This window comes from Toxorhynchites rutilus, chromosome 2 (genome assembly GCF_029784135.1).
Source record: "Toxorhynchites rutilus septentrionalis strain SRP chromosome 2, ASM2978413v1, whole genome shotgun sequence".
NCBI lineage: Eukaryota > Metazoa > Arthropoda > Insecta > Diptera > Culicidae > Toxorhynchites > Toxorhynchites rutilus.
The window spans coordinates 280,057,612-280,129,700 of NC_073745.1; positions in this window are offsets into that span (position 1 = coordinate 280,057,612).

The following is a 72,089-nucleotide window of genomic DNA, read 5'->3' on the forward strand; positions in this document are numbered from 1 at the left end:
TTTTTCAGGCGATAGGTGTTTCGAATTGTGTGTTTTTTTAATTTTCTTCGGTATACTCTTTATCATTCAAATCAAAATTATTGATCTACCGATGGAGCATATTTTTTGTAAGCTCTGAAAGAACGCACAAAACAGTTCCACGTAAAAAGTCTCTGCGCGAGACATACACTTAGAAAAAACCTCGGTAGAAAACTACCAAATATACCTTTGGTAATGTAAACATTAGTTGAATGTACAAATTATTTGTACATATTGCCAACTTTCCCACATTCATACCAGAGGTTAGCATATTATACTCGATAACATTAGTAAACTTGAATATTGTCATATCTAAAAACTGTGCGAATAGCGTGTAGCAACCATTTTTATTGTTGCCAGTAGGTTTAATCACCATAGAATCATTTACTGCACTCTTAAATCTCCATATGCTTAATTGGGTTTCATTTGCTCGATTAATTCGCGAGAAATTTGTGTTTCATTTTTTGGCAGCTCTGCTCTTATCAACACATCCGGCGATCCTTTTTTTGTATAGATAAAAGAAGATATAGGAGTGTGTTTCATCACATTAAAATTCATTTCAGTTTAGAACAAAGATCAATTTCGCTAGTGCAAATATCAAATGGACTAACAGCACATGTCACTATGTAATTGTAGAACATAAGGGAATTTAATTTTCTGAATTTTCCCTTTTTCCTCCAGAGTTTTCCGAAAATTTTCAATTGTCATGTTAGGTTGGAATATTTTTGGTTGAAATATGTGTAATATTTTTATGGGCCCCCTCTCCATTCCAGAGAAGAGAGGGGTGTCATACCATCATAGAAACATTTCTCGTACCCAAAAACCCTCACATCCCAAATTTAGCTCCATTTGCTTGATTAGTTCTCGAGTTATGCAGAAACTAGTGTTTCATTTGTATGACAGCTCCCTTCCCCTTATAGAGGGGCGAGGAGTGTCAAACCACTATAGAAACATTTATTTCCCCTTATATTATTAATTAATTCTCGTGTTCTGCAACATCTTCCTTGAGGGAGAGGGGAGGAGTGTCAAACCACCATAGAAACATCTATCGATCCCTAAAAACTTTTTATGCCAAGTTTGATTTCATTTGCTTGATTACTTCTCGAGTTATTCAGCCCCTCTCCCCTTCAGAGAGAGGGGTGGATTGTCAAACCACCATAGAAACAATTACTACCCCTAAATCCCCCTACATGCCAAATTTGGTTCCGTTTGCTCGACTAGTTCTTGAATTATGTTTCACCCCTTAAAGAGGGAGGATGAGTGTCTATACACCATAGAAACGTTTCGTGCCTCTAAAACCTTCACATGCCAAATTTGGCTCCATTTGCTTGATTAGTTTTCGAGTTATGAAGAAATTTGGGTTTCATTTGTATGGCAGCCCTTCCTCCTTTGAGAGATGGGAGGAGTCCACCATAGAAGCATTTATTGCCCCCTTAAACCTCCACATGCCAAATTTCGGTTCGTTTGTTTGATTAATTCTCTAAAGGGTGTGTCACATCAAATTGCATCACGGAAAAAACGCTGTAGAAATTTAATTTTTAGGAATTATATCTTCAGCTTTCGCTTATAATTAGATAAGAGTGTATAGATCACGTTGGCCATGCTTCACTGTCAATTTTTCGTAAATTTGTGAGAATGTCGTCGAACGAAAAAGAGCGTCGTGAATTAATCCTGTGCACTCATTTTGAGAATCCGGAGTTGTCACATCGGGACATCGGTAAGATGCTGGGAATCGTCCAATCCACGGTCAGCAGAGTACTAAAACGATACTTCGAGAACCTAACCATCGACCGGAAGGTGAAGAACGGCAAAAATCGATGCTCCGTCAGTGAAAAAGATCACAAGCGCGTAGTTAAGCAGTTTAGACGTGATCCGAGAAGTTCGGTCCGGGATGTCGCCAATAAGCTGAATTTGTCAAGTTCATTCGTCCAGCGGACCAAGCAGCGAGAGGGCCTGCGTACATACAAGGTTCAGAAGGCTCCTAACTGCGACGAAAGGCAAAACATGGTGGGGAAGACGCGAGCCCGGAAGCTGTACACCGAAATGCTGACGAAGCCGCATTGCCTGGTAATGGACGACGAAACCTACGTCAAAGCGGACTTTCGTCAGCTGCCGGGCCTGTTGTTCTTCTCCGCAGAGGACAAATTCAGCGTTCCGGAGGAGATTCGCAAGCAGAAACTATCCAAGTTTGCCAAAAAGTACATGGTGTGGCAAGCGATCTGCTCTTGCGGAAAGCGGAGCGCCCCCTTCGTGATGACCGGCAAGGTAAACGGGCAGGTTTACCTTAAGGAGTGCCTACAGAAGCGCTTACTACCATTATTGAAGCAGCACGAGGGCCCGACCATCTTCTGGCCGGATCTCGCTTCGTGCCACTATTCAAAGGACGTGTTGGAGTGGTACGAAGCCAACGGGGACACCTTCGTGCCAAAGGAAATGAACCCGCCCAACGCGCCGGAGCTTCGCCCAATAGAGAAATATTGGGCGATTATGAAGCAGGCCCTCCGGAAGAACCCAAAAGTTGTCAAATCGGAGGCGGACTTCAAGAGAAAATGGATTCCTATTAAAAAAAAAACTACAACCTGACGTTGTACAGAACCTTAAGGACGGGGTAAAGAGGGAGGTGCGAGCATACGGGCTTGGACTCGAAGTATGAATAAAAAGAAAATGCCAAAAGTTGTTTAATAGTTTTTATTTTACTGTTTAAAATTTTCAAAAGATCGGTCTACTGGGCGAATTTCTACAGCGTTTTTTCCGTGATGCAATTTGATGTGACACACCCTTTAGTTATGCTGAAATTTGTGTTCCATTTGCATGTCAGATCAATCAATATCTAGATCTAACTAAAAGTTGTTGATGAATTTTCCTTTAAAATACTCCCATTTTATTTGCATTATATCTTTTTATCTAAGTGCATTGAGGTGACCATTAAAAAAGGTGATGGGATTGAGCCTAGGGGCACGGACGGGTTCGTGACATAGGACTGTAATTTGTGTTAAAATTGAGTTTTTTCATTGCTTTTGATTTTGCATTCGAGGAAGTGAAGTGCGCTTCTAAGGAAGACATGTAATTTATAATTTGTAATTTAAGTGGTTATTATATGTATGGTGGGGTAAAAATCGTGAGATAATTAGATTTTGCTTGAATTTTCACCAGGAATTGTTTATATCGATATTGCAGCCGAATTAAGAGAGATAGAAGCTGGGTGTCAAAGAACAAATCATAGTGCGGTTAGAAAGCATCAATTTAATTGATAGAAACAATCTAGTTTAATATAATTTTTTAGGATGAAATTAATAATAACACATTAAAAATTATAAACTATTAAGTTTTTCACTTCCAAAATGTTATTAAAATCCACTAATTTAAATGTTTCACTACTATATCCTCTACTAAATTTTCTAATCTTTCGAATGAAAGCAACAGAATCGTCTCATGTAGCGTACTTTGTAATGTAGAGTCAGTTTGAGGCAACAGAGTTCGAAACAAAAAAAGTTCTATAACTCTGTCATTGTTGGAATTCGAACATATGCGTAGAAGGATTTTTTTCATCAAATATGATCGTCTATCATCTCCTGAGCGAATCTGGGTAAATTTATTATATCATATTATATCATGTGAGAAAGGTGTTTTCTGACTTTAAAGGGATGAATCAAAAATCAAATTCCTCTTTTATATTCAAAAAAAGAAAAATACATGCAAAAAAAAAGAAATTTTTTAAAATTTTTTTGACTCGATTATATAGGGGAGGTGGGGGTAAAACGGACATGTTAAGAAGAACTTCAATTATATCTTTGGTAATTCATGTTTCCCAAAACTCTGAACTTTTCTTGCAATTCAATATATTGTTTTTCTACCTAATTGGCTAAATATTTTACAAAAAAGTGTTTTTCAATGTTTTTTACTAAAATTTGAAATTTGTATTAAGTAAGTATTCATTGCCATAGGGTGGCTTAAATATTATAGAATAACATGTAGAAGGTTTTCCAATTAACATAAGTTCGAAATTCAAAATGTAACTATACAAATCAACCGCCTGTCCATTTTACTCCCACTGCCCATATTACCCACGGTTCCCCAACAGGATTTGATTATATACAGTGAAAAGAAATCCGAAATTGTATATAATCGAGTCCGCGCTGTACAGAGATTCCATGTCAAACCGATCAAGATTTTAGTGAAAAGTGGTAGATTTGTTCTTTATTGTAAAATATTAGACTCGTATTTTTCGTTTTTCCATTAAGATTCTCATTTCCATTTTAGGGTGGTCCGAAAAATACATTTTTTCGTCTTTTTTCCAAAAATGACTTTGTTAGAAAATTCATAACTTTTGAACTACTGGATCGATTCAGATGATCGACATATCAAATCAAAGACAAGGTTAGTTTTTTGTAAAAATATTATACATGCAAAAAAGTTGGATTTTGTTTTCGTAATTCTTGATTGTATTTGATTTTTGATGTTTTCATGGCTTTGGCGCTATAACGTTTTAATATTTTTTCTTGAAAGCTGAGAATTTTTTACTTAACATATACAAAAATTAAAAATATATGTTTTTTGTTTGTTTTTAATTTATGATAATCTGATATGCGTGAATATACCCTTTCGAACCTCCAAATCAGCAGCCAGACAAATTCTCGATTCTCGATATATTCTCAAGCTGGAGAGAATACAATATCGTTGCTTGCGTATAGCCATGGGGTGTTTGCATTCGACACATACGATGAGTCTCGAAGTCTTGGCAGGGGTACCTCCGCTTACTCTTCGATTCACAGAATTATCCTACAGATTTCTTATCCGTTGCAAGATCATGAATCCATTAGTGATTGATAACTTCGAAAATCTACTCCAACTGACTCCTCAGTCAAGTTTAATGTCTTTATACCATGAGTACCTGACCCACGACGTGCACCCTTCACCAGGCATCTCCAACCAAGTTTGCTTCCCATATTTTTGCAATTCCTCTGTCGTTTTTGATCTGTCCATGAGACAAAAAATCCATGGAATCCAAGATCATCTACGATCCAATGTTATTCCGTCGATATTTTCTGAAAAATATGGGAAAGTTAGATCTGATAAAATGTTCTTTACCGACGGTTCATTCATAAACGGGTCCGATATACTATGCTCTAGGGATCGTTGAAACACTGCCTATCGACCATTATTTTATTTTTTCAGACAGTCTCAGCTCAATAGAGGCTCAATGAAAGTTGATAAACGCTTATCTTATTTCCTAACAAGAATAAGACATCTATTGAGTGTTTTAGTCGAAAAATTATTCAAGATTACCTTAGCATGGGTTCCCTCTCATTGCTCGATTCCGGGGAATGAGAAAGCGGACTCGCTAGCTATAGCTTCAGAAAGCACACTTTTTTAAAGGCAAATTGCTTATAATGAATTATTCCACATTGGGGGTCTTCGTAGCCTAATTGGTTGCGTGTCCGCTACTAAGCGAACTATCATGAGCTAATAACTCAGGGCCCCTCAACTGACCATCTTTGTGTGTTATTCTAGCTACTACGTCCACGCAACAATCATCATGTGTCGGTAATCCCAGTCCCTTACCGCTCACATTACGATCTGCTGCATCGGTAATTGGTGCTAATTCTAACACAGCAATGGAAGCCTCATATCAGCAGTCCCGTTGTGAACAGTCCAACTGTGAACATTCGAACAATAGGAATATTCTAACGCCGAAAAAGGCGGCATGTGTTGTGTATCGATAGAATTGGAATATTCTTAGGCCTAAACAGCTACTGTGTTATACATAAAAAAAAAACAAATGTTTATCGATGGATAGGAATCTTAAGCCTAAATAATATACAACAATAGTTATCTTAACATAAAAATGTATACGAATAAATTTGGCTCTGTGACAGCTGAATTGCTAAATGAGCCTAATAAACGGATGGGATAAAAAAAATAAATTATTCCACATTCCTCGTCAGAAAACGCTCGTAAGTTGGCAGCGCATGTGGAGTGAAGATGAGTTCGGTCGTTGGTTACACACGATTATCCCTAAGATCTCTACGAGTGCATGGTTCAAGGGATTGAATGTAGGTCGTGATTTCATTCGCGTGATATCTCGGCTTATGTCCAATCACTACAACCTAAACGCGCATCTCTATCGCATTGGGCTCGCAGCAAACAATCTTTGTGATTGTGGCAATGGCTACCACGACATCGAGCATGTTGTCTGGTCGTGTATCCGCTGTCTATGCTACCCGCTCTCAGCTTTCCATAGCATTGAGGGCACTAGGCAGACAATCGGATATCCCCGTCCGGGATATCTTAGGTAGCTGTGATCCTGGTCTTCTGCTTCATCTATACCTGTTCCTCAGAAACGCCGATGTCAACGTTTAATGATGTTTCATCCGTTGTATCCCTGTATCATATCCCTCCTATCCGATCGATAAACCTCTACTTAGTCGCGGCAATACATACACATACTCTTTACAGATACACAGGTCGAAGGTTGTGCAGGCCACTGAACATTCAACGAGAGCCAAAGGTTGTACCACTCATGACAACTCTACACGAGCTGAAGATTGTACCGCCCAGTGACTATTCTACCCTGGATTCCTCGAGTCAAGAGAGATGCACCACGATTGATATGAGGTACAGACTAGGGGGGCGTCGCTGATTAATGATCAGTTGACCCCAATAGGAAGTATCCCGTGTCGGCCACACATACAGAGTACTGGAGACTGCAATATCCCAATTATGATAATCTTTGTAATACTAACCTCGAGCCAACCGCGAGTAATCGGTTACATATTACTAACATAGTCGTGAGACAAAAATTGTCAAAATATTGAACTCCCGGCCCCGTCAGGCTAACGCCATATGTGCCTTAATAAAGTATATATTTTGGAAAAAAAAATTCTTTATTTGCATTTTCACATTACCAAACAACATGTTCGATATCATGATATCCTGGACCAACATTGCATAAATTGTTAGTAGGAAGACCTACACGATAAAAACGTGAATTGAGCATGAATTGATTGGACAACGTACAATGCAACAACTAATAAACGCCTATTATCGGCAAATGGAGAATAATTCATAATACGCATCGATTAACATTGTTAACTAACGCCCGAATGTAGGCAAAAAGATTGCTGGTTGCATTAGGGAGGAAAGCTTGTGGTTACCGAAATCAAAAAAACATACCAATTTTTACTGTCGAATTGTTTATTTTTTTACTATATTTTCTGTTGATGTTTGAAGCAAAAACTTGCTGGAAAAATTTCCTGTCTAATGGTATACAACACAACATATCTCGCAATAATGATTTTGCGTAATATGCGCTTGAAAACACTTAATGAATCGTTACATTTTACGTAGAGTGACCCCCCTATATAGAAATCAAAGACAAAGTCCTCTGTCAAAAGTTGTTTTTGCTCAGCAGTCCCTTATTATAAGCAAGCAAGTTTGATTTCTATCAAGGACATGTTCTCGGATTGATAGAGTTATCATAACAAAGTTTCAGCAAAACCAAAGATAATCAGCTTCTTAACATGCAGATTTGATAAAGAGATTTTTTCTATTCATGTAATATAATTACAATGCGAAATCAACTTCACGGAGGACCGAGTGGAACGACATTCATAAAACCATGGTTATTCGTGAAAAACAATTTAAATCCCCGTTTTAAGTTCTGAAATATTTTTTGTTTTAATGAGAGTTTATTTTTAGGTCTGAAGTTAGCACATAAAACTGACAAAGCACGCGAGAATGTCTGAAAATGACTGTTTCAAGGCTGCAGATAAGTATGATGTTGATTAACTATTGCAACATCATTAATTGTCAAGCAACTTAACTAATTCTTATCATTTACTGGTCGTGGATTCTTGGATTCTTCATGGCACCTCCTGACATTGAAGGATTCCAGTTCATCGGCGATATAATGACAAAGGAAATTTTTATGTTGTAAAGAATTCCACTGAGTGTAGGAATAAAGATCGTAGATACAAGCTACCATACAAGTGTAGACCCAAAACAATCACTACTGGAAGATGGAAAGAAAAATTATTTTTGGATGGGCCAGTTTAGTCTTCTCTGCATATTACAAAATAACATCTGTGGTTTATTTTTAAAAATAAGGTTCATGAACCTGTTCCAACAAACATTAAGCAAATATGAGACAAGGCAAGTAATTACAACTGAATAGAGCAAAATTTCACCGGAAACGACTGCTAAGCTTCATATCAAATTTTCATTATATCGTCGATGAAGGAACAATCCTATAGCTTACAAAATCTTTTTTTTTTATTTTCATTAATTATTTGGAGTATATTGAATGTGTTTAAATTTTCTTTCAAGAATATGTAATGCTAAACCCCACATTCCGACTGAATTAATCATCAGTAACAACTATTTCGTAATGTCACCAAAGCTGAACGCCTCACACCTGAGCAGCAATTGATCTGTCAAAACAATCTCGCCCGAAATAACGCAAGCACCCAACAACTGCCATAAAAGGTGAAACAATCTCCCTCTGTCACACCGCAGAGGCAACATAATTTGGAGAAAAAAAACAACAACAACAATACCTCGCGAGAGGTGATTTCCAGAAGGACAATACGCAAATCTTAAGTCTTGGCTTAATTTCACGTCTGCTGCTGCTGCTGCAATTCAAACGGTGCTTATTTCTCTCTTCATCGTCGCAATTTCCAGTGCTCACAAACGCGAGGTCCAGGGCAATTCGTCAGTGCGCAGATGAAGAAAACACAACCCGTCGCGATCGTAATGATGGTGATCATCATCATCAACAACAACTCATCGTGCCATCAACGGTGAATGACTTCCTTTCGCGTCGTTCGCGTTCACCACAGGTAAATGACGTGTGAGTGCGTGTACACTCGCGAAGAATGCCGATGGCGATATTTTGCAACGGTATTAATGCAACCCGTATACGAAAATAGAAATTATAAATGCAGAAAAAAAGGAAAAAAGGTAAATGACAGCAGTGACAGAAGTGTGCAGGAGACAGAGAGAAGGCGAGAGGAGAAACGCAGAAAGCGAAATTAAAAAGGCTGTAATGAAGAACAACACACAGAAGAAATAAAAAAACAGAAGCGGAAAAGTAAAACGAACGAGAAGAACGCGAAAGAGATTGCTCACCAACACTAGCGTGGAGGTCGTTGGGATAAGCGATTAGTAACACTGATTGCGAGGAGTCTAACCTGTCGATGCAAAAAAAAAAAGAAACATTGGTCGAAGAGAGCAACGACGCACGCGAGAGAGCAACAGCAACAAAAACAAAATAAAAGAAGGGAACCTTGGCGCGAACTCAAACCGAAAGCAAAACTCGCGAAGAAAATACCAAAGAGCAAATGTTAAGTAATAATCAATTTAATGACACAGACCAGGATGGGGAATCTGGCCGGTGGTGGAGGTATTGCATCTTATTTGCAACCTGAAGTTCGCCCGCTTAGAATGCTGGTGACGAGCGGTAGCGATGAAACAAGATGGTATCGACAAGGGGAGGAGGATGCAAACAAAGGAATCGTAAATCGATCTCCGTCTGGTCGACCCATCGTTAGCCAAGAGGAAGTTTAGGCAAGAAGTTTACCGCGGTTCTCGCGGTCTGATTCGAGCCAAATCGTGATGCAGTTTCTCGCGATTGAGTTGCGCTAATGATAAAAAGCAAGGAAAGATAGCCAGCAATTAATAACTTTTCCGCTTTATATGTCATCACCCCGTGAACCGTCGTGGCTTCGGTCGGTTTCGAAATCGAGACCATAAAATTCAATAGAAGCAAAACAAATCTAACCTAGATGTTGGTAATCCGACTTTCAAGTTGGTCGTCGAGTGGAGCCCAGTCACTGCCAGATCAGAGATGCCAGATCTGCGGAAATATCCGTAGATCTGTGAATTTGTTTGATTTTTACGGAAATATGAACCCGTAAGCAAAACTAAGTAACTAGAACAATGATTTATTAATATTTTTGAATTAGTGTATGTCCATGTTGATTCTATTGATCATCCTAGAACGATTTGGAGATCTAAAACAACTCAAATGCATACACAGGATTGTGCATTATGTTGCTAAACTAGAAATGTTTTGGATCATATATTATTGTCGAGGACAATGGTCGATCAATTCATCTAAACTTCAGAATGCTCAATGAATTTGGGAACTTCAAGAACATCTAACATACTTGACAAAGGATGGTATACTGTGTATATTTGGGTCACGTTCTGTTGCTCAGATTTCGTCTTTCTCTATGTTCTATGTTCTTCTATGTTCATGAGATTTCGAATATCCAGCAAAGACCTCAAATTCTTGGTGTCGTTAATATTAACAGTTTTATACACTCAATTGAATATGGTCCATTAGTCCCGTAGAATTTAAAAGAAAACATTTTTTTACTCTATTCGCATTGAAAAGGTGAAAAGGTGTTTTTCGATCAAAATAATCTTCAGAAATTTGACAGCTAGCTAGGAAATTGAAAGTAAACAATGTGTTTATCAAACATAAAGACATTCCAGCCAAATAAGAACAGATAAGTAAAATAAAAGATCAGACAAAAAAATGGCTAGAGCAAGTATGGCAATGATTTACAAAGATTTGAGCAAAAAACAAAAGAGCGACAAACATAATTCAAATCAGTAAAATTAGCAAGCCTCAGCCTTCCAGCCAGCCGGTTTAACATTTCAGACAGTCATGACAAATTTAGCTAAATTTAAGTCAAATTCAAATGGACATCTAATTAGATATCCAATATGGGATTGTTCGAACAACAAAATAAAATAAAGCATATTGAAAGTCAAATTTCAATCGAATTCGAAAAAAAATTAGGTGTGAAACTTATTTCGTTCCGTTTACACAAAATTTGCTCAAAGTGCTATAAGTAGTCGACGGCGACAGTTGATTTTTGCCGAATCGTGAAGTGTCAACATTTGTCGACCAAATATTGTTTACAAGTCTTTGAGGTTTGCACAACAAGCTCCATTTTCACTGCGTTGAAAATGTCGAGTTTCGTTGCAAATAAGCAAAATATGCAGGAAATTCTGATTTCTGATTTGTATCAGAGTTGCCAGTTGTTGTTTAGTTTATCCTAGATATTGCCAGTATTTTTTAAGCATGCCATTGAAACAGCCGAAGGCAAGAAATTTTTTTTATTTTTACCAGCATTATCCAGCATTTTTTATTTTTTCTCAAGTATTTTACTCCTCTAATTTTAACTTCTGGAAGAAATATACATTTCATGATAATGACTGCTTCTACGACTTGTCTGAGGTTATCGAAACTGACTCCAAAACTCTTTACATGAATACCATACAAGCAGAATTTTGTAGGCAGAATACGATGGAGCCAGAGAGGCCAATCTTCCAGATTTTTCAGAATTTCCCACATGTTTTGTTATGTTCCCTGATAACCTTTTGTCTGATTTGTCTTAAATGATCCTGTTTTCTCCTGATTTTTGTACTTTATCAGAATAAAAATCATCTGTATCAAATATACTGGGATACCTGAGAGTTTTCCTGTTAGAATTGATAACTGTCATAAAAGCCTACATGAAAAGTTCTCCGGTCCGCACCAGTATAATGTCTACTCTTTCTCGTGTTTATTATCTTTCTATTTCGAAGCGATTCGCATTTTAGCTGATATTGTGTCGACATTTATTAAAGTTGGAGGTTGGCGCGAAGGGAGATACTCAATCAGATTATACGAAGTAAGTTTCAAATCGTTATATTAAGAATTAAGAAAATTACTTTTTGGAGTTTTTTGGAATACCTAAAACTCGTAGTCGTTGCTCCTACTTAACCATTTGTGAAAAATATTTCAAATACTTTATTTTATGTGAATAAAATTTCAACAAAAAATAATCATTATAACAAAATATCACGTTTTTGTTTTGTTTTTGTTTAATACTAAGTCTTGCTGAGAGGATGCACGTTTTACAAGAACGAATAGATCTATTTCACCAGCTAAACTAACCGAATATTGCTTTTTAAGATTGCAGATCAGTCCCTACCAAATTCTCTTCAGGGCCTCGATTCTGTGGACAGCATACAACATACCTCTAACAGTTGTCGACGAGAAGGCAAACATATTCAGGGAGGATGATTTTTTAAGCTGCGTGAAAGTGGCGAAAAATTGTGAAACAAAAATGTGCCTATAAAATTGATAAAATGTATGTTAAAAAATAAAAATGGCACGAAGTTTCCGGACAACCCAATATGAGCTATCCTGATTTCTTCCTGATTTGTATTTCCATTCTTCCTGATTTTTGAAAATCATACTTGGCAACCCTGGATGTAGATAAAAAGACGAGTGGTTCCGAGAAGTCATAAGGATTTTTTGATCCTTGAAAATCTTCCAAGGGGGAAATTAAAACTAGGAAATTTGGAAAATCGATTTTATTTTCGAAGCCAAATGACTTAAAAATGCATAAAACGTCGAGATCTGGTGTTATCTCGAATTTTTTTTGTAGAAAATCGACTTTTTGGGACCAAAAGAGTGGCCAAAAAATCAAAAGCGCTTGAAGGCACCCCTAAATCATGTCCGGTTGAGCTGAAATTTTGCATAGGGCATTTTTTGGGCCAATAAACAAATTGTACATGGTCGGTTCTTTAAATTCGATAACTATTTTGTTTTCCACACCTTCATTGCCTCTCAGCCTAAGTCCTAAAAGGTACATCCTTAAAGGATTTTCGGCCAAAAATGTTTTTTTTTCGGGATGACCCCAGATCTCGGCATTTCATGCATTTTGAAGTCATTTGGCATCGAAAAAAAATATTTCGATTTTCCAAATTTCCTTTACTCCAGTGAAACAATGAAACAGTGAAACCTTGGAAGATTTTCGAAGATCAAAAAAATAAAGCTTGGGAAGCTTTGAGGCACCCCTAAATCATGTCCGATTGAGTTGAAACTTTGCACAGGTCATTTTTTTGGGCCGATAAACAAATTGTACATGGTCGGTTTTTGAAATTCGACGATGAAATTTTTTCCATACATCCATTGTCATCCTAATATACATATATGATAGTTGCTTGCGATTTAGTTTGGATAAATATACGACTTACGAATGAATGTGGTACAACTATTGTCATACGTATATATGATTTACTACAGACAAACAATAAAAAAAAGAACGGCGGAAAATGTTTGTGAGGTTATAATTATTTTTATATCTTCACGAAACGTCATTTGTATATATGAGAACATTTATGATTCTAGAAATAAGAATTATTCAATTGACTTTTAGTGCGAGGGGAGGGGGAGTTGCGGGTGTGGGTCGTGCGTGGCTATAAATATTTAAAATGAGTGATGGGGTTCGAATTCCGGTTGTTTGGATGATAAGCAACAGCTATCTCAAACGGCTATTTGGAATATAATTCAAGAGCAGTTAAAACTCGTACATATAATACGAAAAATATGCAATCGGATACGTCATTCCTAGTCATTCCTGGTTGTAAATGATCAAGTAAGGTTAAGTGCTACATACAGAGATGCCAACCTTTTTGATTTTTCAGGATTTCCCAGACATTTTGACACGTTCCCTGACATCCTGACAAACACCCTACTTTGTCTGATTTTTCAGGAATGATCATGATTTCTCCTGATTTTCGTACTTTCCAGAATGAAATTTATTCGTAAAAAATATACTAGGATTCAAGTCAAAGTTTTCCTGGTTGGAAATGAGAACTGCCATAATAGCTCTGCGGTCCGCAAATGTATAATGCTTATATTAAAATGTAATACATTCAGGTTTTTTTACGCGGGGGATTCGTACCTCGCAAAAAACCCGCGTTAATTGGACAATCTGCGTAAAAAAACATCGTAAAAAACCGCGTAAACAAACGCGTTAATTGGAAAAACCGGCTTAATTGAAAAATCTGCGTAAAAAAAACCGCGTTAATTGAAAATCCGCGTGAAAAAACCGAGTTGATTGGAAAATTCGCGTAAAAAAACGCGTTAATTGAAAAATCTGCGTAAAAAAACGCGTTAATAGGAAAATCCGCGTAAAAACCGCGTTAATTGGAAAATCCGCGTAAAAAAATTCGCGTTAATTGGGAAATCCGTGTAAAAAACCGCGTTAATTGGAAAATCAGCGTAAAAAACGCGTTGATCGAAAAAACCGCGTAAAAAACCTGGGTGTTTAATAATTGTACCAAACTTATTTATCAATATGTATAATCGTTACAAATCGACTGATGGCCTTCCCAGAGTGAAAGTCCCGAATTATTTTCACCCTGCACAAACCAGAATATTTGATAAATTTAAGAAATAATAACGATATTATGTTTGAGGAAAACATTACTTTGTATGATGTGTATATTCGAGCGGCCGCCAAATTATTAATGAAGGCAGTACTACATTGCTTCAATTTATATGTTCATGTGACCTACAAACTGCATCAGCCTGACTACATGTGGATCGATTTTACGATAGTGTATATCAAAAAACCGATACTTGTTGCACCGAATCGAGACTTAATCTGTAGTGATAAATAAAATCGAGGTTTTCTCATTTTATACGATTTAAGATAATTTTGGATATTTTTTAAAATAACCAATATGAACAACATACAGTTCGACCAGAAAAATTATGTCATTTTGGCTAATATTTATGTAGGTGCTACAACAGAAATGTTGATCAATTAATATCTGACAGTGGCTGAATTCAAGAGCGAATCGACAAAATGATCCTTTGACCATGCGTAAAAACTAGTCAGGATAAGTTGAAATGACTCAAAATGTAAAACCAAAGTATAATGTTAAAATGATCATGTTTGATTCTAAACCAGATAAGGAAAGTTAAAAATGCTACTAACTGACACTGTCATTACGATATTCAGTGATTTTTATTGTTATAAATAAAATTTAAAAAAGAAAAAAATGAATCCTCCAGTTTTTTTTCGAATGTTTCCAGCTATATCACAAACTTTGTGAGCTGTCAACCATGATTTGTATTGGAAGAAAAGTGCATCTGAAACGCATCGAATGCTTGTGGAAGTTTATGGTGACTCTGCACCATCGGATAGATTTGGTAGGGAATGATTTGAACGATTTAAAAGAGGTGATTTCAGTGTATAGTGTAAAGACAAAAATCGTTCGGGTCAACTGAAAAAGTATGAAGGTGAAGAATTAGAGATATTACTCGATAAAGATTCCTGTCAAACTAAAACAAAACTTGCAGAATTATTGGGAGTAACTTGACAAGCTATTTCTAAACGACTCAAAGTTACAGGATTAATCCAAAAGCAAGGAAAATATGTTCCATACGAATTGAAAGCGTGAGATGTCGAACGGTGATTTTGCATGTCCGAAATATTACTTGAATGGCACAAAAAGAAGGCTTATTTGTATCGAATCGTTACCGAGGAAGAAAACAGTATTCACTACGACAATCCAGATCGCGTGTAAAGCCCGGCCAGACAAGAACATCAAGGCCAAAGTTGGATATCAACGGTGTCAAACTATTGCTCTTAATTTTTTGGGATCAAATGGGTGTAATCCAGTATGAGCTGCTAAAACCTAGTCAAATGATCAAGACTTCTTCTTGAATGGCGTTAACGTTCCCTGTGGAACTTTTGCCGTCTCAACGCATGCATTAACTAGCGCCATTTATTAATACTCATTTAAGATTTCTTAAGCCAATTAACACGCCTTGGCTGTATTCCGAGGGGTAAGCTCTAGAATACGCGTGACCACAGTGCAAGTCGAAGGAAATTTCTCTGACGAAAAATCCTCCGGCCAGAACGGGAATCGAACCCGAACACCCGGCATGAAATGATCAAGACACGAGTTGATAATATCCCATCATGGCAACGCTCGGTCTAATGTTGCTATTCGAGTTAAAAATCATACGGAAAATAGCGAATGGAAAGTTTTGGTTCAATCGTCTTATAGCCCAGTTCTTGCCCCGTCCGGCTACCATTTATTTCTATCGATGCAAAACGCTTTGAGTGGAATACACATAATTTTGAAACAGTTTATCAAAAAAAAAAATAGCTGGCATTCCTGCTGCCGATCGATATCGCAAGGAAATGTGTGACGAGAGCAAAACATGTCTCAAGGCAGCTCGTACCGATCAGACCACCGATTACAGCCAGGGTTCTTCGAGAAGTTGTCGCCTGTCGCAAAGGGGGGAGCCCCCCTTTGGGAAGCCGGGGAGGTTGTTCCACTCCGAAAGCAACCAAGACCGATAGGTTCCGGACTTTCACAATAGTTTTTTGAGAAATGCTTATCGTCGCGTGATAAGCCGATGTCGGGCTTGATTTGGGAAAACAACTCGAACTAGTTTTGATGGAAACAACCACATCATCTACAAGTAGCATTGAAACGGGGGTAGGATTTGCGCGGGGAAATAGTGTGAGCCGTTTTGATAAGCAACTGATAGGCGCGTATAGTTTGTGTCTTCCCTCTAAGCCTGCTCCTCGATAAGGTGTGCGATGGCGATGTAAAGGGGTTCGGCGCCAGGGTTCGCGTGCGGGGAAAGTGCAACGATGTGTTTACGGTGGGTTCCAGAAGTAGATCAAACCTTGGCTTAGATTGAATGCTTATCTCCGGCGGCGATATTCTCCGCGGAACAACCGACGACCGAGCGTTGATATAGAAATATACACACTTGACTCACATTGGGTGCGCGCGCGCCCAAACGCTCGCCGAACATCTCAAGTGGGCGCAAGCTGACGTGAAAAAACAATGCACGAAATGGAGGGGGGAGCACGGTGCTACCGCGGGAAGGGCTGCCCGCGCCATTTCATCATCATACACTGTTTCATAAATTTCTGCCTCATTGAGTTTGCGACTGGTCCGTCCGTATGATGATTTGATTATATTTTCTTGCCAACGAGCCGAGACCAGGGAAGCTGACGAAGGTGATGAATGCACACACAAACGTGCAATGATTGATGAGTGTGCGCATTGGTGATTATCTCGGAAAAAGATGTTGCTGGCTGTTTTCGAACGGAAATGAAACAAAGTATGTGGGGCTTGCACGCGAAGGCCCTTTGGCGCTTGTCAGCATCGACAGGATGGCTGAGTAGTTTACGGCACTATGTTCAGGTCGTAGTCTTCTCTCTAGGTTTCTATTGAATTTGTGAAACTTTTCTAATTTATATGGTTTCAGTATGGCGCGGAACGTTAAAAAAATAAAACCATTTTTTATACTTTTTGTGCAATCTGTCCCAATAGGTTCTCGATTGGGACTTCTTCTATTAACTGATTAACTGATCTTGTTGGAATACTCATTCATCACGATGATTTTGATGCAAAACGGCAGCAAATGCTTCTGATGTATTTCAATGTACTGTGATTTTGTAAACGTTCGGAAATGGTTGCTTCAGCAACTTTTAGCTAACTTCTATTTTTTATCTAACGTCCAAGCTGAGGTTTGTGCAATAATACTAGCAATTCGCCGTCTTCGAATTTTTTTGACGATTTTTGGTCGATGAGTTAGAGCCATTATCGTTAAATTATCTTTATCATTTTGTTGTATCACAATCGCATACACGTGATCGCTGTTCATTCGTTATGATGGAAATGCAATCAGCACTGATTTTGAGGATATTTTCCTCACGTGATTTTTTTTTTCAATCGCATGAAAAGCCTATGCAGAATATTTCTTTATTTCGTCAAACTATAGTAGACAATAATTACATACATTATATTACAATTACAATATATTTAATGAATAATTTATAGCTATATTTATGAAAATCAATTATTAGAGGTATCATGTATTTTGTATTAATATTGAATTACGAAATGCAACGGCACATTGTCACATCAATTACATTACTGTTCTTATTGTACCTTATCATCATTCTATTAAGTGGACCATTCATAGCATATAAAGTTCGAAATGAAGTTGGTTTGAACAAATTGCGTGCTCGCAAGGCTCGTGTTGGTGCATAAAAATTTAGATTTTCAAGTAAGTTTTCAGAACTAATCCTGTGTGAAACTAAGTCAATTAAACATGAAGTTGTGGCATTTTCTCTGCGTTTCTCAAGTGTTTCAATATTTATTAACATACAACGAGCTTCATATGGGGGAAGGGGATATGTTGTCCAGCCTATTTGATGATTGATTGTTACGTTTTGATCAACACTTTTGAGTCGAAATATTCTTCAACTTTCGCTAACGAAAACTTGTGTTAGTTGTTGACCCTAAACTGGTTAACAGATTTCTCGTTCACGGCAGACGGTGGGTTTGTAACCCTGTAATCTTCAAAATTTCATATGACGAATTTCATGCCAACTTTTCTTAGGAGTTGGCAGCTTCATCTCAGATAGTAGTGAAACGTTGTGGGTGTAGAAAAACATGAAAAAGTTGTTGTTCGAAAAACTTTTTCCATGTAAATGTACCCATCGTCCGATATAGGGAAACCTTGTTGAAAATTCTGAGTGCTATTAACATCTATTTCTTTCAGAATTTTGAAAGCATATTTTTTTGAGAAGAAGGAATTTTAATGTCAAACGTTAGAATTTACATACAAGAATGTTACGAGCAACATATTATTTTTTTCAGGAGTCTTTATACAAAAATGACTTATATTCCAAAAGCTATAACAGATAGATAGTTGACGTCTTCGACAAAGTTCACATTTTTATGAGATCTAACACTTTGTCGAATACACTACATCGTTATCTTGACTTCAAACAAAATTAGGATTAGTTGTATTTTTTTCAAAGAAAATATAAAAAAGTTGTTGTTAGAAAAACTTTTTCCCTGTAAAAGTGCCCATCTTCCGATGTATGGACGACTTGTTGGAAATCGTAAGGGCTATTCATATATATATTTTTGGGAATTTTAAAAAAATACGTTTTTGAGAAAAATGAATTTTAATTTTTTAAATAACTTGTTTGTAAGCGAAATTTTTTTCCAAATTTTTTTTTGGTAATTTTTTGTGAAAATTTAAACAATTTCCTACATTTCATCCTTTCACATGAATTTTGTAGGTATCATAGTTTTGAGGTTATAAATTTTTGTAAAAATTTAAGGAAAAAAAATTGGCTTTTTCGAAAAAGTTGTCTAATTATTTTTCGAATATTTCAAGTATGCAAAGTTGCTTAAATGACCCATGTCTTTATGCTAACAATCGTTTGCATGCAGGTGATATTAGGGGCTGTTCACATACCACGTGCACAACTTTAGAAGAGGGTGTATAGACCGAGTCCACGTGGACAGGAAGAGTATTTCTTTAGATACAATCACCTACACATTCAAAATTGAATTAAGGAACACATATTATAGTACTTCAAAATTATCCGTATTTATCAATAAACTGCCTGAGAGTACTGCCCAGTCGAATGTTCATATACTTTTTTTCATATCATTGATCTTCTTCAGTGAAATCTGTTATATAAAAATATCTCACGCAACTGTGAATGAACAAGCCATTTCCTATGATCGAACTTCTATAGTTACCGGATATGACCTTCATAGCACAAAACTGTAGAAATTAAACGATTCCATAATGGTTGAGATTTCATGATATGCGTAAATGGTTTTTTTCATCAAATACAATTTTCTAAAGATTTTGTTATATGCCGAGAACAGTTAGTCTGAGGATAATAATGTCTGTATAGTTTTTCATACAGAATTGCTTATGAAATCAAATTAATTTCGACAATTTCTGGTAATGAATATCTACATTTGCATGAGTTTGTCCATGCACCACTAGCCGTCAAACTTAGAGCAATTGAGCCAGTATTCTAATAAAAATATACGTGGAATTAGGTAGCTGATTCGGAATATTTCAGGAAGTGATAGAGGATCATATTTGATGAAAAAATCCTTCTACGCGGATGGTAAATTCTCAGCTAGGACAGAGTTACTGAACTTTTCTTATGATGCTCATTTGAAAGATAATTTTTTTTGCGTAGAATGCAGTTGTAAAACATTCAAATGAATGAAACCAAGTAACATTTAGTGGTAATGGAAAAAACCATAGGAATCGAATTTTTATGGGTTTTTATTAATTTTCCCAATATACATGATGAACTGGATTGTTTTTATTAACCTGCTTGAAGCTTTCCAACCACTCTATAATTCCTTCCTTGACACCACACTGTTATCATTATTGTTATCTTCCACTAATCTAGATGTTTCACAACATAATGTTATGCAAAATTTCCTCAAATGAAAGTAATTGAATCGTACTAAGTAGCGTACTTTTTAATTGAAGCCAGTTTACGGCAAAAAACCGGTCTCAAGAAAAATTCAATAATTCTTTCGTAGTTGAGATTTGACCATAAGCGTGGAAGATTTTTTCATCAAATATGATTCTCTATCGCTTGAAATATTCCGGATCAGCTACCTAACAACCTGTATATAACAATATTTTAAACCGATATAATAGTTTCCAATATTTTATTCAGTTTATGCGGAAGTTTTATCAACAGTTTAAACATTTCTTTGAATTTTAATAGAATGTTAATTGACTTGTTTCAATCTAGCAGCAGGTTTCTCTGATCTTTTGGGAAAAACGAACAAATTTAAAAACTAACACCCCTATTTTGTATTTCGGTCGATTCGAAATATTTCGAACTACTTGATAAAAATACATTTTGTATTCCGTTCGAGTTGTTTTTGCATTTCTTTCGATCTGTTACTCTTCGAACATGAAATGGACAAAACGTTCGAAATAGGGAATCCGAAATTATAACCCTAACGAAATTATGGTTTCGATCGGAATGCAAATCCGGCAGAATGTAGAATAGGGGTGTAAAGAGCAATACAAATAACTTTTCGGGCAAGGTAAACAAAAAAAATCATTGAGTAGTGAGTTTTCTGATGTAATTTTCCCCGTGAGCATTTTGGAAACCATGTAGACACTCAATAGAGAATTATCAATAAGCAGTTGAAAAATTATAAACAAATATATTGAAAATATTTTGAATTAGTACCCTCTGAAAATTTCCCGAACTATGGCGGAAAAGGATTAAAAATGAAACGAGTATGTGAATGAACCGACATTTACTGTGACCAATCGTGCTCCGGATTGGGAAAAGAACTATAATCGAAAAAAAAATATGGGAGCAAAATGCAACATAGAAAATTATGGATGATTTTTGAAATGCTGTAATTCTGTTATAAAATAATGCATTCGTCTAAACAGCAACTGAACTTTGTATAGAATATTTTCAAGCTTCCAGTGGGCAGTTTTGACCATCGATTTGCTATGCGTTCATTATTTCATGAAATATTCTTAATTCAAAATTAAAGGATATTTTTTCATTCGATAGAGAATACCACTGTAGAAATAGTTATACTGAAACTTTCTACACCCAAAATTGATTTTTGGCTCATGTTTTGTAATCCCCATTTATGACATTAAATGAGACATAACAGAAAATGTCATGACTCACAAATGCTGGTAAGCACTTGTATAATGTTCATGGCACAGTAAAATAAGATTAATACGAGCGAGCAAAACAAAAAACAAATAAGCTTTCTGCATACTTGGCCCAGACCGAGATAGATATTGTTCTTCTTCATGCGCTCCTTTTTTACTCTTAGAAAACACTTCCCAACTTCATTTTATAATCAGGTGCAATATTATCACGTATTTGCTGAACAACTGCTGAAGCATCATAAGCCATGTGGATAGCGTGGTCGTGTAAAATAGCTTCGCGTTCCACGCCGTCCTTGGTTCGATCCCATTGACGTCGTATGGACTTTTTTTTTGCACAATCCCAAATGAAACGAGGAAAGAAAACAGAAAGAGATGTCTGCACGCATACATACAAACCATTTTTAAGCTTTTAAAACAGCTCATTATTTGCGCATTTGACTCTCCAGCACAATAAATGGCATCATTTCGGCCAAAGATGAAATGTTTTCTACGTTAGTTTGGGCGTGTGAATCAAATGGAAGCAAAATAACCAGGTTAATTAGATTGTTATTGGGAATATATTTTAAAAATCTATAGAAACTTTGAAAGCAAACCAGAAACGTTTCATCTCTTCTAGCAATGTATTTTGTAAACAACGCATATACACATCAAATTGAAAATATGTATATTTGTAGCTTGAATATGCTGTATTTTTTATCTTCATGTCATCTATTTATATCGAAGCTACAAAAATTTCGACCCTTTACTCGTCAATCTTATAGATATCAGTGTATGCTTCCTACTTTATTTTTTATTTTCTTGAATTTTTTCAATTGATAAAAAATAATTTATGCGTATAAAATTGTTCTGTTCGTTTTTGTGGGCTTCAAAAACTCGAAAGTTGGACACTGATAAAACACATATTATAACACAATATACAATCCACTCCAAGGATAGTTGTTGCTGCTGCCAACATCTCAGGGAGCTTTAAGCTTTAAGAGATACCATATGACTCATCGAGTAATACAACAATGCTGCAAAACATTGCATCTACAGCACCTAAAAATTTTATTTTGCCAACTTTGTCCCCTAAAAATGTTTATCCTTTTTGGTTCTTCACATCATTGAGGGATATGGCGAATCCTTCGGCCGAAGGAGGCCTGGATGATTAATTTTGGTGGAATTGGACACAAAAACGCATGGAAAATAAATACTTTGGAAACAAGTTCCGCATCGAAAAATGTTTTTCTTAGTAAGCTCTAAAAGTCTTCTTAACACAGTATTAGAGCGAAAATTAGAGCGAAAAAATATATTTTTTCATGGAAACCCTAACGTAACATAGAAAAAAGGCGCTATATCGATTATTTTAAGAGATAGGGAAAAACTTTGTTCTACAAAGATGTGTTAAAATAACTGGGACTACAACACTATCGAACTATATTTGCCTCTCTCTCTCTCTCTCTCTCTCTCTCTCTCTCTCTCTCTAAAGACAAGAAAGTTATATTTTTTATTTCATCGACAATTTTAGTCACCCTATTTTTGATAACATAAAAATGAGCGCTATATCATATGTAATAAATTTGTCTAAGACAGTTTTTGTCTAGAGAATAACTGTCGAGCTCTAAATGCTAATTTCCACTTAAACGCACCTCCTGGACCATTTTGCAGTGGTACCTGGAAATGACCAGTCTAATCTATATATATATATATATATAAATGGATTTCTGTCTGTCTGTCTGATTCTTATGGACTCGGAAACTACTGAACCGATTGACATGAAAATTGGTATGTAGGGGTTTTTGGGGTCGGGGAAGGTTCTTATGATATTTCCAGACCCCTCTCCCCTCTCCAAGGGGGAGTTGTCATACAAATGAAACACAAATTTCTTCATTACGCGAGAGTTAAACAAGCAAACGAAACCAAATTGGGCATGTGGAAGGTTTAGGGTGCAATAAATGTTTTACGGTGGTTAGACACTCCATCCCCCTCTTTAAGGGGGGGCTGCCATACAAATGAAACACAAATTTCTGCATAACTCGAGAATTAATCAAGGAAACTAAATCAAATGTGGCATGTGGAGGTTTTAGGATGCAATAAATGTTTTTACGGTAGTTAGACACTCCACCCCCCTCTTTAAGGGGGGGCTGCCATACAAATGAAACACAAATTTCTGCATTACTCGAGAATTAATCAAGCAAGTAGAACCAAATTAGGCATCTGTAGGCTTTAGGGTGCAATAAATGTTTCTATGGTAGTCAGACTCTCCACCCCCCTCTCTAAGGGGGGAGGGGGGGGCGGTAGGTTGGCGGTCTGCCATACAAATGAAACACAAATTTCTGCATTACTCGAGAATTAACCAAGCAAATGAAACCAAATTTGGCATGTGGAAGTTTTAGGATGCAATAAATGTTTTTACGGTGGTTAGACTTCTGCATAACTCGAGAACTAATCAATTACAATTTGGGATGTGAGGGTTTTTGGGTATGAGAAATTTTTCTATGATAGTATGACACTCCTCCCTCCTCAGGAATGGAGAGGGGGTCCCATAAAAATATTACACATATTTCAACCAAAAATATTCCAACCAAACACGACAATTGAAAATTTTCGGAAAACTTTGGAGGAAAAAGGGAACATTCGGAAAATTAAATTTCTATATGTTCTACAATTACATGGTGACAGGTGATGTTAGTCCATTTGATGTTTGCGGTAGCGAAATCGATGAAGCTGGAAATGGATTTTAATGTGATGAAACGCACTCCTATATCTTCTTCTATCTATTCCAATAAAAGAGTATCGCCGAATGTGTTGATAAGAACAGAACTCGAGGAAGGAATTGTCCGATTTAGGGCTGTCTTTATTCTATCATATTTTCGGTATAAAACATTTATTCTATGTAACGGAGAAACATGTTATTTGCAAGTGGTTGAAAAATCTTGAACGAGAATTGTGTCTGAAAATAATCTGATATTGTAATGTTGAGTTTTAGCAGAAATATTAGGAATTTTATAGTAAAAGGTAAATTCAACGGGGTCGAATAGAAGATCAATCAATGAACAGTTCTGCGATTGGACCCATGAACATGCTCAGAGTAAGAAAACGTGAATGTTTGAAGGTATTTATAACAAAACGCAAATGTTGGGCGGGACGAAGTTTGCCGGGTTAGCTAGTGACAAAATAAAAAATAAAAGTTGTTCGATATCGAACGATCCTACAAAATAGCATTCACAAAGTTCATATAACTTTTTTCTGTGGAATTGCTGTATGTCAAGGTACACTCATACACTGCTTGACCAGAGCCAAATATTTGACGGTTTTTTTTAAATAAAATTTAAGCAAGATTGATCAAATATATTTGACACAAAACCCGACAGCAGATATTTAGTTCACTATTAAACTTTTTATTATTAATTATCAACGTTTCTTGAGGTGGCTGACTAATATCGGAAGTAACCGCTCTTGCTCTTGCTTGATTTTGGTTTTTTTCTGTATTATAGTGATTTTCAGCCTTTTGGCTGGTTCATCACTTGGACCAACGGATTTATTCCGTTGGAAGTATGTTGGGTGTGAGAATTGCACTCATGGCCTTTAGCGTGAGAGGTAGGAACGTAAACTACTTTTGTTGATCGCCTCCTCGATTTTAATTGCTGATCGCCCTCCTGAACAACAGACTAGTCCCTCTGGTATGGTTGTACCGTTTATCGAAGCGAAGATGTACTAAAAATACTGTTCTAATGATTCTTCGTCCGTGAAATATTCTAAACTGTCAAAATGGACTACTCCGGAGCCGTGGCTCTCACAGGCTATCCAGTTCGATGTTTAGGTCTTTATACACAAGATATCGCAATTTGCATGTCTTGAACTTTGGGTGCGAATCTTCCCGGAAAGTCCCTTCAATAGTTGACCGTCTCGGTTGAAGCTTCTCCATCCTCTTGTGACAGGGCCAATTTAAGGTCTCCGAGCAGAATAAAAAATTAGAAGGTTCGAAGATGTCCGTTGATTGGTTCTTTCTTCAGAATGATTTTATCAGTATAATTCAAGTAGAACTCTATTGCTTGATGATTTATTACTTCACGTTATGGGTTTGATTTATTAAAGTTTGATTAATTTTTATATTTCCCAATAAAGTCAATACCAAATCTAATTAAAACATTCAAGGAAGAAAACGGCGCAAAGTATCAATACGAAATATATCAGGGATTCTGCAGTAAAATTTTCTAAAATACCCCATCAAAAACCTGTTTTTGGTTCTTTTTAAAAATCAATTGAGAATTGTTATATTTGTTTTCGTCAAAATAATAATTGGAGTTTGTACAAAAATGGTAATAATGGATTCAATCCAAAATATTCCTGTAAAAAAATAATCTACTGGAACGCTCTATGAATCAAATGAAAGCTATTTAATTAGATTAATTGGATTTGCTAATGACTTGATCGAGAATACATATATACAAATTTTGAGAACACGGGGAAATTTTGATTTGTTCATCTTTTGTGATCGTGCTGTACATCAATATAAACGTATGTACGTACAATATTACGAAATATAACAGTTATATAGGGAGTTGTAGTTTTAAAATGATTTATATCTTATCTTCATGCGTAGGTTTATAAAAAAAGATGAAACGTCTTAAAAAATCTTAAAAATTTCAAGTGTAGTATCGAGTGAGGATCATGGATTATTATTCTTCTCCTCGTATTCCTATTTAGAGATACTCTATAGAACAGTTGAAATAGGACTGCCATTGTGTTCTGTTTAACAGGATAATTTCCGATATATTTCTGCAATATTATGTTTGATAGAATAATTTGGAACAAGAAGACCTCAGTAACAGTAACTGTAAGGTAATTGTAATGTACAACCAGAATTCCAGAAATCGATACTCGAAGAGTAATGCTCGTCAAATGAAAGAAATCAATTTATTCAACATGTATCATCATACCCGGATCTTGAATAATTGTTAGTGGTCCTATCCAATGTTACCTGAAAAAGAAAAAAAAAGACTATTAGTATTGTTTTTTTACACAGTATATGTTTATGTACAGAAAATTCATATTGAATGATCCGATCTTATGTGTAAGAAATATTGAAAAAAATCAATTCGCTCCGGTGGACTCGATCCACCAACTCATCGATTAGCTGTCGAGGGCGTTTGTGTGTTTCAATTCCACTCGCACGAATCCGCCTCAGCCGCAACCACGGTCACTTTCTATCCCGTTTTGTGATGCGTCCGCGCATCCTGGACGGCTAGACAAACGACAGTTGCACAATATCTACCTAATGAGGCGCTCTGCGAAGGGCTTGCCACATTCAGCGAAACAAGGTTTGGAAAGTTTGCTACCTTTGTGGGCGGCAAGTCAACTCTCCTTGTACGGGAATACAACGCATGGATGGGATGGTTTATGATGCATTACATTATCATCTGATTAAGTGAACACGTGGAGACAAACGAATTATCGCGTAACGGGGAGTGGGGGGAAATTTTCCTGATAACGCCATCATCCGCCACAATAGGGCAACACTTTTCCTTTCAATGGCATGCTTCCCCGACGGTGACAGAGAAAGAAACGAGGCGTGAGGTGGAAATCGAAAGTTGCAGGCGGGAATAGCAGGTAACCATTGCGCTTGTATGCACAAAAGAAAACGAGAAACCATCTAGCGACCGAGAGTAAAAGAGCCACCATGTACGACCACCACAGGGAAAAATCCGCGTTAGAAGAGTGACGATACTGTGATGAGATGATATGAGCCTCAAGGTGCGGGTGAGGATGGAAGGTTTCCATTTTCTATCACCACAATTGGCCGCACAACCGGTGTTTGTCGGTGGACCTGGTTAACTTCGATGGGTGGTGGATTGCACTCGATGATATGATGTAGTGTTTAAGTGTCTAAGATGGCTCGGTTTAATGCTCTCACTCATTCAGTTTGGCTTGGCGTAAAATCCTGGTGACTGAGTGCGCCAATTGTGGTTTGAGGGGGTGTGTAGTGGTCACGGTCGTGGATAATTCTGGGAAGTTTGTTGGCTGTGATGGTGTTGTTTTGCTTTCAGATGATTGGGTGTGAAGTGAAACTAAACGTTCGCTACATACAATGAATTCTTACATAGAAATATTGTTCCTTATATTTAAAATTTTTACTTTGCTTTGACTTTTATTTCAGTTCATTGAAATAAAAGTATATCAAGAGAGTATGTATCTTTAAAATTGACCTAAATAATGATTTTCGCTGCGAAACATACGTATGCGTACCATTTATTTTCGAATTTTCCCTTTTTATTTGAAATATCCTTGTTTTACATATAAAGATATGCAGAGTCAATTTTTTCGATTCTTTTTAATCATCTTAAATGTTTTTCAAATTATTCTATCATTCTAATTTGGGTGAAGACAAACTCAACGATACATAAACGATGCAGATCTGATCAGCCGTTCCCCTGTGATGATATTTTACACGGACGTGGGAAAATCCTTCTTTTATATATGTATTAAGATTGGTAAAACATTTACATAAAAGAATCGACGAAAAATTATATTGGTATAAGGCGTCGTGCACAAATTTCGCAACACTAAAAATACGATTTTTAGACCTCCTCCTCCCCTGTGTAACAAAAAGTAACGCAAGCAAACCCCTCTCCCTCTTATGTCATGTAACGTTAATCTTTACACAAAGTCGTTCGTTCATCATAAAAACATAGATATCTGTCCAGATCGGAATGAAATGTTCTTACGGAAGTTCCTTATATGCAAGTAATGACATCGGAAGAACTTTCGACAAGTTCATAGAATTTTGAACAAATATAAACGGAAAATTAATGCTGACATCAGTTGGGATTTTGGTTTGATGTGGTTTTACCGAGGTGCGATTATTGCTAGTTGAATCAGTTGGGATTGGTGCTTTCACGTTAAGCTGAGAGGAACATGGACTGATATAAAAAGATGTTGATTTACACTACTCCTTGGTTCAATGCAGCAGTTCCTGTCATTACATTTCACTACTTCCCTGGGTTGTCCTAACGTGACGAGCAAAGCACTCGACCTAAAATCGTACTCATTCCGCTTCATCGATTTTGGAGCTGGCGAACTCAATATATTCGCTTTGGGGAAATATCCGTCGATCGCTAGATTATTCCACGCATCACCTAACGGTTCTCCTGCATACTTAGAATGTTTCGTTTCAAGTTGAGATCTCTCATGGGTATGAGGAAGTGTTGAACCTACTAACTCCCGGGGAGGAGGAGCCATCCGACGTTCAACGATTGAAAGCACTGCGTCATGGAGTATTTGTAGTAACGCGTATTGGATCAAGATTCAATTGATTAAAACGATAAATCGAAAATATATATATGACCTTTCTAAAACGGGTTTTCGTCTGGTCCTCCATCCACATTATTTATGATTACTAGCTTGATCATTCCTTGAAGCTGAATAATCCCGAGTTCAGGCAGCTCGCTCACCCTTTTAAAATCGAGCCCACGAGAAAAAGCGTTCAAAGAACAGTGCCTTCCTGAACGAATTGCAACATACATTGGACCACTGTATTAAACTGCTTTAGCATGACCAAGGTGCCTTAGCATCCTGTGATAACAGACGGAATAACCTTTTGTTTAGCATCCATGACAAAATTAAGATCTGTGTTTTTGGTCCGAAAAAATATTTTATCTTAGCTTTTTCTAAAAAAATGTATTGAAATCTGTATTAGGTCCAACTTTTAAGCACAATTTTAGCTTTAGTATCATTGATTGGCATAGAAATTATTAATTAGACCATGTTGAAGGTATTCACGTAATGCCAAACAACATATACACTCTGTCCAACATCTATAAGACCACCCTGATGCTATTTCGTTGCAACACAAACAGTTAAAAATTCAACAAGATACATCCATACATTGTTGAATGCTTAGAATAAAGTATATTTAACGTCAATTCCGTTCAAAAGTGTTGTTTGTTTATTTATTGTGATTAAATATAATAATTTAAGCTGCCCAGCAGACCATTTCGAATTTCATAAAGTATTTTCAATGAAAACTTCAAAATGATCGGCTGATTTACATGTTAACAATTGGCAACTTTGCTATTTCGACAAATAACCTGGAAAATTCGTGCTGGACTTCTATTTATTCAATTCTACCGAGCTCTTCAATCGTATCGCTTTTCTTCAGTGTAGATTCTGCGTACAAGGATCCCCCTAAGATTTTGAACAGGATTCAAGCCTGGAGAGCGAGCCAGCCAGACCAAAAAATATAGTTTTTGGTTCTTAATCCATTGCTTAGTTTCCTTGCTGGTATGAATAGTAGCTTTGTTTTGCCCAAATGTGATTTTTTTTGTGACGATATCCACGCAAAAACGGTAGGAGAAAGGATTCCAGAACATGTATGTAATTCTTGAATGATGTGGAAGCTATCATGAGCTTTCCGGTTGCACAGAATCCCGCCCAAACCATGTACGAGCCTCCACCAAAATTCAGGGTTGAAAAATACTGTTCCTTCTTCCGTAAATCACGCCAACACCCATTGAAACCACCAGGACCATCCAAATTGAATTTTTTTCGTCAGTGAAGATAACCTATGCATTGAAGAACTTTTCGTTATGGTATATAGTAGAATGTATTCTTCTGGAAACTTTCTTTGTCACAACATACCATGTCCTACTGTCTGTTCATGTGAGCTTTGCAAAACTCAGACGTCTTCCGATGTGAGATGGTGTAAGATGAGGAGCTTTAACCTTTTAAGCCCTCTTCATGCAAGGATTTTTTACCAAAACTTGCTGAATTGTCACCCGTGAAACATTTGAATTGAAATATTGCTTTATTTGCATAAGCAAATTTGAAGAATTCGAAGCTGTTCTAGCTATTTGCCGTTTATCCCGGTCAGGGAGCTTCGATTTACGTGGAGCTCTCTTCTTCCCGTATCCTTCAGGATTCGCCAAAAGATTTGACCCCTACCTGATGTGATCATCCAATCCGACGAGCAATTTCTCTGACTCTAACATTTTCTTGGTGAAATGCATCGATTTGCCTTTCTTCTTCCTCCATGAGCACTTTTCCCTTCGGCATTCTCCAGATTTATTGATCAAAACAACTAAAACAACGGAAAATGTAACTGGTCTTACAGAAACTTTACACTTAAAAATACAAAAACATTCGTTTTACGCTTGCACACACACATATGAAAATCATGCAATGTATGGTAGTCACCAATACCTACACACTAGAATATAAATTGAAGCATTGTTTGTTTACAATGACACAAAGCAGCAAGATCATCACCTGGTCTTATAGAAGTTGGACGGAGTGTACACTGTAGTAAAAATATATTGCTTTATTGAGGTGCAATGGAAATTTATTCAGTTACCAGGGAATGCTTGTTCGCATTGGGCAACTTAAATACCTCCATTATAATATATTTCAGGTACACATGAATTAAAAGGTCGCATAATAAAGCTAAACTGGAGAACTGTCACCTTCTAAGCAAATTAATCGGGAAGGTTTTATTCAAATTTCAATTTTTTATTCAAACATTTTTATCCAACCATTTGATGGTTCAGCAGAAGGTCCTAAAAGCTATTGTTTTGTTCTCGCCCAGCTTAGTTGCTGCTTCTTCAGATGCTTAATCTCCAAAGTCTGGTCCTGGAACATCAGATTTAATGTATTATTGTTGCATATATTACTCAAGAAAGTAAGATAAAGAGTTCTGGTGCTCAGATTAATCTGAGTGAATTCAGGTGTTTTAGTTTATTTTGTTCAATTCAAAAATCAATAGCAAAACATAGTTCAAAAAACAGTAAAATAGGATTTCGGTCGTAGTTGAATATCTCTAGGTTGTGTTTAACGATGGATTCCAGTGAGAGCGGGCGAGTTCAGCATTTTCAATGGTTCGAGCTTCAATATTTCCTGAACTGATTTAATCTCTTCTTTTTGCTGTGAGCTGTGCATTTTCAATTCATTTGAAAAATAAACTCTCAAAGGAAATGAATTGCCATTATTGCAATGATATTTAAAAAAAACTGTAAATTCTGTGTGAAACACAAAAAATTGTAATCTGTATCTACGGATTCTTGGTTTAAAAGTTTAAAAAATCTGTAGAAGTATACATTATTATGTAGATATGGTAACCCTGTTCGAGATGCATCTATCGGTGCTTGCTTACTGGCTGCTATTGAACGCATTAAAACGCGTGCTTTGTCATCTTGGCTCAGGAAACATACCTCATTCGGTCCCAGAATCGAAGCTAGCTGCTCAATCGTATAGGGGCCCATGAATTTATTTAGGAATAAAAATTGTATTTTGTGCAACATTTTTTTCAATTCATCAATATGGGTATCAAACGAAAAGGCTTGACTAGTAGAACATAGTTATTTGTGAAAATTCAAATCCAAAATGGCGATATATGTTTTTTTCAAAACCTCAACAATATGGGTGTCAAATGAAAAAGGCTTGACTAGTAGAATACATTAGATCATGTAAAATCCAAATTCAAAATGATCAATTACTTTTATTTATACAACTCTCGTACAGAGCAATTCCACCCCAAATCTGCTAACCCGACCCTCTACGATTTTTTTGAAACTTGGTACAAAACTACATAAATAACAATTTTCATTATTATTTGACCAATTTAAATTACGACTGATTTTAATAATTAAAATGATTGATCTTTCTTTCAAAAAATTGATCTTTCAACTCAAAAACCAGATGTCTGAATAAAATATGATGTTTGACAAAGTTATTGGGATGGGGGTCTCCGTAGCCACATTGGTTGCGCGTTCGCTTAGTAAGCGATCGATCGTGAGTTCAAAACTCAGGGCCCTCATTGACCATCTTTGTGTTGTTACAGAATAGCTACGTCCACGCAACAATCATCAGCGATGGAGATCGATCCACGGTCGAAATTAAGATCGATTCATCCATACAACTGCTCTGCTCTGCAAGACACATCGGGCTGCTGCTGTTCTATAAATAACTCAACAATGATCAATCAACTGTCTCCGCTGTCCGGTGGTCCAACTGGATAATGGAAGAACAGAAAGAATATTCTTACGCCTAAATGGCTACTGTGTGAATGTACCATATGTAATGGTATAGAAGGAATACTGGCGAATGACAACTGTGTAATGTGCTAATTATAGATATGATAACCATGTGACATGTACACGATTAGAATTCGGCTCTGTTACATCTAAAATGCTAATGAGCCTTGAATAAATAAATGGGATAAAAAAAAGTTATTGGGAAATCAAAAAACCGTTTGAGAAAAACCATATTTTGAATGTACTGTTAAAAAAATCATTCTCTTTATGTCGTCTATAGTAAGTTCTTCTAATATATCGTGCAGGTCTTCATTTGCGTATAGTTCCTGAATATCGGAATAGGAACTCGATGAGATAATAGTCGAAACTTTTCTTCTAACTTTTCGCACTATTTCATCGTCACTACTTCACATTCATTGTCATTGACATAGTTTTTTTAGAGCAGGTACGTTCGGTTGAATCTAAATTTTTATTATCGTTGGCAACACAGTACAATTGACTGAAACATTATTTTTATATGCTTTCTAATCAGCAGTCAGTTGATTTTATTCGGATTCAACAGAAAAGTAGTCCTGAATCGAACCCTCATTCATTTCTATCGTTGCCCGCTTATTTCTCTAGCGCACTGACAGTTCAATTTGAGCCCCACAAGAAACTCGACCCAAATCGCTCTGGAAGACCCCTACTCGCGTTACGTAATCTGTGCACGAAGCCTAATGGAAAATAAATGTTTGAAAATCTCACTGGAAATGATAAATTGAAAGAGGTCTTATCAATGAAACATATGACAAATTTCATGGCAACTCGTCTTGATCTAAGGATTTAATTCAGAGGAAGGAGGAGAAATCCAGAGGAAGAGAGAATCATCTATCTGTACATTTTTAAACCTAAGTCTAAATAGATCATAAAGGATCATCCATTGGCGATTCCACAGTTATGTGTCATCGTGCGCACGAACCCTTAAAACATTTTTATGATCTGTCAATGTTAAAACGTTAGTCAAAATCAACATTTTCATCATGGGGAATTACATGAATGAGGAATGCTTAACCATTTGAGTGCGGAGCAAATTTTGTGAGCATATGCCAAAAATGCGAATGGGTTTGTGTATATTTAAAAAACATCTAATAAACGTAGATAGTTGATAAGCTTACCTAATTTGTGTTAAATAAAAAAGCCTTATATAAAATATAGGGTTTTTTTGTTTTTAAATTTTTCAATATTAACTTCTTTATATATATATATATATATATATATATATATATATATATATATATATATATATATATATATATATATATATATATATATATATATATATATATATATATATATATATATATATATATATATATATATATATATATATATATATATATATATATATATATATATATATATATATATATATATCATTTTTTTATGTAGCGAGAAAGTTATATTTACAAAATTTCATTCACAATTATGGTTCACTGCACAAAACGCGTGAAGTTCTCTTTTACAAATGTTCCCAAAAAACGAAACCCTTCGCTAGAAGGTGTGAAGTTGAAAATGTTAACACAAAACAAGAAGACGCTACATTGCTCCCCGCACTTTTGGCATTTCACAAGAGGAGCCCTATTGCGCTCCCCCGGATTCAAACGGTTAATAATTATTGAAAATTATTACCGGAATTTGGTGGTTGCAAATTGAAGAGCGCTTAATCTAATTTTCAGCCGTTATAATCGTCCCAGCCGGCAGGCTGTGCATAGTTCAACAGTTCGGTTGAAAAGTTTATAAGGTAACACAGTAAAACTATTTTTTTTTTGCAAAATTCAATTTTATTATTCAACGTAATTGCCTTCGAGGGCGATACAGCGATCAAAGCGATCTTGCAACTTTTAATACCATTTTTATAGTACTCTTTCGGTTTTTCCTCAAAATAGGCCTCAGTTTCGGTAATTCGGTATTTTCGGTAATATTCCACAGTTGCAATAGCTGGAGCAGAGTCCGGATAACGTTTGTCAAGCCATGCTTTGGTTTGCACTGTATTTTTTCATCAAAAAGCAATGCTTTATCAATACTCGAAATTCGGATTTTTCCATTTTTTTCACAATAACAAAAGTTGCTTCACTCTCAATGCTGTAACTCACGAACCAATCGACCGATTGCTTTCAAATTTTGACACGTATCCATTGAAAGATGGTGCTTTGTGATAGTCAAGTATATTTTCGCAAGAGGCGCCATCTAGACGTCAACCTTATGAACCTTTCAGCCGAACTGTTAGTGACCAAATTTGAGTCTATATTTTCACTGGCCTTTGCCAACGCGAAGCTTCCTCGCGCGAAGCAAACAAAATATCGTAGCCGCACGTGAATCCATCCGAAATTACCCAATTCAATGAATTGCACGGCTTTCTCAAGAATTGGGCATCTCCCAAACCACATTGTGATTATCATTTTGTAAATATAATGAACTGCAATTTCCGCACGAAACAATTTTGAATGAACCAATCTCGCCCTCGGCCACCGCTCGCTGCACTTTGAAATTTTATAACCGACTGCATACGCACTTCCTGTGCGCTTTTCGCCCGTTCTGAATTCCATCAAAACCTGGCTAAAATTAGTCCATATATACAGAACGTGCCGCCATGAGTTGAATCAAATTACTTCAATCACACCACAGAACACCGGTACGAATGCATCTCACCTCTTCCCGTTTGTCTGCGCGGTTTTCTCTTCCCGGTGCAACACGTGATTGATGTGCTCACTTGCATCCACCATCAACGCATCTCGGAGAGCATGGCTTCAAAACGGTTTCCTTTCGCTGCACCACCAGAGGAGAATCTAACGGCTGGAGTTGGTGGACCAATTTAGAGAAACGCATATTTATTAGATCACAGTCAAGGTTCTGTCGGCCTCATTTCTTCAAGGAACTATCGGCAAAAACCCACATCCGGGGGTAGCGAGCAAGTGCGGACGAAGGAACGGATGAAGTTGAAATTAGCGTCATTGCGCTGCCGCAACGCGGTACGATCGCCAAGCAATGGGGGACGACGCCTGGAAGGAAGAGAACTGAATGCAGTTTTGCATCTCTAATGTTTATTCGTGGTCTCGACTGTGTTTTATTCGCTCACTTGAACTATTTTCCACGCTCAGCTCGAACTGGAAGGGAGCGACAAGCGGATAGCGGGGTGTGTGTGTGTGTATGTGTGTGTGTGTGAATGTCAGGAGATTTTCTCACATCCAGTCGTCACTGCATACCTAATGGCCCCCGAGTCGTTTCCGTTGATTGGCAGTGACAGCCAAGGCTCGGTAGTTTTGTCAATGGGCTTGGGTTCCTCGAAGTGGCGCTGCAACTATCGAAGTTGGTGGAATAATTTCTTACGAATTGTTTCCACATTTCCATGTCGGTATGATTGGGTTCTATCCGTCGTTGAATTATTAGAAAAACCAGTATCGCGCAATCGCCGCGTTAATACGTGCAAAATTGTACAAATCACGCATCACGCGTTCCGCTGAGTGGCAAGAGTGACTTACGACCGGATGTGGCCAGCGCATGGCAACGGTCAAAACACGACGCATGGAACGTTGCGCGCGCGGGTTGTTGGAAAATTGCGTTCTTTCACAATCACCGGTGGAAGCTGCTCGTGCTCTGGTAGAAAGCGAAAAAGAAGCTGAAACTTGCAAAAATAACCGCCGCCGATGGCACAGCCGAAGCGCTATACGGAAAGTAGCCATGATGCAATTACCAGATCGCGATGATTTTCTGCATTTTTATCTCGTAGCCTGCACTGCCGTTCTACGCATAGATGTCCCATGTTCCAAAATCAGCAACTGAGATAAACGTATTCAAAGTTTTCTAGCACATTTGTCTACCAGAAGCTTTAAGCATTTCGGTTTAGAAATACCCCGGATTTTTCGTAAGCAGTGAATTTTGTGAATTTTGATTGTGAAATTTGAATTACTCAATCTTGGTTACAGGCTTAAAAATTCATGGTTAGACAGTTATGTCTAGAATACTAACATGAAACAATTGAACTTGATGTTATTTTTTGAAATACTGGGAACAAACAATATTTGTTTGTGTTTTTTTCGAAAGATCATGCATGAAAACATCGTTTTATGAAGAAGGGAGTGATCTGCACTACTTTGCACAATATAAATCTCGTTGTTATCAGGCATTCGCTAACAAGGTGTACACGTGATCTGTTGAACTTTTTTTTCTATTTGTTTAATAATTAGTTCGTTCTTCCAAGACAGAAATGAGTACATTAGCCCTGCTGAAAGCGTGACATAACATGTTTGTACTTGAACCCATTTAATTGACATGGCTCTACAAAAAGTATACACTCTGTCCAACTTCTATAAGACCAGGTGACGATCTTGTTGCTTTGTGTCATTGTACAATAGTCCAGGAGATGCATTTAAGTGGAAATTAGCATTTAGAGCTCGACAGTTATTCTCTGGACAAAAACTGTCTGAGACAAAATTTTTACATATGATAGAGCGCACATTTTTATGTTATCAAAAATAGGGTGACCAAAATTGCCGATAAAATAAAAAATATAATTTTTTATTTTTATAGATAGAGGTAAACATAGATCGACAATGTTGTAGTCCCAGTTATTTGAGACATCCTCGTAAAACACAGTTTTTTTCTATCTCTTGAAGTAATCGATATAGAGTCTTTTTTCTAAGTTAAGTTAGGGTCACCATGAAAAAAACTGTTTTCTTGCTCTAATTTTCATATTTCAAATTCTATATCAAAACTGTCTTTGAAAGACTTTTAGAACATACTAATAAAACATTTTGCGATGCAGAACTTGTCAATATCTCAACTTTACTCAAAGTTAATTGTATTTCTTCCTAAAAAACACGCTCTTTTCATTTGTTTGTCATTCTTTTTGGGGCAAATATAAAAAATATTTGTTGACGAAATTTGAAAGAACAAATTTCGTTAGACAAAAACTGTCTTCGACAAAGTTACATATGACAGAGCGCTCATTTTTATGTTATCAAAAATAGAGTGACCAAAATTGTCGATGAAATAAAGTATCTAACTTTCTTATCTTTATAAATAGAAATAAACATAGTTTGACAATGTTGTAGCACCAGTTATTTTAAACAACTTTGTAGAACAAAACTTTTTTCTGTCTTTTGATATAATCGAATTAGCGCTTTTTTCTAGGTTGCATCAGGGTGACCATGAAAAAACGGGGTTAATTGCTTTAACTTTTATATTTCAAATTCTGCATCAAAACTGTCTGCGTACGACTTTTAGAGCTTATCATCACCAACATTTTACGATGCAGAACTTGTCAGTATCTTAATCCTACTCAAAGTTATTGATGTTTTTTTACCCGAAAATTCATGATTTCAATTTTAATTTACTCAAACACGCAAAATAACATAATTTTGGAAATAACACATCATGTACAGTGAAACATGCTCTTACAAATGCCGCCAATATAATTTGTTTATGTTTGCCCCACAAAGAATGACAAACAATTGAAAAGAGCGTATTTTTTGGTTGAGATATTGACAAGTTCTGCATCGCAAAATGTTTGTATTAGTAAGCTCTAGAAGTCTTTTCAAGACAGTTTGCATGTAGAATTTTAATTATAAAAGTTAGAGCAACAAAACAGTTTTTTTCATGGTGACCCTAACCTAAATTAGAAAAAAGACTCTTTATCGATTATTTCACTGTGTTCTACAATGATGTTCCAAATAACTGGGACTACAACATTGTCCAACTAAAAGATAAAAAAAGACCTCTATCTATAAAGAAAAGACAGTCATATTTTGTATTTTATCGACAAGTTGGGTCACCCTATTTCTGATAACATCAAAATGTGCGCTCTATCATATGTAACAACTTTGTCTAGAACAGTTTTTGTCTAGAGAATAACTGTCGAGCTCTAAATGCTAATTCCCACTTAAATGCATCTCCTGGACCATTGTGCATTGTGAACAAACAATGCTTCAATTTATATTCTAGTGTGTAGGTATTGGTCACACTGCACGATTTTCATATGTGTGTGCAAGCGCTGAGCGTAAACGAATGTTTTCGTATTTTCAACTGTCAAGTTTCTATAAGACCAGTTACATTTTCCGTTGTTTTAGTTGTTTTGATCAATTGAGGGGCTCAGAATGCAAGGGGTGTAAGTGACTTGATCGATTTCTCTTCATCAACTTTTTATTTAGTTAATAACTCAACTGCAAAAACATTCCAATTTAAGTTTGCTATAGAATCCGATAGATGAGGTTCCGACCTATTTTCCACATTGGTAAATACAGCTGAGATTGTATTTGCAGCTAAGTTATGACTTAAAGAGAGAGTCGATGTAGAGAAATCGATCAAATCACTTACACCCCTTTCATTCTAAGCCCCTCAATTAAATCTGGAAAATGTCGAAGGGAAAAGTCCTCACGGAGAGAGAAGGAATACAAATTGATGTATTTCACCAAGAAAATGTTGGTATCAGAGAAATTTCTCGTCGGATTGGACGATCCAATCAAGTAGTGCTCAGTTATTTGGCGAATCCTCAAGGATACGGTATGAAGGAGAAAGCTCCACATAAATCGAGGTACTCTGATCAGGATAAGCGGGAAATAGCTAGAACAGATTCGAATACCTCAAAAGAGGGCTTAAAAGGTTAAAACTCCTCATCTTACACCATCTCACATCGGAGGACGTCTGAGTTTTGCCAAAGCTCACATTAACCGACAGTGTCACATGGTATGTTGTGACGAAGAATGTTTCCAAAAGAATACATTTTGCTATATACCATAACGAAAAGTTCTTCAATGTATAGGTTATCTTCACTGACGAAAAAAAGTTCAATTTGGATTGTGCTCATGGTTTCAACGGGTACTGGCGTGATTTACGGAAGAAGGAACAGTATTTTTCAACCAGGAATTTTGGTGGAGGCTCTTGCATGGTTTGGGCGGGATTCTGTGCAACCGGAAAGCTCAAGATAGCTTTCACATCATTCCAGGATTACATACATGTTCTGGAATTCTCCTACCGTTTTAGCGTGAATATCGTCACAAAAAATTCACATTCCAGCAAAACAATGCTACTATTCATACCAGCAAGTAAACTAAGCAATGGATTAAGAACCAAAAACTTAACTTTTTGGATTGGACGGCTGGCTCTCCAGACTTGAATCTTGTTAAAAATCTTAGGGGGATCCTTGTACGAAGAATCTACAAAAGAAAAAACGGTACACCACGATTAAAGAGCTCAAGGTTGTTATTTCAGAAACCTGGAAAAATATCGAGAAATTCGTTCAGCAGAATTTGGTAAATAGTATTCCAACACGAATTTTCAAGGTTATTAGTCGAAATGGCAAGGTTACCAATTAGTTTTGAATTTTTCATTGATAATACTTATTAATTTTGAAGTAGTCTTATAGAAACAGCTGAAATTATCATATTTAAGCACTCTTTTGAAAGAAAATGACGTAAAATATACTTTATTCTAAGCATTCAACAATGTATGAATGTATCCTGTTGAAATTCTGACTGTTTGTGTTGCAACGAAATAGAATCAGGGTGGTCTTATAGAAGTTGGACAGAGTTATGGATAGAATATCAACATGGGAAAATTGACTATAATAAACTATAACTTTTTTTGTGTTTTTCCGGAAGACTAGGCATACAAACATCGTTTTATGAAGAAAAGTGGGACATGGGACATGGGACAACTATGCGTAGAACGGCAGTGCAGTTGTCGTCGGCAGCTGGTGTCAGGTTGATTTTTTTTCACGTTAGTGGCATTCCATCTCGTTTTCTTCACAAAAATGGATAAACTTCCGCTCCTTCAAGTTTGAACTCATCCAAAATTGCTTCTTAATCTTTTGACTGATATAAGATGATCCTGAATGACATGTTCTGTCCAACGAACAGAAGGCCTTCAACATTTTAATTTTACGTTTGACATTTGTTTGAAGCCTGCTCCAGTTGTCATTTGGTCGCATAAAGTAGGACATTTCTTTGCAGAGAAATAACGTACAAAAAAGGGAGGGATGTCATTTTGTAGGTTTTTTACCTTACCTTACTGCCGTTATACGTATAGTTGTCCCATGTTACTTCCTGACGATCTTCACTTTTCTTCATAAAACGATGTTTCTTTGCATAATCTTTCGGAAAAACACCCAGTATATCAAAAAACAACATCAAGTTCAATTGTCCCATGTTGATATTCTAGGCATAACAGTCCCACCATGAATTTTCAAACCCGTAATCAAGCTTGATTGGTTCAGTGAGGGGATCTCATCACATTTCATTAAACAATAATATAGTGCTTATAAAAAACCCGGTGTATTGCTAAATTGAAATGCTTAAAGCTTTTGGTAGACAAATATGCGAGAAAACTTTGATTCTCAGTTGCTGATTTTGGAACATGGGACAACTATGCGTAGAACGGCAGCTTTAGGCAAGAAAAAAATTCATGAAAATTATTTATTCGTCAGTTGTTCAAATGATTTTTTTTTGTGATACCACCCATTTGATGGTTTTGTCACATTTCTTCAGTATACCTTTGATAAATTGAACGAAGGGACGAAAATTCGGACACTATGGTAGATTGATAGTTTTGTCAATGAAATTGTACTTGTTCTCCTTATACCACTTAACTTTTCCATTTAACAATGAAATCCCAAGTGATGAAATCTTTTGTTTTCTCTTTACAACTTCAGATCCCTTGTCAAATCATTTCCCTGCCTACTCGCAAAACCCTCCCTCCCTATGCTTGGCTTTTTACCAGCTGGAAAGGTGGTGGAACAAGATAACAAATACGGTTACCAGCAGTACTGTGCAGAGAATGATGAGTGGTATCATGCTGTGGAGTCGAAAAAAAAAATCATTGTATTAAGAGTCGCCGGCGGAAAAAATTTACGGACTCCGACTCCTAGTTAATAGACCCAATAAAATGAAAATATTTAGCTTAACAAAATTCTATTTCATGATAAGGAAATTTTGATTTAAATTTTGTATATTATGTTCATATTAAGAGATGCCTGATATCCTGACAAACATATCTATTTTGCCTAATTTTTGTACTTTTTACTTTATCAGAATAAAACCTATCCGTGAAAAACTACTAGGACCTCTGTCAAAGTTTTCTTAGTTGAAAATAAGAACGGTCCACACGTGTTTAATGCATACATAAAAACATATTTTGTCCTAAAAGGATTTTTCGATATTTTATTTCATTGTAAAGTTACAGCCCAAAGTATGAGGTCACGTCAATGGATATAGTATTGCTGTACGAATTTACAAACGCGTTTTTCTCGAAACCTGTTTTTAAGCTGTGATATCGATATCTCAGGATCTACTGGACCGATTAAGTTGAAATTTTTATCAGCACGTAAAAATGAATTATCTGAATGACTGTTCGATACATACCATGTGGACAGAAAAAGCACGATTTCAGACACCCCTTTCCCCTCCGTGAACAAGCGTGGACATTTCTTATACCCCACCCCTTTTGTCCACGTGGACATTTCTAATTTTTTTTGGAAAAAAAATCATGAAAATATTTGAATTGCGTTTGAATTTTGTTTCATTTCTATTTTTTGTTTAAAACAAAGCAAGAAAATTTAATGGTTAAAACAAAGCGAGAAAATTACTTCAAGATATTTGTTGTATGTTGAATTTGAATACCTTCGAAATATCTTCGAATATCTATGATGTTCAATGAATAAAGATATGATCAAAAAATGTCAGAGGTAGTCAGAAGCCTCGATGTTACTTGATATGTTTTATGGGTCTATCCGCATATTTTAGCGTTATGTCATTGGTGCACAACGCCATAGTATCGATTTGTTCTTTATTCTTTGACCTACAACATTACCCGGGAAGTTTTTTGTATCGCTCTTCAGTTTCTTCCGAATTCAATTTATGTTGTCTTCGGCTAGCTTTTATGTGTAAAAAATGCTATTACTGTTTCTGGCAATCCTGCATCTCAAAGTTGTTCAGCCTTATCGTTATGAATTTACGAATTGGTCTGCAGTGAATTGCTTCACACTCGTTTGCGTGAAGCTCCTGTTTTACCAGCATTCCAAGATAGCAAAGCACACTTTCTTTTAACTCACGCTAGTCGATAATCTAAAAATGCTACAGTAAGTGCATTCGATAGCTTCGCCCAAATGTTTGTCGAGCCGTTCTACATTGTAACTCTCAAAAAGCTACATCACGCACATTCTCTGCAAGGAATTCAATTTCCCAACAGCATTGCTGGCTCAAAAAGTCACGATGATATACTTGTAATAGTAATATTGCCATCAAGCTATTCAAGTTAGAAGAAGTTTCGAAGTGTGATATAATTTAAGATCGTTCAACACCCAAGTTGTCGCTCCAACTCAAAGTCGTCTAACATTGGCCCATTTCAGAGCCCATTCACCTAGCTGACCCGCAGATTCATCATTTCATTGAAATAAGTTTGGACTTGGTATATGCTATTTGGTATCGTCTTAGCAACAATGATACACCCTGCCTCTACAGAACACAAAACTAGGCTGGGTAGTGTACCTATGATCTTCCTGTGTAATTTCTTGGGAAATATTTGGCTGGTCGGAAGCCCGCGCCGATTTGAAGGAAAACATTTTCTGCCGGTTTGTTCCACAATATTCCGTCAAAAAACTACCATTGTGTTTTTTATATAATCCAGAAAGTCGCAGTTATGGGGGGACCCTGTCTGGAAGGTCGGAAAATAATAAACTTTCGTGATTTTTTTCAGATGTTGGGAATAAAGTGAAGTGTTCGGGTGTTTTGGTTATCGTTTAAGCTATATTTGAAGATGTATTTTCCATTTATTTGAGTGATAATGATTATTACGCTGTAGACAGCTGGATGCGTAGATGTTGTCTGAAAAACGATTCCTTGTTGGTGGTATGGGTTCTGAAGCAACGGGGTGTCGCAGAACGAATCCCAATGAATATTTTGAAACATTAGGACAATACCTAAAATGTTACATAGGGTTTTTTAAAAATTCGAAAAATTTCCAAAATGGCGGCCATTTTTGTTAAAAGTGAGGTTTTTTTTAAAAACTCTCTGTTTAGAAGCCCAGAAAAAATCGAAAAAAAGAGCTATCAAAAAAACAGCAATATAAAGCTTAAGATAATTCATATTTATATGCTGATAAAAATTTCAGCCAAATCGGTCGAGTAGATCCTAAGATATCGATACCACCAGTTGAAAAAAACATGCTCTCGAGAAAATCGCGTTTGAAAATTCGTACAGCAACACTATATCCCTTGAGGTGACTTCATACTTGTGGATGTTACTTTCCAACGAAATCAAATATCGCGAAATCCTTTTAGGACTAAGGGCATATGCTTCCCAAAAATTCAAAACACAAAAATTTGATTTTTTTGATTTTCCAGTGGAACAGCGCATTCCAGCCAAACTCCAAAATAGTTTGCCGGAATGTCAAAGAGACATGAGGCCTTACATCATATTGATTAATACTGAACGGATCCCTGGCCTCGATTCGTCCAGTAGGGAGCTTTATTATTGTTATTAAACAGAATTCCTTTCCAATTCCACCAGACACAGAGCATAACTTTCTTCGAGAAAAGGCCGTGAGAGTAGCCGTGAGAGTAGTTTTTTCCATTCAAAACTGTTGTCACAACTTGCAACAAGAACGGTAAACGAAAGCTGGACAGAAACCCGCAACTAAGAAAACAATGTCAACCATTTCTAATACCATAATACTAACAGTAGGTAGCGATATCGTCATCCTGGTGGAATGACGATATCGCTAACAATGGCAAAAAAAACCGATCGCTCACAATTCATGTGTGGTACTCACAGAATATAGATTTCAACGAAGAAGATCAACAGTTGGTGTTCTGCTCTCGTAGGATACGGACGTATCTCTCTCGTGCGCTACCATTGTTGGGAAGTATCTGTTTTTTTTTAATAGATTGTTACTTGGGACACTTCACTAATCTTTTTTAATTTTCCTTTGCAGATACTACTAGGGTACCGAACGGTGTCGGAACCAATTACCTGCTGGTGCGAGCTCTTCTTCGGGGGAATTCCCGACAGGCAGCATTTCATCTAGAGGTCGGTCAAGTGCAGCAGGAATTGCACTTTTGTGGAAACTCGAAACAGCAACTTCAATTATCTGGGACTCGATAAAGGACACAATAAGGTCAAGTAGGTTTAAATAGTTATAATTTTCTAACAATGGACGGGGACGAGTATATTCCTCTTGACCCGTCTATTGAAATGATAAATCCCCATCCCCCGCCCTCCTTCATGCTGAATCCCCTTCCCCTGCTATTCTTCAAGAAAATGGTCCATATTTAGCTTCCGATATAAATGCCCCACCAATCCCTGCTATTTAAAAAGTTACCCGATCTAAGGCTCACCCCGAGGGCAAGACAGGACCATACATCGTTTCTTTAGGTGTAAGTCTAAGCCGATTGACGCCATTGAAATAGCGAAAATTTTAAAGAATTTTTCTGCAGTTGTCGAAATTATTAAGGTTAGTGAAGATTTTGGAATGTAAGAAATTGCATTCCGTAGCTATCAATGACTCGAAGAAAGTGTATACTCCATCAGACTCGTTTCGGGTCACTTTTGTCAGCTCAGCTCTTCCCGATATTTTAGCCATTGATAAAACTCGTCTACCAGTGCGCCTTTTCATCCCGCGTCCCATGAACTGTCTTGAATGTAAGCTATTTGGACACACAATGTCCTTTTGCTGTAATAAATTATGTTGTGGTAAATGCGAACAGGATCATGCCGATGATAAATGCCCGAAACTGAAAATTAAGTGTATTCATTGCGATGAAGCTCCACATGACCTATCCATATGCCCAGCATAAAAACAGCGTGCGGAACATATCAAGCGTTCTTTGAAAGAACGCTCTGAGCAGTCCTACGCTGATATTTTGAAAAAGTCTCCTAACCTAAGACACAGGGAATTATTTTGCTATTTCGCGCAATGATGAACCTGTTGTAAACGCTCCTAATGCAGGAAGCTGTTGGGCTTCACGAGGAAATCCTGGGAAAAGACAAAGACAGTCCATCCTATCTGAGTACTTAAATACATCAGTGGCCCCCCAAACTAGAACGCCAATTTTGAAGAAAACCGTGGCAATTGAACAGATGCCAGTACCTCCTGGTCTACGCGCTTGCTCTTTTATCCAGAGGCCCTCAGTACCCCCTACTATCCAAAGTCCTGAATTGCAACAACCTCCCAAACTAATTCCAGCAGTAATACCCAATTTTCGCAATCTAAACAACAGCCATAAACCGGGATGTTAGCGTTATCAGTCCTTGTAGAAGGCATTTTGAATGCTCTAAACGTTAGCGAACCTCTCGATATTATCGGTCCTCGGTAGTTTTTGCTTCCGAACGGCAGACTCACATTCTAAAGACGGAGCGGATACAATATCGTTGCTTGCGTATTGCTTTGGGTTGCATGCAATCGACTCATACGATGAGTCTTGAGGTACTGGGTGGAGTACATCCTCTGCCTCACCGATTTATAGAATTATCATACAGATATCTCATTCGATGTAAGATTATGAATCCGTTGGTAATTGATAATTTCGAAGAACTTCTTCAATTGAATCCAGAGTGATGGTTCACCACTTTATATGTTGAGTTCCGTTCACAAGGATTGCAACCTTCGTCAAGCATCAACAACCAAGACTGTCTATCGTCTAAGAAGGCACCATTTTTGAGCGACAAATAACCAATCATGAACTTTTTTGTACTCCTCGTAGTTATGTACTCTCCAATTGGCAACACAATTGGAGAGAAGATCATTTGGGTCGCTGGTTACTCACAATTATTCTCAAGGTTTCGACGAACGGTTCAAGGTATTGCATGTAGGTCGGGACTTCATTCGCGTGATGTCCCGCCTCATGTCTAATCATTACTTGTTAGATGCACATCTGTATCGCATTGGGATCGTTGATAGTAATAATTGCGTTTATGGTGATGGTTATCATGACATCGATCACGTGGTCTGGTCTTGTATAAACTTTAATTTTGCCAGGCCTCATCTATCGGATTCACTCAGGTCACTAGGAAGGCAATCTGACTTACCGGTTAGAGACATCTTAGCTAGTCGCGACCTTAACCTTATGCTTCCTCTTTACCAATTTCTCAAAGAAATTATATCTCAGTTTGATTCCTTCCCTCCTCATCAAACCAAACTACCCCACTCGCCACTCCATCCTAATCCTGTCCAATTAATCTAGTGTTAGATTTAGTTATTATTAAATTGTTAGTTGTAAGTATATAGAAAATAAGTTATATTTTAAGGTGAAATATGACTCTGTAAACGTTAGATAATAAGTAATAGAGTCTGATTAATAAACGTTTTTGGAAAAAAAGAAGAAGATCAACGATCGGAGAGAACTATGGATGACCGGTAATCTCAGAACCTTTTTTCACAGTACCAGCAACTGCTGAATTGGTCGAATCAATTAGAAACGAGAAACGAAAAACATTTTACGTGTCCACGTGGAAATTATCTCTACCCCCTTCCCCCTCACCGTGGACAAGCGTGGACAGTTTCGTAACCCCTAGTAGCTGATTAAAAACTCGTCACGTGACAGTTTTGGATTTCACCCTGAAACCATGTCTGTAGTTCAGCAGCAGCAACAGCAGCATCCGAGTTGCGTGCGCAACTCTATCCAAATGGCATCATCAGCCCAGATCTACTGGTAGCCGCTGCAGGGCATCAGCAATCAACGCTGTAACGCACTGCTCACTCTCGGGCAACAGGTGAACGGAACGGAAACAACCACCACCCGGAGAGGACCGGTTGCAACGACAGAGAGTTGTTTGGTCCGCTGAGATAATCACCTCCTTTCGACGCGTATCACAAGCACACGTCGTGCGTCTCCGACAGGACATTGAACCACTTTCGATCGGCGCGGAAATGTTGAATGTCACAGCCTAGATTGCAACGGCTGCCACCAATAGACTGGATTTTATCGGCCGTGGCTCGGTGCTGGAAGTGAGTGAGAGAAGTGGGCATTTGACACATCCGCTTGTCTAGAATATTGGGCTAACTAATCAACTGCAAAATGAATAGCAAAAGGCGCGATCAGCGGCGGATCATTTCATTCGGCGTGAGCGCATTTTCTCTAAAATTAATGCATCATCTACACTCGAATGATTCGCTCACTTTTTGGAAAGGAAATTTCCATCAAATTGTAAAATTTCCCCTCGAAAAAAGCCGAATGCGCATACCCAAGTGATCGATCGCCGCCCAAACAACATCGGAGCATTTTCCGCTTCAATCACCGGCGATCGCAACGGTGTCCTCTTCCATCAAAGCGACGCGAAATGAAAATCCGCTTTTCTACACGTGTGGGGGAAAACTCTCCCTTTGTGTGGGCGCACGGAATGTAGGGTGCGAAAATCGAAAGAAATCGAAATTGAATGCACACGAGACGAGCTTTGTGTTACTTTGTGCAAGTGCACATTGTCTGTAATTATGAGGGAAGGAAGAAGGAAAAAGTGCAAACCATGCAACTGGGGGGGCTATCATCTTCGTCACCACCACACTCACACACATAGGTGCGGGGTTTTCCGCCACATCTGCCAAAACATTATCACTACAAGCGGATCGTATCCACGCCGGCGAATAATTAATCATTATGAATGATTAATTGGATTTGTGAATAGATTAATCGCGCGCTGCAGCAGCACAGAGTCGAAGCATTGAAAGTTAGAAACGGCGGATGACGGCACTGTTGCTGCTGCTAAAAGGGTGCCCGTTTCAAGTGTATAAGATGAACACATTTGCATGTCACGGGGAGATTTTTCATCACACCTGGAGCTCGTCTCGAAACATAAGCCCACTAATCCGATGCTCGAGTTAATTAGGCTAGAATCGAGCGAAAGGAAACGGGTGTTTAGTAGATAACGTTCGTTAGAACGATTATGTTGAGAGCTTTTTCGCGATTCGGGGATGTGCGTGTGGAAAATATATGAGATGTGTTATCGTTTTCCATTGAAACAAGTAGTTAAGTATTAATAATCTCTCGTCTTATAAAGAATTGCATACATCGTGCTCTGTATAGACTTTTTAAGATAATTTATAACTGCAAATATTTTTCAGGGACGGTCAAGGTTGATTTGGTTCAAATCGCACTGTGAATTTTATTGAAAATTTCTTGATGATTCGAAGGACTTGTAGTCGTAGACAAAAACCATAGTTCTCAAGAAATCTAGAAATCTAGAAGCAGTAGGTGGATCACATAGACACTTCTCCCCTCTCTCTAAGGGGTGGCTGTCATACAAATAAAACACAAACTTCTGCATAACTCGAGAAATAATTGGGCCAAATTTGGGATGTGAAGGTTTTTGGGTACGAGAAATGTTTCTATGATGGTATGACACCCCTCCCTCCTGTGGAATGAAAAAATAGTAATTAAGGTTAACCTTATTTCATAACATCTTGTAACATCATAGTCCTACCTCAATTTTTTTTTCCAAAATTGTCAAAAAAAAAAGTGCTGTGGAAATCTTCTGCAATGTTGTATATATAGCAGTAAGTTCCAATGTTAGTAGATTTTTTTTTTGCCTAGTGTATCCCAAAAACTCTTGTGAATGATTCATATGTATAGTTTGGTCACTTTTTTGCCGACCGCTCAAAATCTGTTTTTGGAACAAAATCGTTGCAAGAAATTCAAATATTTTTCATCGTCGTTGATTTTGTACTAAACATATTAGGGTGTGCAGAACTGCCTTAAAAATTTGCGGTGCGATAATTGTTTTTTGAATCATTCATCATCGAAGACGAAGGGGTAATTTTTCATTCACATAAAAATATTTCTGCACTGAAAGGTCCTACAGGAAAATTCTAGAAATCAAATTAAACTGGATGATAAGGTTAATTGGATTTGCTATTGACTTTGATGAAATATAAAATATAAAATGATGTGCATCCCATCTTCATGCGCTGATTTTTCACGTAGTTACGGCAGTTTACAATTTTGACTTCGTACTCTGTTCCTCATTTTCTATCCATTCGTGCAAGCCGTAAGGTGTTCCTCTAACACGAACTAGAAAATCAGGCCTAGAGACAACACGAGTAGGCTACAGGGATGGAGGTTTTCACAGCCAAATGAGTTACGTTTCCGCTTACTAAGCGAGCTTTCGTAGGTTCAATCCCAGTTCAATTGTCAGTGGAAAGTCCATTGGCTGTATGAACATGAAAGTAGAAAGCCTCTTTAAAAAATGGGTGGGTTATATCTATGATATAACCGCAAGATTGACGTGGGACTATCTTAGCTTAGCAATCATTGATTTGTATTCATTAAATTTTTGATTGAAACAATTTTCGAATTCAATTGAATTCAATATATTTGCTTTGTGAGTAAAGAAATTGAATGAATGCCATGTAAAGTCAATTTATGCATTATGATAGATTATGTTCTTCGTTACAAGTAAATTTAAAGACAGTCCTTTTACGTTTGGTTTAGGAATTATCAAACGATTATTTTATTTTACATTTCCCTCTGAAGTCTGCATCTCTTAATTGTACGTACTTCTCGAAACGCGAATATGCTTGATTTGATGAACTTCAGGCACTAAGTTTCGATTTTGACATGTACCTTGAACGCATATTGTTTAGTCTATAGGAGTTATCGCAGCAAATGGTTATCAACATTTTGCCTGATCATCAAATGGTATGCGTAGAAATTCAATGAGCAGAAGATATGAAGGCATATCCTTCAATGCAATCTTGAATAAGCGAACCAAAGCGTTGTGTTCGTACCCGTTTTTTGTAATCCGTGTTAGGAAAACACTTTTCGGAGTGCAAAAGAAACATGCGGGTGCAGAAGTACCCCCGGCATGCATGAATCAACTACTTCAACTTCTACTTTTTATACTATAGAGGTTTTGAACTTGAAAGTTTATTCGCCCATAATGTCTGCACGATTTTCCCACATTCATAAGTCTAGAAGACCGTGTTAATGAAACATATTTTAGTCTGCAGAAAGGCAAGTGAGTACAAAAGTACTCGCAGTTTGCATTTATTTGCAAAGCCGATTTCCCCAGACACCTTAGTTTAGAAGTCTGTATTAGGTAAACACATTTCAGTCGAAACAAAAATACCCCCGACTTGCATGAAGTTGTAATGCCAATTTCCCCATGCTCCATGGATTAGAAGTCTGTGTTAGGGAAACACATTTCAGTCGGAATAAAAATACCGCTGACTTTCATGTATTTGCAATGCCGATTCCTCCAAAACTGCTTGGTTTTGAAGTCTGTGTTAGGGAACACATTTCGGTGAGAACAAAAGTCCCCATACTTTCATGTATTTGCAATGCCGAATTCCCCACGGCTGCTTGATTATGATGGCTGTGTTGGGGAAACCGTAAATCGGGCCAATAAAAACGAGGGAGTTAGGGCGTTTAGATAACGCTTCACATGTTACAGTTATTCAATTGTTTATCTAATAAAAAATAACATTTTATTAAATGCGATAGATGCGTAGAAATATTCCTTATCAATTGATGCAAACATCTTTCCAATCCAGTAAGAAATGTTCGAGTTATAAGCATTCGGAATCTTTCATTTTTTCCAGCATGTTCTGTGTTTAGGTTTTCATTTTACCCCCCATATACTCCGGTTAGACGTAGTCCCACGTCAAAAAAGAAGAAAAAGGAGCAGCGGACACACTCGTATCCAAACTAGAGAACATTCAAGAGCTCGCCACGGGTAGGATGAAGTCATTTGTTATTTGTCTGTTGAAAAGCGCATTTTGAGTTTACCTCAAAGCAGAATACAAGCTAAGTGGGTTCATCGGAAAAATGAATTAACAAAAATAAGATGTCGGGATTGTCGTTTTGATAATAAAACGCAATATTTCAGTGATTCTTAGATTGAATTATTCGATTATTTATCATTATTATTTTTAAGTTGAGGGGAAATATTTCAGTAAGACGTGCGAATCTACCTCACCAAAAAATATAGTTTAAAAACAGTCAATTTCAGTTATTTTCAATTTCAGTCACAGTCATTTTCAACAGCAAATTAAAATTTGCGTCGCTGATATGAAATGTTTTTATATTATCTCATATTGTGCTCAATAATTTCGAGAAAGTCGTTCGCGTTTTGGTACAGTTTTGCTATAGCAGTTATTGAAAAACATCGTAAGAAAAGTAGCGCAGCGCTAGTTTGTGCTGAAAAGAATGAATCACGGCTCAAACTAAATCAAAATTTCAAAATCATAGTTTGATTTTCTATTCTGCTCAGATATTTTTAACGAAATTCGGACATATAATTATTTGCCAACAAACAGCATTTTATGAATAAACAGAACAGTCCTACATAACATCCCACACTTTTTTATACTTGCTTTGTACGAATGTACGAAAGAGTGAGTGAACTGCTCAAAAGAACTGGTTCACTTAAGTGAACGGTTGATCACTGAACGGTTCATTGAAGTGAATCGTTTTGCCCATCTTTACGTATATGGTTAAGTGCTCCTTCCACCTGGGACTTTTTTTTCTGTGCGGCTGTACAAATTTCCTTCATATTAGTTAAGTGCAGATAAGGCGCATGGTGGATAGCAATACGGAGAAAATCTGAATCTCGGCAATGTAGGACATCAACCGAGTGTTGTAGAAACTCAACCGATCCATATCCGTGGCTGTCGAGGCATGCGTTCGACGTGTTTCTGTGAGGAATAGGTTTTTTGAATTGGTATCTGCACTCAACTGCTGATTCGATTATAAATGTGTGTAGCGGCCAGTTGCAGAGAAGCAGATTGTTCCGTAAATGGTATGTATTCGATGAAAATTTCGAGAATCATATTCAAAATAAGGTGTTCAAATCCCACCCAAAATCAGTTCCTCCTCTCGAGGCCGCAGATTTTAGGAAGCAACTGCGATGAGTGTTGCCTTATCGCATCTGTTTTGTTTAGGAGGAATGTACTGCACAGTTCAACGCCTCTTTAATACAAACAAGGAAGGCAAGCATCTGTTTGGTTCGAACATGGTTAGTCCGTTCTGCCCAAATATACATGGTTGACGTAACTACAAACATTACTCAGTGATGAAAAATGTTTTTTTCTTGTTAAATAATTATGACTAATTTATATAAAATAATCTGCCTAGAATATTAACGGGACATGTAAACCAAAAAAAAATTATCGTTTCATATTTTTGAATATTTTTATTGAGCGAATAAAATTTACAATAGATACAATCTCTATAAGGAATTAATATTTAGATGCTGAAGAGACTTTGTGAAAAAGATTATGATTTTTGCAAGTTTCATCATGAAATTTGTCAAATTTCAGATCAATTATATATTACCATATTATCATAGCATTTATAACATGATTTTTCTGTTGTCCAAATCTTGATCATCGTTGAAAACCCCTATCGACTGATGCCGATACTCCCCCAATACCGATACTTTTACACCATTTCATCTCCCTAATTATAATATCTGTAATCTTTATAAACTGGTTTTTTTTACTAATGCCCCTTTGAATCTCTGGAACGAACTATAATATAAGACTGTTGTGTTTCTCCTAGACTAGCTTTTCATTTTTCAATGTACTCCAACGCAGTATCATGCACAATCATCAGAAATTCAGCCTCCAGTATTTCATCTGAATCAATTAGTCCTACTTCAAGATAACGTCCCTCAGTAAGGGCGCCAGATCAAAAAACATATAATTTTTTTATGGAATAGCTTTCACGTTAAAAACTATTTCTGCTGCCAACAGATGTTGACGGACGAACGGACACAATTTGCATACCAATTAAATTGGAAAGTTTCTGCGAATTGTTCGATATGTTTTTCGTTACGATTCTCTAATTTATAAATGGTTTAAATTAACAAAAATATGAAGCATGCCCATTTTCTCACACATTTGTTCTGAGAATTTTTGTGCTTACCAGCCTGTGCTTACTATACCAAGGATCGAGTTGAGTCGTGAGGTATAATTGTTATATAACAGTGCATACGTGCGTAAAGTGCTCGCTCAAATTACAAATGCAGTGTTCGTTATGAAGACAATGTGAAGTGAGAATATTTGCTAGTTAATCCCGCCCGTTTATAACTTATTGGGTATAAATAAGCCGTTCGTGATTTTTTAATGCTCATTCTCGTTCCAACTAGCAAGCAGTAGGCAGTAGTTTCTCTGGTGTCACACATATCGGTTTTTGCTCGATACAAAGTTCAAGAGTAAAATCATTTCGGAGGATCGAAAAAAAATCTTTGTCGAAAACAAATGGTCAGTAATTGCGACAAATAAGCCTACACCTGGATTAGCAACCACCCTTGTTTGCAAGCCCACTCAAGTGGAAGCGATACTCATAATTACTCACGAAAAACGCCTGAAGAGGAATTGTCTGAAGCATTTCTTCACAAAGCCTTTTGCGACTGACATGAACAAGTCCATTTGATTTTGTAGAGATGAAACTTGAAATAAAAATGTTCTTCAACTTCTATGCCCTTCAATTGTGCGCCATAAAATTATGCTTCATGTGTGATTCTCACGGGTTCATCACGATCAAATTGCTTCAATCATAGTTTCTTAAATTTTACGCACAGGTCGTTTAGGGTATCGTTGAATGAACAACTATTCACCGAGGGCTCCGCAGGGCAGTCACATGAGTCAATGAGAAGATCATGACTAAAAAGAAGATGCTGATGAAGGAAAGGAAGAAATAGAAGGGTGAATAGAAAAGAGATTTGAAAGCATTTCTGTTCAGCTCGCCATTCGAAAATCTTTCTTCTACATGTTATTCGAAAAAGACCATTAATGGTGTTTGAAATGACCATTAGATTGAACTTCCAAAAGTTATTTTTGAAACCAACACATTACAAAATTCATATCACAAAATTGGTCACAAGGATTAAAAATATTATATCAGGATAAACATTTGATTTTCTTGAAACCAAAACTTTCCAATATATATTTTATTTAATGTTTTTCGACACTGACATTTGAATGAAAGGCAGTATTCTGACTAGAATTATATCCTATAGTTAGTTGGAAGAATTAATACTTTATTAAGCAGCAACAATCGTTGAAAAATATCAAACAATGTTTTAAATATTTATATATTTTTTAATTTTTTTTTTATGAAAGAAAGCAAACGATGGCCCAATGTTTAGATAACTCAAAGTCAACTTCGGAAACAGCTCTGTAATATTTCTCAACATCGTTAAAATGTCAACCGATTCCATGTTGGCCGTAAATGCGATTAACATTGTTCATTTTGAAGCTCCTATTTCCGATAACGCATTCCGCGACGACTCATTTTTCACGGTCGTCGCGTACACTATCCACCGCTAATAAGCTTTACAACGTTCAGGATGTGTCGTATTCAGTTACGCATTCTCCAATCAAAACATTCCCTTCCAATTTTTTTTGAGGGATTGCTCTGTGCTTTGAGCAATATAAAACAAAAATATTTTGTCAAAAGTAAGAGCGATTACAAATGTACACAAAAAAGTAAAACAATTTTATTTTAAGAAAATTAAATTTTTATTGAAAAATAAAAAAAAAGATGGAAGCAACGATATTTTCGGTGAATGCAATATGCATCATGATGAGATAAGCAAACGATTGACAACGTGATAACAGTAAAGAATGAACAAAACAACACCAATGATTTTTCCTGTTTAAAAAATCTTTTTCCCATTAAAAGTTTTCCATTGACGTCTCTGTTACGAAAACAGATATGAGATTCGATTCCAACTATTACCACGTGCGAGAATCTGACTCGTATGACCTTCCGATGTTTACCAGTCGAAAGCGCGTATGTAAGTGCTCAGCATACCTCACTAATTGTGTATTCAAAATCAAGCAACCCCTCGTCTCCCTTACATCCCTCAACCCTTCGCTTACTACCATTGCCTTCATCACCATCACTCACGCACTCGCTATGCCCTTCCCCGTATGCTTTACCCTAATCTATTGATCCGAACGTGTGAAGTACTTTTCCATCGTTATGTAACCGATAAACTATTTCGTATGCATTTCCTTTTATTTTCGGATCAATTTTGACGTCCGTCCGGTCCGCGGCGGCGTCGAATCGAAACGAGGGACCCAAAAATTAAACATGAAGAGCAAAAAAAAAAACAAAATACCGGTTTTGGCTCTTTCCAATCACGACGACTGGCAGGTCCGCTCCACATTTTCGGACCTTGACTGAAATTTATTGTTTGCTTTCCTATGTGGAGTCATTCGGGCTGTTGTTGTGTACCTGTCCGCCCGCCTCCTATCGCTCCCGATCCGCTCATGTTGCTCCGCTTGGCTTCGTTTGTGGATTTAATTATCTCGGCGGGGCACAGCAATTTTATTCACACCGCGATTGCATAATATGCAGCCTGCCGCCGGTCGCTTGTTTTCGGCCGAGCCAGGCCGAGCCGGACTGGGCGGTAGCAAGAGGATGTGTCTATATAGGCAATTCGAGTCTTATCTCCTCACCTGATGGCCCATATTTATGTGCGCCGGTTCCGATCGGCTGATACGGAGAGAAGATACGTGGAGTGGAGCAACACTCGTGACACAGTGAATTGTTATTACAACCACCACGGCTGCTAATCTGCCATTCAAATCAATAAAAGGATGAGTCCGTATTCGGCGGTCGAAATTATTCCAAATTGCATCAGTTTGTATTATGCAAAAGTCGCGCGGTTCGAAAATACTCGCAGAAGGAAATGAGTTATGCCACATTCTGTGGTTACGTATGACGATGTTTTCCTTTTTTGGGGGTTTGTTTTCGTTTTTGGGCTTTTGGCGGACAGCTGTAAATTGGGTTTCCGAGGAAGGGTCGTTGGTATCCATTTCTAGTTGTGTCTAGTTTGAATAACGGCTGTTGGGCTTCTGGTCAGCATGAAAATGATTCGTTGGCAGGATTTGATTTGTGGCATCACTGTTTTGGATTTTCTGTTCTGGTTTCGTAAATTTTACCTTACTCTTAACGAGTTTGTATTGAAATTAAGGACCGTGCTCGTTATGTGTTAAACAAAAAAAAAATCAATATATTATTCACACAATTACTCTACAATACACTCTGTCCAACTTCTATAAGACCGCTCTGAATCTATTTCGTTGCAACACAAACAGTTAGAATATCAACAAGATACATTCATACATTGTTGAATACTTATATTTAACGTCAATTTGAGCTTGAGCTTGAGCTTGGGTAGACTGTAAAATTCGTAGTTGCTCTCCGTGATTGACCTGAACCAACCAAATTGCACAAAGAACACACAGAATGACGCTTGGGACTAGCAAATCATTCTCGTTGTGCAATTTTCGGCGATTCGAGCTTTAAATGGTCAATAACGACGCCGGCCACGTCCTTACAGTCACCAGGGGAAGGGATGGAATGTTAGTATGATATCCGCCGCCCAAAGGCCAGAAGGGTCGCCTCTATAGCGTGGTTCCCTAGCGTTTATCATGGGAGGGATAGTTGTTAGTGGGAGAGGTAAAAATCAGGATTCACTGAGGTAAGTGATATGATTATGTAAACGTGAACTGACGTGAACCACTTGACGAAATCGAATTCCAAAGATCTTACGAGTTATGAGAACACACGGTAGAGATTATCTTTAGGTATCCTGGGAAGGAAAACCTGTATAACTAATTGAATCGGCTATATATTCTGTTATTTATCACGCGTACTTTCATCGAGCTCCAATCACAACGTTACCTTTGGGAAACTTGAGAAGGTAGCCGAGAGAACTCGGCTTAAATCAATAAGACAAGCGATATATTCCATTAATTATCGCGAATACTCTTTTTTGAACTCCAATCACAACTACAGAAATTTATCTTTGGGAAACCTGAGAAGGTAACCGATAGAATTTCTTCGAACGTGTACTGTTTATCGAACACTAATCAAGACGGCGAAGAGTTTTTGAAACCTGAAAAGATAACTGAAAGAACTCCTCTAAAATCAGTTGGAAACCGGCAATATATTATAATCAACGAGTGCACTCTTGATCGAACTCTAATCGCGACGGAGAAAAGCTATCTTTGTGGAACCTGAGGAAAATAAAAATTCTAGAATGAAAAATCCAAAACCTAAAGCTCTAAGCGTAAATCTCGAAAACAAAATCTAACCCAATATTTTAAATGAAAAACAAAAACACAATTCTCCATACCAAATACGGTATTATATTGGTATTATTGATGAAAAACGAAATAACAACCACCATTATCGTAAGACTTTCCCGGAGGGCAGAACGAATTTTAGAGGCGAATGAACTTTTAAGTCCATAGCCTACACAATACGAACAAGAAAATAGAAGGGATAGTGAGAGCAAGAAGAGAACTGATATGGAAGCCAGTGTACAGTTCGTTTTCTAATTGGAATTAGACTAAATAAAATATGTAATATAGGAGGGAGAAAATCCTTAGATATATGTGAATGAGAGAGAGGAGAAGAATTTGAGAACGAAAGAGCTTAGCTCACGCTGCTACCTGCTCAGACCGGTACCATGACCGCGATTTTTGGACCGTGATATTTACACACCGAAACACACATCTCGCACTTGCAAAGTGAATAAATTCAACCACTAGAATACATAAACGATCAACAAGTTCATATAGATATAAGATGAAGCTAAATCGTTTGCATCAATATTGCACACACGCGTCGACAAGGGAACTACAGCACAGAACAAATTGCACGACGACTGGTTAACATAACGAAACGGAAAGTTTTCACGAACACAAACAAACTGAAAAAAATGGCTTCGTTCATTTCACTTCACAAATTTTTCTTTCCTATTTATTATCTATGCAGTGAATTTAACAAAACCTCATTGCTTCCGAATTCACTAGAAGCACACAAAGCACATTTTTCAGCCATTTCCATAATCATAGCTTATTAAAAACACAATTAATCGGAAATAACGAAGCGGAGCACAAACGCGCACATCTTGTCCATTACGTTGCTCAACCCGAACTCTCTTTATATTTAACGTCAATTTCGTTCAAAAAAGTTGTTGTTTTATTTATTGTGCTTAAATATGATAATTTCAGCTGTCCATTTTTTATAAGACCATTTCAAGAATTATCAAAGAAAAATTCAAATGATCGGCTGATTTACATGCCAATAACTGACAACCTTGATGTTTCGACTAATAACCTGAAAATTCGTGTTGGAATACTATTTACCAAATTCTGCTGACCGGATTTCTCGATCTTTCCATTGCGATCTTGAGCTCTTCAATGGTGGTGTACCGTCAGTGTAGATTCTGCGTAAAAGGATTCCCCTGAGATTTTCAACAGGATTGAAGTCTGGAGAGCGAGTCAGCCAGTCCAAAAAATAAGTTCTTGGTCCTTAATCCATTGCTTAGTTTCCTTGCTAGTATGAATAGTAGCATTGTTTCGCTGCAATATGTTTTTTTTTGTGACGATATCCACTCAAAAACGGTAGGAGAGAGGATTCCAGAACATACATGTAATCCTTGAATGATGTGGAAGCTATCTTGAGCTTTCCGGTTGCACAGAAACCCGCCCAAACTATGCACGAGCCTCCACCAAAATTCCTGGTTCCTTCATCGGTAAATCACGCCAGTACCCGTTGAAAACCATCAGAACCATCCTAATTGAATTTGTCTTCGTCAGTGAAGATAACCTATACATTGAAGAACTTTTCGATATGGTATATAGCAAAGTGTACTCTTTAGAAACATTCTTTGTGACAACAAACCATGTCCCACTGTCGGTTCATGTGAGCTTCGGCAAAACTCAGACATGGTCCGATGTGAGATGGTGTAAGATTAGGAGCTTTAACCTTTTAAGCCCTCTTAACGTGTGGACTTTTTACCAGAACTTGACGAATTGTCACCCGAGAAACAAAATCGCTTCATTTGCATAAGCGATTTTGAAGTATTCGAAACTTTTCGAAGCTTCGAAGCTGTTGAGAGCTTCGATTTACGTGGAGCACTATCTTTTTTTTACCGTATCCTTGAGGATTCGCCAAATAATTGAGTACTACTCGATGGAATCGTCCAATCCGACGAGCAATTTCTCTGATACCAATATTTTCTTGGTGAAATGCATCGATTTGTCTTTCTTCTCTCTCTGTGAGCACTTTTTCCTTCGGCATTTTCCAGATTTATTGATCAAAAAAACTAAAACAACGGAGAATGTAACTGGTCTTATAGAAACCTGACACTTGAAAAATACAAAAATATTCGTTTACGTTAAGCGCTTGCACACACACATATGAAAATCAAGCAGTGTATGGTAGTCACCAAAACCTACACACTACAGTATAAATTGAAGCATTGTTTGTTCACAATGACACAAAGCGGCAGGGTCATCACCCGGTCTTATAGAAGTTGGACAGAGTGTATTGTCATAACAAAATGTCATTTAAATCATAGAAACAGCAGCATTAAGTTTTGGTTTTGTACAGTTTCTCTGTAGTTGCAAAAAAACATCATTCATTGTAATAGTATGCATTGTGTTTGTATGTTGAAGTTGTCGTCTGATTCAAATACTTTTTCTATTTTTTTTTGAAATTATTAATATATTTGAAAATTTGGTGATTACAAAGTAAGGAATCGGAAGTCCAATATGGAGATGATTTAAAATTCAATAATCGAAAGTTTCAGATTCTATCACTGGATAGTTCATAATAACAACAAGATGATTTTTGAGTAACGAGATTCCATCTACTTTTCAATCAATAACTTCCAAGAAGAACTACACCTTATCAGCCCAGTATTATCTATTCTCTTTCGTCTTCAATTATGTATAGTTCATGAAGAAATAATTGCACGGCAAACCGACAGGAAATTTAACTTGAACACTGAAGAAAACATGTTTCTTAAACAGGTACTATGAAATTTAAAAAAAAATACACTTATTCCGCTTGAAAAATTTAGTCTGGTTCTCAAACCTATCTATTGATTCGCTGTGTAATCATTCTTTCACGAAAGGCTCTCAATCAAAGACGAAAGGGTAATTTTTTTTTCATAGAATCGAAAATTCATTTGTAAGAAAACAGCTCAACTGTAACGTTTTAGAAATCAAATGAAACCTAGTTAACTGTTTTAATGGGTTTCAGTGTTGGTTTGGTTGTATATATATGTTGGAAAAGAGAAAAAACTGATTTTTATTTCTAAAACATAACTGTAGCTTTAAAATAAGGCATACATAATTTCAATGCGTCAATTTGAATTTGAGACGAAATGCCGATGGAAGTCGAACGCGCCACCTGCGGCGTGTTTGAAAGTCGTTTGAAGCTGGTCAAAAAGATTATTCCGAAACATATGCTGTAAATGATCAACATAACACTTTTATCAACTTTTCATTCAAAGCAATAACCAAAGCAATAAAGCAAAGCGTATGAGAGAATATTGGACATCTTCGGAAAATCCAAGATTTACATGAATTTGATACATGAAATTTGGAAAATCTAATTTTTTTGATGCCAAATGACTTAATAATGCTTAAAACGTCGAAATCTGGTGTCATTTCGAAAAAAAAAATTTTGGGCAAAAATCAACCTTCTGGAACTTAGCAATGAATGTATCGAAAAGAATTAATTATCGAGTTTGAAGAACCGACCATGTACATTGTGTTTGTTGGTTCAAAAAAAAATTACCTGGGCCAAATTTCAGCTCAATCGGACATGATTTAGGGGTAGCACTCAAAGTTTTGATTTTTTGGCCACTCAGGCTAAGTTCCAAAAGGTCGATTTTCGACCATAATTTTTTTTTCGAGATAACACCAGATCTTTCATGTAATTTGAAGACATTTGGCATCAAAATATTTTTTTTTTAAAACCTCCCCTTTTGGAAGATTTTCGAGGATCGAAAAATCTAAACTTTGAGCGCTTTGAGGCCTATAAACAAAATGTACATGGTCGGTGTTTGAAATTCGACTTGACCATTCTCGCTGCCACCCTAATCTATGTCTACTTAAGCGTATTCATTGAAGGATTCGTACACTACAGAAAAACATTTTTAAAAACATCCTTCATGTAATTGGAAAATTTTGATTCAGGTTAAAATCAGATTTTTTAACAATTTTAATTGGAGTACCGATAAGTTTCTTAGTTTTATTTTTTTCAAAAATAAATGCTTTATTCTGCAAAAATGGTTACAATTTTAATATTCAAAGTATTGCCCATCGCTAGTCACAACTTTTTTCCATCTTTCAGGCAATTCACGGATCCCTTTGCGGAAATAATCGGCCGGTTTGTCGGCTAACCACGAATCGATCCAATTTTTGACTTCATCAAAATTGGAGAAGTGCTGGTCAACCAGGCCATATTGCATTGATCGAAAAAGGTAGTAATCGGACGGAACAATGTCTGGAGAAAACGGCGGATATCTGATATCTATAAAATAGCAAAGCATACATAAAATGCATAGCACACATCAACTGTTCAATAAAAGGGCTTCTCGTGTGCTTCCAGACGAAACAATGAAAAAATTATTTTTCTATTCGGCACCTCAACCGAACCGGAACAAACCTAAGTTGTTCATATAATTTTTGGATATCTGGAGAAAGGTTACACAAACATTAAAACTTCAGGAACAGGTTTTTTCATTTCTGTGATAATTTTTTTTTTGCTATGAACTTTACTATAGAATACACGTTTAGTTGGTTTGGTTTTCAATTACAGCGGCTTCAAACTTTTTCAGTTCGTTCGTCTCTAGCATTCAAAAGTCCAATTTGGATAACTAAACAAAACTTTTAACTATCGGACTAGAGAAAAACCATTTCCGAGCATCACTACGGTCTGCTTGCTAGCTGGATGACTGTTCGTGTCATTCATCGATCGTGTTCTCAGATATTCGTGAAAAGGTGTATATTTATTCGTCATCGCAAAATATTAGACCCGCATTTTTTTTGTTATTTTTTCATTAGGGTGGTCATTTTCTTTTTAGGGTGGTCCGAAAAATCAATATTTTTCGCCTTTTTTCTAAAAACGACTTTTTGAAAAAAAAATCATAACCTTCGAGCTACTGGACCCACTCAGATGGTCAATATATCAAAATAAACGCAATGATATTCTTTCCTGGAAAAAAATCTATACCTCCTAAAATATTTGATTGAATTCTCGGGACCAAGGGCGCTATATTTTTTATATTCTTTCTTAAAGCTGAGGTTTTATACATAATATATCCAAAAATCTTTGTTTTTGAGTTATGATTTTTCAAAGTCCACCGGTGGTCCGAATCGGTCCAATAGTTCGAAAGTTATGAGTTTCTGAAAAAAGGCATTTTTGGAAAAAGGATGGAAATTCAGACCACCAGGAATGGATTTTTCAGACCACCCTAAAAGGAAATAGACACCCTTTCGGAAAAATAAAAAAAAACATTTTAACATTCAGCGATAAAGAACAAATCTAACGCTTTACACGAAATGGCTGAATATGCGAATATGGATATCGTTTAATTATATTTTATCAAAGAAGTCGTTTTTTCAGAAAGGCAATCAAATTAGTTCCTTAAGATTCGTCTCTGCAGAGAATGTCTTTAAGGCTTCCTCTCATATTGTGTCGGATTCTAGTATCTAGTGCCGCATTAGTGTTGTTCTGTCGGAGACGGATGAGCTCCATTCCCAGCTTGTCGGCAGCCGTGTTTCCGATATTTCTGGAATGACCAGAAACTAAACAGAGGGAGATTTTTTTTTCTGAAAATCCGTTTGATGCTTGGTTCATCTTATGCATGGTCAGTTCCGCACATGCCACGTTGCGAGCTTTTAAGTTTAATTTCTGTTTAAAATAGAGAATGATAAAGAGCGTGTCACGTTGCATAAGGCGAGGGGTAAAACTTATTCGATCAAGTGACTTTCTATTTTTTTTTTCGTTTCACTCTAGACAGCAGTCAACCAACGCCATATATTGAGGCTAAGACTCAATATCGAAATTAGAAAAAACTGCTTTTTGACGGTTATGATAAAGTTGTAACAAAATGAAGTAAATCAAAGAGTCAATAATTGAATTTCGATCTTTCCTTGGATTATATAAAACGTGATGAACAGACGAACTGAATGCAATTTTTGGCACCAAAAATATTTATGGCTGCATAAAACTTTTGATATTTTGAGTTGGACATTGTTGACAGATCACGAATTTCATGCCAACTCGTCTTAGCAGTTGACAACACTATCTTAGATTGCGGTGAAACGTTGTGGGTTGTGTCTTTACATTGGTCATTTAATCAACTTTGCATACTAGAAGTCTTCAATAAATAATTGGACTACGTTTTGAAAAGAGCCGAATTTTTTTTTCTTTTCTTTTACAAAACAAATCCAACTCAAAAACCACAAAACTGTAGGTTGCTTCGATGTGTCTCCATGCAAAAATGCCATATATTTCAGAAACTATAAAAGACAGAAAGTTGACGTCTTCGTTAAAAGTCCATATCTTAATAAAATCTAAAACTTTGTCGAATACAATATATCACTATCCTGACTTTAAACAAATAGGATTAGTTTTTTATTAAAGCAAACATGAAAAAGTTGTTGATGATAAAACTAAAAGTGCCAATTTTCCGATATATGGACGATTTGGTGGTAATTGTATGGGCTATTCATGTTTTTTTTCTGAGAATTTATTTTTAAAATTTTTTTTTGAAATGTTTTTGAATAAAAAGAATTTCAATTAAAAAAAAATATTTCTAGTTTTATTTTAAACAATTTGTGGTTTTTCAAGGAAAATTAAAAAAAAAATCGTACATTTCATTCTTTGACCCACATTTTGTAGAAATTACACTTTTAGAGTCATATTTTTTTGTAAAAAATGAACTAAAAAACTTTGGCCATTTTCATTTTCAAAAAATCTAATTTTTTTAGATTCCAAGTATGCAAAGTTGCTTGAATTACCAATGTCTTTACACCCACAATGTTTCAATGCAATCAGAGATGGTGCTGTCAATGTCCGATCGAGTTGGCGTGAAATTCGACAAATGCAAAAACTTCAAAAAATTGTGATCGGTATGGCTTGAAATCTTTTACATTAGCATGTATCAATACAAATGTGTGCACTACGGTCTCATATTTATACGCCTGGTAACTGTTAAACACTCTTGACATATACATTGATTTGTGAGCATATACATTGATTACCAATCGTAGACCATATTATCGTATTTTTGAATTATTAGAAATAATTATACTGAGACTAGATTAATCATACATCATGTTAAAACTTGACCATGTGAAAAGATTGTTAATTTTTTTTTGTGGTTTAGTTGGTACAACCGGGATTTACAGATTCATGAGCATTATAGCAATTTATTTTTTTCGATAGATTTTTGTACTATTGAAAAAAACTACTGTAAAAATTACTTCATTGTGTTCAAACCATGTACATTTATTTTTTATGGAACGACTTTAAGCCCATCGTTGTTTGAAAGATCGACTTTTCTGTCGGTCTCCTGTTGAAAAAAAACTTTGGAATTTTAGATTTCTGAACCTCATACAAATCAACACAAATTGATAAAGTATTCCAGTAAGAATTTTTTAAATGATACCTATCACCCCTTGAATTGCATCTTCAGCCGTGCGTGTAGCCATGCAGTGCTGATATGCGATAAACGCCGTCAATGAACTGGAGCCGGTTTGGATGACCTAACGGACCCCCGAGAGTACCTTACAAACTCGCACACCCCTCACAAACTGGAAATTGACTTCCTTTTTCACTTCATTCCGTTAATGTCTTCGTTCGTTTTTTTTCCTACAAGAATACGCAACGAAGCACACCTCTCGCGATTGGCCTTGACGGCCACAACAGCAACAAGAACAACAACAACAACGGCAACCAAAACGACATCATAATAATAACAGCGCGATAGCGAAGAAAACGTGAGCCACAAAACTGGACGAGTCAGGTTTTACCAAAAATGGCTGAGCCTCAGCAGCAGCAGCAGCCGTTTGGGGTTCACAGAATGGATTGCGGAATGAAACAGCTACACGACACGACCGAAGCGGTAGCGGAAAGTGGGCCGTTTTTTCCTTCTTCTTTTTCGTGTTTGTTATTACGGTGGTGGAAACAACCGCCAAGGACCCCCAAATAGGGGGTGCACTCTCCGCTGAGATTATCTCTGCGGATTGATCTTGTTTTAGTGGATTGTAGAAAAGTCACGCTGTTTTTGTTGCGGTCGGAGAAGGAGCTGGAAGTACAGTTGGGATTTTAACAAGTCAATTTGGTGGTTGGTACATTGAAAAAATAATGGAGTTAACGCTTGCAACGTTGTGTTTCTTCCATTGGTCATTTATAAAATATGCATGAGGGAAAAAGGTACAATATGTACCCCTAGGAAAAAATGGATACATCTCGATTAAGGTAGCAACTACGGGGGCACGTAAGTTAGCTAACCATAAGCCGACTGTAAATACTGTGTAGGAATTATTTTTGCGTTCACTTGTCTGTTAATGTTTTGAGAATTATGAAATTTAAAATGGTGCCTCTGACTCGCTTTTAACGGAAGTTTCCAGTTTCCGGTTCGAGATGAAATCAGTGTTAAGATTTCTATAATCTCGTTAGAAGTATTTGTAGCGGTATCGTGAATCCTCGTCGCTTTAAAAACTCATGAAATAATGCTTCACAAATCGCTTCTCATGTCATAACTTTTAATCGCAATCGTTCAACATTTGAAACACGTTTAAAATCGCCCATTCTGCGATCGTAGTTTCTGAGGTAAAAACAACACCGACTTCCATCCTCACCACAAAACTCATCGTCCTTCGGCCACACAGTGTTTCTTGGCATGCAAAGGCACTTGCAAGCGTTGTGTGTGCGTGAGCCTATTGCACAATTCTGCTTCCACTTCAGTTATTTTTATCGCTCATATTCATCTAGCCCGAGAGTACAGTTTTCTCTTGTTCAACGCGGATTTTCGACTCATGCTCAGTGTCTTCTGCCACACGCACCGCCATATTAACAGCGTTACGCGGGGGATCACTGTTTTCCGATGATCGTTTCGCTCGTCTTATGTTTGCTTTATCAATTGCTCCACAGTCAACAGCGGGAACGGAACGACGACGATGGCGACGATGCGGCAGTTGATTTATTTACCATGGAATCCGACTTTCTGTGTCAATGCTGTCGAGACTTCCACCTTCCATTTAAGCCGCAGTTTACCAGCGAAAACAAAAAACAATAACAACATTATCGCTATCGTCATCGCAGGCAGCAAAACGCACTTGCATGCAGTAACCGAGCTCTGATGATAGAACAGAAGATGCGTGGGTGTGGGTGCTAGTGTGTGAAGTATCAGACATATCATACGCAAACACAAACGCTTCCAGCCGATGCACCGCACGAATGCGGTTAGCAAACTAATTCGCACTGTTATGCACCATGCGTTCGCATTGATTGGGTACGACCTTTTTTTAAATTGTTATTGTTGTTGTTTTGGTCGCTTTGGGATGGCACGTGGTGGAATAGATTGTGTATTTCATAAGAATGTATGCATATTTTAGATTCAGGTCGAATCAAATGTTGTCACGTGGAAGTACTGCTTTCACGATGGCTAAGTAGACGGAAATGTGCGTGCTTTGAAATACCTAGCGGCACCACTGGGCGCATAGTTACAGCCGAAGTTAATAAATCAGAACGAAATATATGACGGACGTATGAGTCATGAAATGCATCTTAAGTAGTGTTTATTTATCATGAAAGTACCCGAAATACGAACAATCGGACACATTTTTTGATAAAATTTTGGTGGAATAGTTGTTGAGAATGAAGCAAGGCCAAGTGCCTCATCGATGAGACTGAACAAAGAGAGAGGGTTAAGATGGAGCCATCAATTCGACATTTCCAGAGTCGGTGATTGGCCCTTAGTGTTATGGAACGAGATAAAGACAATATGCATGATATTGTTCGCATCGTAATACATATAAGGCTCCCTGTATGTATAACTGGAATCACACAATTCGAGTCAACCAGAATTTTACTGTCTCTGTCACACTGTTTCGAGCAGATTGGTTTACTTGTTGCATCTTTAATATTTTGTTGTATTGAACATGCAACAACTTCAAGCGACTTCTCAGTACACTGAGTTAAGCCATCTCACAGTAGAAACTTCTTGTGACCTCAGTCGAGTTTTCCAAAAAAAAAAAAAAACAAAAAGACGGGTAGTGTCGGGGACATGACCGGAGAGACAAAGGACTACAACAAGGGTTATCAATTATCAAATAACATGCCTAAGTATACAGCCATTCCATGCCAAACCAATATAGTGGTTCTCAGATTTTCGTCAAAAGTGGGAGTTTTGTTCTTTATTGCAAATTATGAGACCCTTTTTTTATTTTTTCGTTAGGGTGACTATTTCCATTTCAAGGTGGTCAAAAAAAAAAATTTTTTTTCGCATTTTTGCCAAAATTGACTTTTTTCAAAAATTCATAACTTTTGAACTACTGAACCGATTCAGATGATCGACATATCAAATTAAAGCGAATAGTATTTTTTGAAAAAAATATCACACTCTGAATAAAAATGGATTTTGTTTTCGTAATCATTGATTATATTAGGCTGTCAAAAAAGTCCTGCGGTATTTCCGCGAGGTGTCGTTGTAAGCGCGTAGTTCTAGTTGTATTCATTGTATCGAGTCATACTATAGCTTATTGGAAAGGTATTTTTGCGCGCTATAATATAGTCCTTGACAGTGTTTTGTTTGGTTAAGTCGTTCGTGAGTTATAGTGTCGCAAATATGGAGCAAAATAAAGAGAAAATCCGACATATTTTACAGTATTTTACAAAGGCAAAAATGCATCTCAAGCTGCCAATAAAATTTGTGCAGTTTATGGACCCGATACAGTTTCCATTTCCACCGCACAACGATGGTTTCAACGTTTTCGTTCTGGTGTAGAGGTCGTCGAAGATGCGCCACGCTCCGGAAGGCCTGTCGTCGAAAATTGCGACAAAATCGCTGAATTAGCCGAGAAAGACCGGCATAGTAGCAGCCGTAGCATCGGCCAAGAGCTGGGGATAAGTCATCAAACCGTTATTAACCATTTGAAGAAGCTTGGATTCACAAAGAAGCTCGATGTATGGGTGCCACACACGTTGACGCAAAAAACATCTTTGACCGTATCGACGCATGTGAATCGCTGCTGAATCGCAACAAAATCGACCCGTTTCTGAAGCGGATGGTGACTGGCGATGAAAAGTGGGTCACTTACGACAACGTGGAGCGCAAACGGTCGTGGTCGAAGCCCGCTGAAGCGGCTCAGACGGTGGCCAAGTCCTCATTAACGGCCAGGAAGGTTCTGCTGTGTGTTTGGTGGGATTGTCAAGGAATAATCTATTATGAGCTGCTTCCCTATGGCCAAACGCTCAATTCGGACCTGTACTGCCAACAACTGGACCGCTTGAAGGTAGCACTCATGAAGAAGAGGCCATCTTTGATAAACAGAGGCCGCATTGTCTTCCATCAGGACAACGCCAGGCCACACACTTTTTTGTTGACGCCCCAGAAGCTCCGGGAGCTCGGATGGGAGGTTTTTTTGCATCCGCCGTATAGTCCGGACCTTGCACCAAGTGACTACCACCTGTTTTTGTCCATGGCGAACGAGCTAGGTAGTCAGAAGTTAGCCACAAAAGAGGCCTGTGAAAATTGGCTATCCGAGTTTTTTGCCAATAAGGAAGCGAGCTTCTATAACAGGGGTATTATGAAGTTGGCATCTCGTTGGGAAAATGTCATCGAACAAAACGGCGTATATTTGACTTAAAACAGATGATTGTAACTAAATTTATGAACAAATGAAAATTCAAAAAAAATACCGCAGGACTTTTTTGACAGCCTAATATTTGTTTTTTATAGCTTACATCGTTTAGGGACCAAAGGCGCCATATTTTTTTTATATTTTTTCCTGAAAACTGAGGTTTTTTCACATAATATATCCAAATACCAGATAGGTGTTATTTTTCGTTTTTAGTTTAGAATTTTTAAAGTTAATATGTTTTCAGACTGGATGTATGTGATTATAATCCAATTTATTGGCAAATGTGTTATTTTTTCAAAAAAATCTAGCTAGTAGGCTTTGATTTGATATATCGACCATCTGAATCGATTCAGTAGTTCAAAAGTAATAAATTTGTGAAGGAAGTCATTTTTGGGAAAAAATGGAAAAATGATATATTGGACCATCGAGTAACTTTGAAAAATCATAATTCAAAAACGTAAAAAAAACGCCTTCCTGGTTTTGAGATATGATATGTGAAAAATCCTCAGCTTTCCAGAAAAAATATAAAAAAAACTATAGCGCTTTTGGTCCCGAGACTATAAAAACAATAAAAAACAAATACAATCAATAATACCGAGAGCAGAATTAAAATTTTCTGCACGTAAAGTATTTTTTTCAAAAAAGACCAGGTGATTGACTCTTATTTGATATATCGATCATCTGAATCGGTTTAGTAGTTCAAAAGTTATGAATTTTTGAAAAAAGTCATTTTTTGGCAAAAATGCGAAAAAATGGTTTTTTTTGGACCACCCTAAAATGGAAATGGTCACCCTAACAAAAAAATTAAAAAAACGGGTCTCATAATTTGCAATAAAGAACAAAACTACCACTTTTGACGAAAATCTGAGAATCACTATATCGGTTTGGCATGGAATGGCTGTATATATGAGGGGCTCAGAATGCAAGGGGTGTAGTGACTTGATCGATTTCTCTTCATCCACTTTTTCTTTAGTAAATAACCCAACTGCGAAAACGATCCAATTTTAGTTTGCTATGTAATCCGATAGTTGAGGTTCTGACCTATCTACCACATTGTCAAATACAGCTGGCAATGCATTTGCAGCTAAGCTATGACCAAAAGAGAGAGTCGATGTAGAGAAATCGATCAAATCACCTACACCCCTTTCATTCTAAGCCCCTCATATAATATACGAAACATCGATTTTCAGTAGTTCTTAATAAATTGACACCTGTAATGCTTCTAAATACATAATATCCAAAGAAATAATCGAAAAATTATACTATGCGGTAAGGAAAAATTCGAACAGAATCGTTTATATGGTGGTGGCAGCGGAACAAATTTTCACCTTCAGTATTCAACCAAAGAACATAGTTCTCATCGCAGTAAAATACCATCTTCGCATAAAATATAAAATGTGCTACACTTTGACGCCACTTTTAACCCGGAAACATTGCTCGAATTCGCGAAAATCGAATGATCAATCGGAAACAGTCCCAAATAAGCCCGAAAATACTCCGGGATTCACCAGGAGCTATTTCACGAAAAAAAAATGGAAATCAAGAAAATATAATTTTCAAAATAACTCTTAGCTTTAAGGCATGGTGTTATTTGATCGCTGCCACATTACTTGTCTTAGGTAAAAAAAAGCATGCTGGCGATATTCCTTATCAATTTGTGTATTTAGAATCAAAATCCATTCATTAATATAAGAGATATTAACGTTCAAAATCTATACACTTTTCGCACCCAAAACATTGAAATGGGTTATTGAAAGGTTAGATCCAACGTCAAAACTATAGGTTTAATGAGCATCACAAAATTTTAGATTGATCTGAAAGGACAGACAACCTCAATACAACGACGAAAACAAAACTCTATCTCTCTCATTGGGCGAATGTGAAAATTAGTTTTCTAATCGTGATCTGCTTTACATCCTGTAATATACATACCAGGAATTTGTGTTGTGAAAATTTATATTATCGCCTTCTAAATATTTTGTAACGGGTCTTTCGTAGATTTCCTTTCCAAATTCATCATCTGATTGTTTATTTTTGTTTTCGACATTTTAACTCATTTTTAACAATTCTCGCGTAACTTTTGAAAAGGTCCAATGTAACATTTTCGTCAACTCGAGAAAAACGAAGTTGAAGACTCAAACATTATCCCGCGAATTGTCTTAAAAGCTTTCGATCTTTATCGCTACTTTCACCACTAGCAGTCAATAATAACTCAGAAAAACCAATCGTAACTGTTATTCCGTCATTTGAGATTAAAGTTGAAGACTAGCAGCGAAAAATGTTACATTGGACCTTTTGACTGCCCGCATTTGCACATTGGACATATTACGTTGCACGATAAGAATTTGAAACTAACTACTAAACAACAATCCAAATAACAGCATTTCATTCTAAAGGCAGATTATTATTGTTATCACTCGTCGAATTGCTCTAAAATCGGTAACAACACCTGTAAGAAACAAAAACTCAAAACGACCGAAGTACGACTTCGTATTGTTTTGACTGCTTTGTTACTTCGGACGTTTCGGGCGTCGGAGAAAAGAGGCGTCCGAAGTAACAGCCGGGCGCATAAAATCCGAATCTGTACATTGGATATTTTTTGTATCGGCGATAAAAAGATGAAGAAGATAGATACGTGAGCGATTATTTTTGTGATACATTCAATGATTGAAAACTAGTAGCGTGCATCCATTAACTCGATTTGTTTACATTTGTTACATATGACCTTTTCAAAAGTTACGCGATAATTGTTCAGTGATGTATAAGTTGGCAGAAATATTCCATATACAGGCTACACGGAAATCTTTCTGAAATATTTCAGCACACCGAAATTCACTTTATCAAATATTTAATTTGATGTAGAATTTAGCTTATTATGGTAGTAGGGGAATCGCATATTTACAAGACCTTTCATACCTTTTTAACATCAAATCGTTACAGAACTTCTTCTTATATCTCAATAAACCATTCTTTAGCATTTGATGATCATTTATTGAGCAGAACTCGAATTTTGATGAAATACAAAAAAAAATCGCGGAGTAGGACGTCGGAATACGCAATCTTTTTTTTTTGAAATTTGTTGGTTTATCATT